The 72,089-nt window shown below is 43.7% G+C and overlaps 1 protein-coding gene across 1 annotated transcript; it reads right to left on the bottom strand.

The window, feature by feature from the left end:
• Window positions 1–3,737: 3,737 nt before the first annotated feature.
• Window positions 3,738–26,532, bottom strand: Kng1 (kininogen 1). The gene is made up of 11 exons (NM_001009628.1): window positions 26,247–26,532; window positions 24,477–24,587; window positions 22,320–22,401; window positions 16,907–17,079; window positions 14,985–15,092; window positions 11,967–12,051; window positions 10,743–10,915; window positions 8,648–8,755; window positions 8,460–8,546; window positions 6,318–6,389; window positions 3,738–3,947 (listed from the first exon to the last, which is right to left on the bottom strand). The coding sequence occupies exons 1-11, from the start codon at window positions 26,439–26,441 to the stop codon at window positions 3,849–3,851; spliced, it is 1,293 nt and encodes a 430-aa protein (NP_001009628.1). The 5' UTR covers window positions 26,442–26,532; the 3' UTR covers window positions 3,738–3,848.
• Between the last annotated feature and the right edge of the window lie 45,557 nt (window positions 26,533–72,089).

Consider the following 72,089-nt stretch of genomic DNA (forward strand, 5'->3'; position numbering starts at 1 on the left):
ACACGCATCTTAACATGCATACACCCACGCACGCGCATGCACACACGCACAGCCTTTACTCTCGGAGCCATGTTCTTTCTCCCGCTGCTCCCTCTGTCCTGGACATCCTCATTTCTTATAATTCTATCCCTAGGGACTTAACTCTCCTTTCACCCTGTCAATAAAGGCTATTTCCCTTCTCCTGTGGTCAGAGGATCAGGTCTACATCACCTCTATCCTTGGTGACTATGTGGTTATTAAAATCTCATCCTTTGCGGCACCATCTCTAAAAAATTTTTTAAGATTTATTTATTTGTAAGTACATTGTAGCTGTCTTCAGACCAGAAGAGGGCATCAGATCTCACTACAGATGGTTGTGAGCCACCATGTGGTTGCTGGGAATTGAACTCAGGACCTCTGGAAGAGCAGTCAGTGCTCTTAGCCACTGAGCCATCTCTCCAGCCCAGCTCCTGCATTTATGATGGGAATGTTTAAGGACAGATTTCACCTCTAGAGACTGGCTTCCCTGGATGCAGGGTAGTGAAAATTTCTCCAGATAGAAGCAACCTCTTGTGGAAGCCGACAGGATCTTCAAAGCGTAGTAAGAAAATTCTCACCTAAAAGTTCATACTTTTGCCTTAGTAGTCGCATTTCTGGGAATCTAAAACAAAAGAATTTATATGCAACCATAGTCTTTGCCCTTTTAATTACAAGAATGAAAGACATGGTAAACTGTCCAATTGATCCACAGGGCCAGTGATGACTCAGATGATAAAGGCCTTTATCCCATCCCTGGAACTCACAGGAAGACAGGAGAGAACCGGTCCCACAAAGTTGTCCTCTGACTTCCACACACATGCATGGCATGCACCCTTCTCCCACGCACACACGTGGGCATGCACACACACACACACACCACACACACACACACACACATACACACACACACTAATAACAAGATCAACAACATGGGAAGATTAAATGAAGCCAAGCAGACCCCTATGGTGGAGTGTTAGGCAGAAGCTTGAAGGCATTTTTGTAAGTAGTGTTTGCTGTGGGGGCGTCTCTCCTGCTTCAGTAGTCAATAAAAAGCAGAGCATGAAAATGAATACACTTATACGTGAGTACAGACCTTTTGGGCCTTGGTTACCTCACTTAGACGTGTCCTGCCTACAGGATGTGCAGGGACAAAGACAGAGCAAAGACCGAGGGAATGGCCTACCAAGTGCTGCCCCCAATTGACAGCTATCCCAAGGGCAAGAACCAATCCCTGACACTGTTAATGATACTCTGTTGTGCTTGCAGACAGGAGCCTAGCATAACTCTCCTCTGAGGGGCTCCACCCAGTAGCGAATGGAAAGAGATCCAGAGACCCACAGCCAAACATTGGATGGAGCTCAAGAAGTCATGTGGATGAGTTGGGGGAAGAATTGAGGGATCAGAAAACAAGGACTCCACAGGAAGACCTACAGAGTCAACTAACCTGAACCCTTGGGGGCTCCCAGAGACTGAACCACCAACCAGGAAGGGAGCATAGGCTGGACCTGGCTCCCACGTATGTGGCAGACATACAGCTTGGTCTTCATGTGGCTGTCCCAATAACTGGAGCAGGGGCTGTGTTTGAACCTGTTACCTGACTGTGGGTCCCATTCCCCTGACTGGGCTGCCTATTCTGGCCTCAGTGGGAGAGGATGTGCCTAGTTCTGCAGTGACTTGATGTGTATGTGGGGTGTATCATTGTGTGTGGGAGGAATCCCCTTTCTCAGAGGGGAAGGGATGGAGAAATGGGGGAAGGATATGTGTGAAGGGGACTAGGAGCTGGATTGGGATGTAAAGTGAATAAATAAATTAATGGGAAAAAATTGCATGTGGTAATTTTTGTCTGGGAAAGTATAAACACTGAGAGTGAAAATAAAGTGATCATGTACCCTTTCTGTTTCATCCAGTGTGCATACTTCTGTGTGTGCCTGGCTCGTGCTCTCTCTCTCTCTCTCTCTCTCTCTCTCTCTCTCTCTCCTTCTTTCCCTTCTTTTTTTCTTCCTTCCTTCCTTTCTTTTCCTTTTCCTGTGGCTCACAAAGAGTAACAAACTTGCCTGGCCAGCTCAGGTCCCAGTCACAGAATAAAGAGCCTAAATAACTAAGTTTCTTCTCTTAATCCCAGGCTGAGATCAGCAGGTGTTAATAGCCAGAAGTCATCCCCTTCCCCCACCCCATCCCCACTCCCCACTGACCATGCACCTCACTGCTTTCCTCACTAGCTCTCAGCAATAACCCTTGTCTTACTGCCCTACATGAGTACTAATGAAGAGAATCGTCAGCCTTGTCTGGCTCATGATTTTAAAGATATTGCTTTAAGTTTTTCCTCCATTTAGAATGATCCTGCTCCTATATTGGGTTGAGATGTGCTTGTTCCAAATCAGTCTTTTTTCTTTTTTCTTTTCTTTTCTCTTCTTTCTTTCTTTCTTTCTTTCTCTCTTTCTTTTCTTTTCTTTTCTTTTTTTTTTTTTTTGGAGACAGTCTTTCCCATCCACCCTGGGTTGGCCTGGAACTTGCTTTGTAGACCAGCAGGGTGGCATCATACTCATAGCAACCCCTCCCTCCCCCGAGTGCTGAATTAAAAGCATGTGTTACCATGTCTGGCTCTCTGGCTCTCTTGACTTTTTATTAAGGGATATTGGCTTTTGCTCTGTGTTGGGTTAGGGTTAGTGAACCAGAGGGAGTTGGACTGAGGGCTCTATCTGTGAGGGGAGCACGTGTTACAGGTGGGTCCCAGAATGTGGGCTCTGAGTGTTTGAGGAAAGTGGGGGAATCTCTTTTTGTGGAGAGAGTGGTTCTCAGATGTTAGGCACGTGTACGAAGAGATGTGTGTGTGTGTGTGTGTGTGTGTGTATGCAGGTGTGTGTGTGTAGGCAGGTGTGTGTGTATGTGTGTGTATGCAGGTGTGTGTATGTATGAAGGTGTGTGTGTGCATACGTGAACTTGCTCACGAGACTACTCTTGTGCATGTGTTTTTTTTTTTTCTTTTTCCTTTTTTCTTTTTTCTTTTTTTCGGAGCTGGGGACCGAACCCAGGGCCTTGTGCTTGCTAGGCAAGCGCTCTACTACTGAGCTAAATCCCCAATCCTTTGTGCATGTGTTTTAAGGACAGGTTTCTCTGCTGTAGCTCTGGCTGTCCTAGGACTTTCTCTTTAGCCTCAAACTTAAAGACCCAATTGCCTCTATTTGACAAGGGCTGGGATTGAGGGTCAACATCACCATTCCTGGATATATATCCTTTCTTTACGTATCTCAGGCTGTGCTTGGACTCTTGAACCCAAAATACAACCCAGATTAACCTCAAACTCTCAGCAAACCTCTTCTCTCAGTCTCCCCAGTGCTAGGATAACAAGTATATGCCACCCTGGTCACTGGGTATTTTGTGATAATAAGATGTTGGTAGACACCGTGTTGACATAGATTATTTTTCCAGTTGGGTAATTACACAGATTTAGGAACACTGATAAGCAAGTCTAACTATCCTCGCCTTGGCTCAGTGAACATGAGAGGGGAACAGAGAGTGAGCTCTTAGATCCTGCAGAAGTGAGAATCTCCTGTGGCACCTGTGTGATCTATGAGGTAAGGATGTTGCATCCAAAGATTCCTGTCTACCTTAGAGAGAATGTTCGAGAGAGCTACTACAGCCTCTGTGGCCAAACTCAAGCTTTGGAGACAGCTTCAATTCACTACAAGATAGGAATGGCTGAAGGAGACACTGTGAACTCGTCGAGTCTGAACTTTATTTCACCCAGGATCAGGTGATGAAGAAACATGCTTCCATACTGCACACATCCCAGGAGTCTTCTGGTCCTTCCACTCCGGGTCTTTGCCAGGCTATGGTGTCACGGTTGAAGCTTCTGCCTGATGGTCAGGCGCTGGGCCTGCCCCTGCCTTTGAGAGTCTGCCCTTGTACTCACATGAGTTTAGGAGCCTCTGTAATATAGTAAAATGCTGTTAATCTCGTGCTTCTGCTCAACTTAGGCAAAGCAGCGCAGCCAGTTACAGGGTGAGAATGTTTCCCAGTGACATTGGGTCTCCATTTTAAAGGTAAACAATGATTAAAATGAAAGAACACTCAGCTCAAATGCAGTTTCCCACAGCAGCCATACACACACACACAGGCTGTGTAGCTGTGTGAAGCAGCATCCTTATTTCCTATTCCCACACATCTCTCCAGTGCATTGTGCAGGCACCTTGCTTTCTGTAATCGGAGTTTGTGGGGACTCTGCAGTGAGTCCCACAATCACACACATTCTGACTGTTCTGATCCCCCACTCTGTGTTCTCCTTCCATACATGTCAGGGGTCCCTCCTCCCTACAGGGTCACTTTTGGGGTTCAGGTCTTTGTTTAGTGGCCAGGGAATTTACCTAGAGTCTCTCAGAGATCATGGGTACGGAACTGTCTGCTGGAGCCTGGAGGACTTATCTCTGCCTTCAGAAAGTCCTATCTTCTTTTTCCAGGCAAAAGCACAGCATGGGTTGTAAAGCACACACCTTCCTCACATTCTAAGGCCATGAGTGATAACCTCTTTCTCTTTCTCCAAAGTCAATCGTCTTCAGTGTCATAGCAAAAAGATAGAGCAATTTAAGGTAAGGCTAAGGAACTGGCTTCTAAAAGGTAGGAATGAAGTTTCCATCAACTCCCACGACATGCCTTGTCACAAGAACTAAAAGATTGCTGTGGCAAACCTACTTCAATATTCTTCCTTCTACTTTCTGTCCTTGGTGTTAGATGCAGAACTTCTGAGAACTAAGGATTGCTTGATCTGACCTCAGCAATACTACCAAAAAGCTCTTGCTTGAAAGCTATGACAAAGACTAGCCAGGGGGTAGACTAGTGAGTAACATCATCACCCACAAAAGGAAATTCAAGGCTAACCTGCTCAAGTGAGAGTCTCATTTGATATACTTAACCTGCTTGAGAATCATAAAGTCAAGTCATTACTGCCCACTTTCTCCCTTTGATCAGCCTGTTTCTGTTTTCTTATCTTTCTCTGACATCTGGAAGTTTTGCTGTTATTTTCCCCCATCCATAAACCTTCAGTCTCTTGATTTTCTGTTTTCTAAACACAGAGACCATAGTTCTGTATGGAAATGGTAATGTGTATCTTGAGATACCCACTCATTATCTGAGCAGTGGATTCTGGTAGGCTTCTTCCTGTATTGGTTCAGAGAGTGTGTGAGGCAGGCTCAGAAGGAATTCAGAAGGATGGCAGTTTGATTATCAGTCCACAGGGATTTATAAAGTCCTACTGACAGGCTGTTCTGAGCCTCATGGCTTGATGACTTATATCATAATATTTGTGTTTGGGCAGTAGAAAAAGAGGCTGGGAAAGCATTTGTAAAAGTACCTGGGCTGTATAAGTTAAGAAAGACCATCAGTATGAGTTCAATTCCCAGCAACCACATGGTGGCTCACAGTCATCTGTAATGGGATCTGATGCCCTCTTTTGGTGTGTCTGAAGACAGCTACAGTGTACTTATATATATTAAATAAATAAATCTTTTTTTTTTTAAAGAAAGAGCACCAAGGAGATCAAAATCAGAAAATTCTGCTGTTTCTGTGGTTGGATCCTTCCTACCAACTGGCTTCCATGGGTGCCCAGGACAGTTGTGGGAAGTCTGGAAAATCAGATATCAGCTTAAATGAAAGGCTATCTGGTTGTACATGGATATCAGGGATCAAATCATCATGGTTCTCCGTGTCATATGGTGATGTGGTAGCTATCACACCTTCAGTGAAACCTGAGTCCTGAAAACCACGAGAGATAACATCTGGCTGAGCTAGGGGAGGGTTCAAGGTGAAGCCCTCTGTCCTCCCCTGTATCTGTGTAGATGTAGTACTGTCTTCAGAAGAGCTTGTCAAAGGCTCTGCTCTCTGGTCAGTGTGCTTGACATTGTTTTTGTCTTTATTTGTGTGTTTGCCCTCACCGTGACCCTGACCCTGGCCATAACCATGACCAAGACCATGACTGTGAACGTGACCGTGACCATAACCATGACCAAGACCATAACCATGACCATGTCCCATTGGATGTCTATAGTTATAGCCATCATCTCTTTGCTGTTTAAGGTCATCAAGTTTATGTTTATGTCCATGACCAAGGCCATGTGGTTTCTGGTGTCCATTGCTAAGACCATGCCGCTTTGGGGGCCAACAGCCATGGTCATGCCCATGCTTATGACCTTGGTGATTCTTATCCTTTATTTGCTTTGCATGAAACCAGCCATGGCCATGGATGGGTCCTTGTCATTTCCTGGATCCCTCTCTTCTTGCACCCTGGCAATGTAGGGTGGACTTACAGTTGTTCCTTCTTTAGTTTCTTGTACTTGCACCAGCCGGAAAGGTGAAAATCCTGGAGGCCTAGAAATCATCTACACAGAAATATTGAGAGGAATGCATCGTGTTAGCATCAGGCTGTCTGTGAAGGAAGAAGAGACTAGGAACATGGTGATGCTATTCTGTATTGCAACAGCGTGAGTCTTTCCCAGATTTCAAATGCTATATTACCTTCCTAGAAAATTGAATCAACAATACTTCTCCCTTGATTATTCTTGAAACGTGTAGGCTTTGTTTGTGGTCCAAGGGATTGAACTTTGTAAGTGTTGGGCAGGTACCCCTTCACTGAGTTACAGCCTCAGCCCTGTCCTGATTCTTATTAATAGTCCTCTAAGGCTAAGAGTTTTTCTTCATTTAGAAAACAGGGTGATTGAGCATGTAATCCCGGGGGTATGCAGTTTGATATCATTTCTGTTGCAACCATTGCTGTTACTATCCTTAAAGGTCTTTATGGCTAATCGTTCTCAGCTGTGTCACCATAGGGCCTTCTCACAAGCTTGACCGGAAGGCCTTTTACAATGTGGTAGAGATATTACACAAATGACAAGAAGTTCAGCTAGGAAAAGAGAGGTGACAATCTGCACAGACATGTGACTTTCTGGATATGCTCCACCTCCCTTTTACCAATGTGGGGAGGCCACAGTTGAAGCCAGTCATGAGAGAGGAGAGAACTAGGCTTTGGAGTCAAACATCTTCTAACAGTTAGGGTCATGATGGAACGGGTGGGCTCAGATAGGAGCTGCACTCAACACTCTACAGACTGAGTCTACTTTGCTGCCAAATGAAAACCACAACACCTGCTTCCCCGAGCCCCCGGGACCATTGAGAATATGCAAGGAGCTTGCTGTTCACAGCCTGGCTTGAGGGACTTAGTGACATGATTCACTCTGGAGCCTCAGAGCATTTCAAATCTTAGTGTCCCATCGTTGGCAAGGGATGAAGCCCTAGGCACATTAAGACTTAAAAAACCTGGTGCAGAGTGCAGCCTTTCAGATTTGAATTGTGTGTGTGTGTGGACCCCTTGAGGAGCCTTTTAAAATGCAGTTCACATTCATTAACTGTGGAAGGGGAGTGAAGCCACCTTCCTCACAAAGTCCTCCAATGTACGGAGGAGAGCACAGCACACAGTAGTACTCAGGTCTCGGGTAAGTCTCAGAAGCGTGTGCCTCGTGTTAGTATCCTGGCCCTCTCCTCAGTACCAGACACAGAACTACCTGGGAACACTGACAATGAGTTAAGTTACTGGGAGGTTACCTGTTTTCCTTTCCAGCCATCAACCTCAAGATCAGCATAGAAATGTACAACTTTTTATGGGTTTAAAATGTAGCCCTGAAGGGAGAGGCAAAGATTAAAACAGAGACTGAAGGAACACCCATTCAGAGCCTGCCCCACATGTGGCCCATACATATACAGCCACCCAATTAGACAAGATGGATGAAGCAAAGAAGTGCAGACCGACAGGAGCCGGATGTAGATCGCTCCTGAGAGACACAGCCAGAATACAGCAAATACAGAGGCGAATGCCAGCAGCAAACCACTGAACTGAGAATAGGTCCCCCGTTGAAGGAATCAGAGAAAGAACTGGAAGAACTTGAAGGGGCTCGAGACCCCAAAAGTACAACAATGTCAAGCAACCAGAGCTTCCAGGGACTAAGCCACTACCTAAAGACTATACATGGACTGACCCTGGACTCTGACCCCATAGGTAGCAATGAATATCCTAGTAAGAGCACCAGTGGAAGGGGAAGCCCTGGGTCCTGCTAAGACTGAACCCCCAGTGAACTAGACTATGGGGGGAGGGCGGCAATGGGGGGAGGGTTGGGAGGGGAACACCCATAAAGAAGGGGAGGGGAGAGGGGGATGTTTGCCCGGAAACCGGGAAAGGGAATAACACTTGAAATGTATATAAGAAATACTCAAGTTAATAAAAAAATTATATTTATACCACATTCTGTATTTCATATTTTGCTGGTGAGAGTCCAAAACTATGAAAAAAAATGTAGCCCTGGCCCCACTTTGTTTCAGTAATGATTCATTTTCCATACCCAGATATTGCTTTTTGGAATAGGCAGAGCTGACCCCAAGCTCCCGTACTTAAATCCTACCATGTCTAGCGCTTGGCATCTGACAGTCGGGACGACTTTGTTCTCCCAAGGTCTCATGTACACGTTAGCATTGCAGTTGAGGCTTTGCTAATCATGAAAGCAGAAGACAAGAGAAAATAAATTAGCATTAGTGATGAGGCACATGAGCAGTGACCCTTAGATCCTCACACAGGGACAGCGCTACTCACACCGAGGTGTTTGGTCTCACAGTCCGCTGTCAGTTCTGTGTTAGTTTGTTTGGAACAATTGGTTTCTCTGGCTATGAACTCAATCACATATTTTGTTCCAGCAACCACCTGTAAAGTTAATAGGACAAGACAAATATTTAATAAGAATTTCTATAATAAATTAAACTTTTTACTACAGTGGGTTTAAAGTTAGGATCTTGAAACTTTAATTATAAACTGACCATCTAAAGTGTCACATTTTACCTAAGCTACCCATATCTGGTACATATCTGTACACATAACTAAGACTTCTGGGTATTAGTCTGGCCAGCTTCCTTCACTATGTAAAAGATATGTGGGCTAAACTTTTACTTTAATATACACATACTAATTTTAATGTTCAAAGGCTTCAAACCACACCTGCAAAGTAACTCAAGGGCTTAGATTTTAGCACAATCTTAGGTTTCGGGAAACAAAGTATTTTCTTTAAAGGTTTTTGTTGTCTTTCTGCCAAATACTAAATCAGAAAGTTCTTATGTAGTTTAAATTATTAGATTAGGAAAATATTTATATTATCTATTGATTCTCTTATACTTTTAATATTATGAAACCTCTTAAACATTTAAACAAGCCAGTCCTTGGTGGACCACGCCTGTATCCCAGCACTGAGGAGATAGAGGAAGGTAGATCTCTGTGAGTTCATGGCCAGCCTGGTCTACAGAGTGAATTTGAGGTCAGTCTGGACTGTATTATGAGATCCTCTCTCAAAAATTTAAAAAAATGTATTAGGAATATGTCTAACCAAATGATTCAAAGACAATTACAATACAGTTCTCTATAATAAAAATCTCTAGATATTGGCAAAGAAATTACAGAGGATACTGGACAATGGAAATATTGTCCATGTCCCTTCACAGGCAAACTTGATAGTGTGAAAATGTCTATACTACCAAAATTAACATTCAGAATTAATGTAATACCTATAAAAATTCCCATGGCTTATGTCATAGGCTTAGGAAAAATACATGAATTTATATGAAACCACATAAGATTGAATGGCCAAACCAGTCTTAAGGAGTAAGAGAATACTGAAGGTATTGTAATACTAGACCTCAAAGTACACTATAGAGCCATAGTGACAGAGACAGCCTGTGAGTGGCACAAAAACAGACAGGAAGACCAACAGCACAGGCAGGAATCTGCCCCAGGTATCAACAGATGGGACTGCATGAAAATACAAAGTCTCTACAAAGGAAAGGAAACAACCAGCAGGGCCCATAGCCCATGATGGGAGAAAATATTTACAGCTACCCTTCAGACAACAGCTGATATCCAGAATTAACAAAAGATTTGAGCAACTAAACAGCAAGGGACAAAAACTCTCAACCAGCGCATAGGAAACAAACTAACAGGCAGTTAGGAAAGCAGGAGACTCTCCCCCATCAAACACTCTTTACAAAGCTGCCTTAACCTTTCTGCCTAACACTCAAGAGTAAGGCTGTACTTGGCTTCATTTATCCACAGCCATATTGTGGATCTTGTTGTTATTGGAGTGTGTGTGTGTGTGTGTGTGTGTGTGTGTGTGTGTGTGTGTGTACTTGCTATGTGTAGTCCAAACTTGTGGCAATCCTCCTGTCTCAGCTTCTGAGAGTTTGCATTACTGTTGTGCACCATAAACACAGCACAAGATGTGTCTATGAGAGATGAGATCAAGATGCCAGAGAATAAAACAGTGCACTCCATCGCTTGCATTTTGCTAATTGCACTGTGGTTTCTAGTATTTTACACTATTTTGGAGTTTGGAAGTGATGGCTTATACAATTTAAGCTTTGCTTCAGACATTGTCAGGTAAAAACCACACCTGAGCTTCCCACCCTCCTTGTTTGTTTGTTTGTTTGTGAGACAGAGTTTTGCTGTGTAACCCTGGCTATCCTCGAACTCACTTTGCGGATCAAGCTAGCCTCAAACTCAGGGATCCTACCTCTGCCTCCCAAATGAAGGACGCCCCACCAAATTCTGTTGCCAAGTACTGTGTCCCCAACCAGAGCCAACATAGGGAACATGGTGCCAATCAATCCATACATAGGCTCCAAACTCCCATTTTCTATTTACAGACCTGTGATGTTGCCTTTTTCACGGTGTCAATCTTGAAATAGAAAAGATGATTATGCTGTGCATTAAGCTGTGCAATTGAATGACCAAGTGCCTCCTTGAGCTCCGGGCTGTCTACAGGTATGTTCTTGGGGCAGCCAAAGCATTTCTTGGGAAGTAGTGAAAACAAATCGTCTCCTGAAGAAAATAACATTGGAAGTCAGTAAGTTCCCCCAAAGAGTAGTCCTGGCCTGCTCTTGTCACACACAACTTCTGCATTCTCGTGTACACAGGGTGTGAGGGAAACAGAACAGAATTAAGGGAATATTGGCCCTCAGACCATCACTTCTCCTTGTTCTCCAGGAATTCATATGCATAGGAGAGCATATTTGCACCTGTTGACCCATTGGCTATAATTTCTTTTTATTTTTACCCTGATACAGGGTCCTAAGCCAGCATTGAATTCTGTAAGTCACAGAAGTTGACCTAAAACTTCTGATTCCCCCTGATTCAGTTTCCTGACTGACATGGTTACAGATGTGCACTGCCACGCCCAGTTTAAAATTTCCCTTTTTTGATGTAAACTATAGAGAAATGTTTAACTTTGAGGGAACTGATTGTGAACATAAAGCAATGACTCTCCAATGGACAGCTGGGAGTCCATGGCTCCATTAAACAGGCAGTGCCAGTGGTGCTCCTCATGACAGGTGCACAAGGTGCTCCTCATGACATGTGTGCAGTGGTGCTCCTCATGACAGGTGTGCAGTGGTGCTCTTCATGACACATACAGACTGGTGCTCCTCATGACAAGTACACAGAGTGCTTCTCATGACAGGTGCACAGTGGTGCTCCTCATGACAGGTGCACAGTGCTGTTTCTCAACATGACACATTCACAACTGTTTGTCAGTGTGAGTGAACTCGGCTGTTTGATTAGAAATGCTGATCTAACTACAAGCTTTCCAGAAAGCTCCCCAGATAAAACACCCTGGAAAACCTACCTTTACCTGAAAGGATTTCATGGTGACTGGTTAAAAACAAGATACAGTTCTCTCTAACTCAAAACACCAGATTTAAGGACAATTCATATAAAAAGAAAGGCAGGTGCCACTGTCCCTGAAGGCTACCTTGTCTGGAGAACCCACACTGTTCCTTCATCCTTCATGCTGTCTTGGTCACTTACAGACACAGTGCAGCTAAGTAAGAAGGAGACCCCACCACTTCCTGTGTCTCCATGTGTGATTTCTCACCTGGATAAAGGTCACAGCTCTGTGAGAAGCCAGCAATTGTGTTATGAATATCCACGTAGGTATGACCCCTACACTCACCATGATCCTGGTGGTTCAAAATCACAAACAGAAGTCATTGTGAGAACAAACATCTATCAAAAATGAAAGACAGTGTGTCTATGTTACAGTTGATTGCATCAGGAAAATGAAGAAAAAGGAATTAGAGCTGAAAGCAAAGGAGAAATGAGAAGCACAGGTAGCCCTGACATCCATGGCGAAGAGAAACCACAGAGAGGGAAGAAATATGATTGCACACTGCACAGCAATGCCCAAGCAAGACAGGGTCTCTCACTGAACGCTGAGTTTGTTGACTGCTGTAGCTGCTGTCAGGTGAGACCAGAAGTTCTGTCCCTGTCTCCCTGATGATTGGCTTATCGATGTTTGCAAGGGACAGAGAGAGCCAGAGACAAGCCTTCGACTGAAATAGTTATTCCCTGGTTTCAATTTTACCTTTGTTTTGTTTTAGAGACTGTGGAGCACATGCCTTTCACATGTATGTACACAGGTGTGCACTCCCATATATACATGTACATACATGCATATATCATACACACAAAGAAAGGAATGGGCAAAAAATGTAATTAGTTATCCATATATCAATCCATACACTTCTAACATCCTTATGAAAATATTTCAGCAAAACAAACACATTACCTCAACTATTGATTGAGAAAATAAAATATACTTGGCCATAAAATTCTGAATGTTAATGCAACAGAATTTCACTTATTTATTTAAGCAAACAACTAATGAATAAAATGAAGTTTAAAAGATTTTAATAACTATGTTTATCACCTATAAAACTGAGACCCTACTCTGAAGGAAATGATACCAAATACAAAAACACTTTCATTTTCAAAAATGTTTGCTAAGTTAGTAATTATATAAAAAAGTAGAAATAACCTAGGTATCGAAAGGTAGGAGTGCTGTGGTAAAAAAGAATCTATGGTGTCCTTTCTGGAATATTAATACAGAGTCATTTTTAAAGTTTACCAAGATTTCTAATGATGAGGAAAAATTCTTAGGTGAAAAAAAGTAGAGCATGTAAAATAATCGCAGGACTGGAGAAATGGCTCGGAGGTCCAAGCACTAACTACTCTTATGGAGGACCAGGGTTCAATTCCCAGCATCCTCACCGCAACACACAACCACCTACAAATTCAGTCCCAAGGGATCTGATGCCCTTTCCAGCCTATGTGGATATTGTAAGTACATAGTCTACAGATTATACATGTAGGCAAAAAGCCCATATATTTGAAATAAATGAATCTAAAAAATTTAAATAAAAGAACCACAACTTTTAAGAGAGAAAAGTCATTGAAATATTCCCACAAGTCTCCTTCATCTCCACCCAGGAAAAAGACAAAGAAAATGTGCAGGAATCGCTCTGGGGGTTAGGACCATTCTGCTTGCATTTGCATTTCCTGATGGCTAGTGGTCCTGTGGGTGTCCTCATGGGCTTGTGGGTCACCTGTCAATCCTGAAGCATCCGTTCAGTCCTTTGCCCATTTTAGAAGTGGTCTGTCTTTTGGTGTTGAGTTCTGGAATTTTGAACATGATCTCCATGTTAAGCCCTTAAAGGGCAGAAGATTCACAAATGTTTTCTTTCATTTTGTGTCTTTCTTGATAGTCATTTATGATTCTTTCAGTGGCTATAAATCAATACATAATTAACCAGAACATTCGAGAAGTATTGGATAAATCCCCCAAAGTATGTAAAATCAGAAAAGAGCACCCACAACTCTTCCTGAAGGTAACAGCTTTCTGAATTATAACACATTTATTTTCTATTACTTTTTTTTTTTTTTGGTTCTTTTTTTCGGAGCTGGGGACCGAACCCAGGGCCTTGCGCTTCCTAGGTAAGCGCTCTACCACTGAGCTAAATCCCCAGCCCCTACTTTTATATGTATATTACTTTACTTTGTATATTTGACTGACTCTGCATACATAGTTGCCCTTTCTTCCTTTCCTTTGATTTTAATTTAACTTGAAAACAAACTTTGATACAGCATCATCGCTCTCTATAGCCCCGATGGCTTAGAACTCTGTAGAGCAGCCTGGTCTTGAACTCATGGACATCAGCTGTTTCTGGAGTGCTGGCAAAGGTGTGTGCAACCACACCCACCTCCCGCTTCCTCCTTGTCTTCATTTATTTGCTTATGTCTTTTTTGTTTTCTTTCTGAAACAGCAGCTTTTCAAACCACTGATGGCCTCAAACCCACTATGCAGCTAAGGACGCTCTTGAACTCCTAATCCTCCTTTCTCCAGGGCTTCTGGTTTTTTACTTGTCCTTAACATATTACAATGATTTTCCAGTGACACAGAAGGCTCAGGAAGCAGGATTAATCTATGGTGCACTACATATGTATGACCTAAGAAGGCATAATAGCATATGTCCCAAGTGCTCTACCATTAAAATTAGCAAAGTGTGGTCTACATTTCCCATCTTTTCCTCACAACACAGAACTCTCAAAGCAGAGACACTAGATTAAAGAAATATCTACAATAATATTCCAGAAAGGTTCGGTCGTTGGTCACCTTGGCATCCACAAGCCACAGGTCAGCCACTGACATCATTACAATGACAAGATGTCATGCACAGAGGGAGAGAATTCCCAGAATGCATTCATTGGAATGACAGGAGAAGAGGGAGGGTGAGCAAACACCACAGGAGAGTTTATAGGAAGAAGCTGGGACACAGAGCATCCTGTGTGAATATGGAACACACAGGAAGGTGGAGGAGGCCAGGAGAGTGTGACAACCCATCAGCATGGCAAATCCCATTCTAATCCCTGACAGGACAGAAATACTTAGCGTGACACACATGGATTGCCTGACCAGCAACTTATGTCCTAAGACCCCGGGTGAACATGAATGTGAACCACTAAATGACATCTCGGTGTCAAGTCCCAGAGCTTGACATTCTGGAAATGCTGTCAGCAAAATGTGAAAGACTATTGCTAAATGTCTACTACTTACGCCATAGGGAAGGGGTACACAGTCTTCACGGAGGAAAGGAAAATCCTCCTTTGAACAATTTGTTTGCACAATGGAGTAGATAATTTTATAATTCATGCCAGCCACCACCTGAAATGATTTATGTGGAATGAGTACTTGAACCTCAGGTTGAATAATATTCACACTGAGCAAAAGTTATAAATGTCTTGAAACATTGAACTGGATACAGTAACTTTTCCAGAAATACAAACCATTATTTTTAGTAGACCATAGGATCACTAAGCAAATATTGGGTATTGTGACAAACACATGTACAGACACCCACACATACACATACAACACATTCCCATGGCATTTCTAAGTAACTGCAAACGTAAAAGAATATGCATATATATCATATGTGTATACATTATATATCATATACATGATATATCTGTATCTTCAAAGACACCCACAATCTTTCTTTCCCAGGTTGCCAAGAATGCATGTATGTTAGTGGAGGAGTATCAGGTTAGTGAAGCAGTATGATTGTCTAGCTTGGAGCAATGGGGAATGGGAGTGGCCTCTCCTGGTGAGCCCTCTGGGTGCAGGTCACCAGGTAGTGAGGTTCTCCTGCTTTGCTCTTCGCAGCCCCTTCCCACCATCTGTGTCCATGTTCACCATGTCCCTGTGCTGAGCGCTGTTCAGGACCTCAGGTGGGCAAGGTCCACATCTCACACAGGAGCAGGTTGAACTAAAAGTAGAGAGTGTTACTCTCTAACCTGAGGGATTCTTAAGAGACCTCAGAAAAGCCTTGATAAAGGAGCCAATACAAAGCTAGGCCTGGTGGTCAAAGCCTTTAATCCCAGCATCAGAGGCAGAAGTAGGAAGATCTCTGAGTTTGAGAACAGCCTGGTTTGCAGAGTGAGGTTCAAGGCAGACAGGACTTGTGGAGACTCTGCCTCAAGCGAACAAGAGAAGCAAAAAAATAAATGGTCAGATTAGTAGATATTCCACCCCACGCCACCAGGAAGAAGTGGGCAGTATAATTTAGCTGTGTCCACCTTTTTACAAACAATTTAATGTATTGATGCTATTTTAAATTAATGATAAGATAAAAATATAGATTTGGTAAAACCTTGAAGCCACAATGCCATCCATTTTTCCATTTCTGGGAAGAAAGCACGTAATGCCGGGGGAACTGGAGTGTGAGAGTTTCCTTTCCTTTACATGGGTCTCACAACTCCCCTGGATCCTGACAAAGCCCCTTGTCATACGAGTTAATCTCATGAAAACACAGGACACTCCAGCTCATGCCAGCATGTGGCCAGGCAGGTTCTCCTGCCAGTGGTTCTTTTTAAGCGACAAAATGCCAATCTAACAGATTTTCAACCATATTGAGATGCTACATCTTTAAGTTCAGACCCCATTTTAGACCTGACCTAAGTTTGATCTCAGGTAAACTAACAGGCTGGTCCCTTACTCCAATCTCTAGGCTAATCCCCAACCCGACCAAAGTTTCCAGGATACACCCTCAACAAGAGGAGTGTCTCCAGGTTACTCCCCAGGAAACCTGCACCCCAGGTTACAAGCCCAACCCCTGTCTAACAACAACCAATGCAGAGGGGATCAGAACTTAAGTTTATGATGTGACTCCCAGCACCAGACAGTTATGTTAAAGGCCACAGTAGCTTTCCAATTAGATGCTTACCCACTTACCCCTGCTTGCTGCTTAGTATAAAACCTTGCCCCATAGACATTTGGGTCCCTCCCTCCTCCAATATCAAAACCATCCTGCTTGAAGGTGGCACACTGGGGTGCAGGAGGGGAGGTGATCTAACTTGAATAGAACAAAGATCCTGCTGGGAGGTGTGTCAGATCAGCTCCTCTCTGTTTTCTTGGGGAACCACTAACATTTCCTTGTCACTACAATATCTCATGTCATGAACAACTGAACAACAAACCTGTGAGTGGGCACTCTTTACTTCTGTGAGAGCAAAGAGGTGGGTGTGCTTCGTGTTGTTGTTGAAATGCTCCACAGCGTGTTTCAGAACAGGCTTCAGGTCTGAGCTATCCATCGGTATGGGTTGGAAACACCCGACACAGAGGTCCTCCTCTGTCTTCTTAGGACCCTTACCTTGACAAAGAGCAGACAAAGACACAGCATTAATAACTGAAAACACATCTCATAGTCATGGTCCTAAAGCTCAAGGCCATTTAGAAAGATCCTGAACACCTGACTTTGCTGTATCTCCTTCCGGTGTGAGTTAGAGCTAATGAGAGTTTAGGACTCCAGTGCCGTCAGAAGCAAAGGTGCAGAGCATTAAGAATGGCTATGCTATTGATTTCCATTTTCACAGGGTCTCCTATAGTCAAGGTTGGTCTGGAACTGTCCATGCAGCCAAGGCTGGCCTCCAGTGCTCATCCTCCTTCCTCTGCTCTTCTCCAGAGGCCTCTATGCCTGCTGTGTGGACAGAGGGGGTGGAACCCAGGTGTGCAGGCATTCAGCTTCTCACAGCAGCGTTGAGGAAGGAAGTTGTATGAGGAGAATTCTGAGTGCTTTCGAGAACACTCCAGGAATACAGGACAGGAGACTTGTGACTTCAGTTTCTTCAAAGCAGAGAATTGTTCTTGGAATGAGGGTTCAGGCTCCTCCCAGATGTGTTGGGTAGGAATGAGTTTACTTCAGAATATTCATTATTGTTTGCTGTTGTTCTTCAATTCAATCTTTAAACTCTCTTGTATATGATTGTATTGATTCGGGTTTTCTAGAGTCATAGAACTTATGGAATGTCTCTATGTATTAAGGGAACTTATTGTAATGACTTACAGCCTGTAGTCCAACTAACCCAACAGTGGGCAGCTGTGAACGGGAAGTCCAAAAGTCTAAAGTTTCTCAGTCCACGAGGCTAGTTGTCTCACCTAGTCTTCTGTATAAGCTGCAATCCTGAAGAAGTAGGTTCTAACAGATGTGCTGGCAAGTAAATGCAAACACATGAAGCAGAGTCAGTCTTCCTTCTTCCAATGTCCTTATGTAGGCCCTCAGCAGGAGGTATGGCCCAGAATAAAGGAGTGTTTTACCATGCTTGGATCTGGAACTTGCTTTGTTCCAGGCTGACCTTGAACTCTTAGATCTCCTTGCCTCAGTCTCCTGGAGGTAAAGGTGTGTGCTACCTTGCTTCGGCCTAAGCTATTTAAGGCCACTAGTCCTCAAGATCTCCATGTCAAGATCCAGGTCAGAAGCCTGTGTCTCCTTACAGTCTCAAGATCTGGATCACAGGCTTGCCCTCCATTTCCGGATTTTAGTTTATTCCAGATATAGTCAAGTTGACAAACAGAAATAGCCATCACAATGACTTTATGGAAAAACATTGTTTTGTCACGTGTAGCTTATCCCTGTGAATTGTATGTAGCTTGAGCTCATGACAACCTTACTGAGCTGACCTTTCTCAACCCTCAGAGCATACATTATCTGAAGCTCTGAATAAAGTTGGTTATTTCATGAGACTGTAGCCTGCCTCGTTTACCAGTTATATTCTCCCAGGTCCTATTGCCTTAAGAGTCGTGAATTTAGCTGAACTACATCATTAGGTCTTTATTTTAATGACCACAACAATACACTAACCTTTTTATAAAAGGGAAGACATTACAGATATATCATTGTTTTTCAAAGTTACTGAGAGCTCCCTGACACCTAACTCCATCTGATAATGTCAGTGTAATGCTTTGGCCCTGGAGAAGAGCCCCCCACACCCAACCAGGACGGTCTTTCTGTTTTATGTCACATGCTATTGTTAAACTTGTTAACACATTCACTGTTTCACCATCTAAAGCAAGTCAATGTGAGGTAGTGAGCTGGCCAGAAAGTGTTCCTCTCTGTTTTCATCTGACTAGAACACAAGACAAGGGGCTTTCTTATCGGTCAGCCCAAGAGAAGCCTCTCCTTTAAGTCTATGTGCCCTTGCTATCCCCTGGCAGGCAATGAGCCAGGTTATAGGGAGATTTCAAGTGTCCCATCTGTGAAGGAATGACTGTCAGGTAGAAAGGAAAGAGTGTAGACAGACCATTTCATGGGATGGGCAAGAGCTAGGAAAATACATGAGGCCAAAGGGGCTGAGGAATGACAGGCTGGAAAAGGTGAGAATGCTGAGAGAAAAGGAAGAAGATGGCAAGAGGAATCGACAAGACATGTGGGGGTGACTCGCAGTGGGGGGGCAGGGAGAAGGGGGTGATGGTGCTGAGAAATCAGGATGGGAAAGGAACAGTAGTATGTGACGTGGCATCTATTTAGTTTGCCAGAGTGCCCAATGTGACACAGAGAGGGCTAGTTTGATTTAGGGACAGTCAGAGAGAGAAGGCTGTGCTCCAGGCAGGAGATACTGACCCTGTTTAGATTCACTGTCTACACTCAAAGCACACAAGCTCTTAGGCATTCTGATGAGAGCTGTAGCCTCTCCCTAGAAAAATGCAAACAATCACAATATTTACAGAGGATTTTAGGATTCCCATAGACTCTCTGAAGTGAAGACTATGCTGTGTGGAAGGAGGAAACACTGAATGGTTTGCAATAAAATGATGTCAAACACTTTTATAGGTATTGCTTTTAAATACCAAGGGGAGAGCCTTGACTGAGGGAGGAGTGCTGCAGAGTGAGTGACAACAGCAGAGATGCCTCCTCAGGATCAAGGCTTCCTTACCCTTGGGAACATACTTACTGGGTGCCTGCTGTCCCTGGGTCTCTCCTCCCACCTTTCTCTTTCTCTCTCTCTCTCTCTCTCTCTCTCTCTCTCTCTCTCTCTCTCTCTCTCTCTCTCCCTCTCCCTCTCCCTCTCCCTCTCCCTCTCCCCTCTTTCCTTTTAAGACAAGGCCTCATATACTCCAGGATATCCTCCAACTTGCTCTGTTGTTGAGAATAAATGTAATGTCCTAATCCTCCTCCTGCCTCAACCTCCCCAGGGTGGGATTTACAGGTGTGCACTATGATACTCAGATGTAGCTAGATCTTAACTGTGCTGCAAAGTCCAAGTCAGGTAATTTGTTGCATTGTCCAAAAGCTCACTTAACACAGTAGGTGTGATCTAGTCGGTAGACTAAGCCTTGGGCTCTGCTGATGATATTCAACCCTCACATTGCTAGGTGCTCAACACAGCTCTCCTCAGGACTGTGTGGTGTATGGCATCTCTACGGCAGTCGGGAAAACTTTATAAATGATTTCCCCTTCTCTTCTTTCAGAAGAGGTTGAATCAGGGCACTGTAGAATTTGATGGGAAGGATGGGAGACTTACTGATCAAAAGAGGTGAAAGCCACATAAGCTGTGGAGATGATGAGGGCAGTTTGTCCCCCATGAGCCAGCGCTCATTCAAGGCAGAATGGAGTAGAAGAGAGCAGTTTCAAGGGAGGGAAGAGTATGAAGGGTGACATTTCTTTCCTGGATAACTCAGTGCCTTTTAAGCTGCATATTTCTATACAGATGGGTTTGAAATAGGAATAGAACTTTTCAGTGCTGATGGGGACTGATGAGCTCTTCTCTGCCTTGGTCTGATATCTTTATATGCAACTTCTTGCAAGAGCTGATGTATGGTGCCTTTGCAGGTTCTATACGGAAAACTTAGGCCAGTGCAGGGAAAACATGCCAGTATGGTGTTGAACCATATCGAAGCCAAAAATGCTGCTCCATATTCTCTCTCCCCTCCCCGTCCCACTCCTCCTCCCTTCCCCCTTTTTCTCCCCCCGTCCCTCTCTTCCACCCTCTGCACCTTGCAGAGGCCAGCTCCAGGAAGGTTTTCATGACTGCCATTGGCCATGAACACATCACTCTATAAAATCTTGGCACCTTTCTAGCATTAGAGAAAATGACAATAATGGCTGTATCTGCACATAACTTGTCTTTTCTTTTTATTCTTAAAGGAGGGTTGGTTTTTTTTTTTTTTTGCTTTTTTAACTAAGAACCTACTCTACCCAGTCTCTACAGACTATCTGTATAATTTTAGGTAAATTACTTCACTGTTCCAGCCTCAGTTTCCTCATCTGACAAATGAGGGTGTATACCACACTGACTGACCTGTAATGTTGGGAGGAGTCGATGTATGTAATGTCCCCAGATCTTAACTGCTCAGTGAGTATCAGCCATCAATGTCCTGAGTCTACGGTAAGATGCCCAGACATTGCAACTTTAGATTTATCGTCTCCTTTCCCAGCACGCCACCCTGTCAAGGGTGCAGTTCTCTTATGTCCCTTCTGAGACATGGAAAAGGAAGAGGATAAAAATTTGGAATGAAGCTGGACGTGGTAGTTCACAACTTTAGTCCCAGGACTGAGGAAGTAGAAGTAGGTGGATGTCTGTGAGTTCGAGGCCATCCCAGTCTAGAAAGCCAACTCTAGGATAGCAGAATTGCTACACGGAGAAACTGTGCATTGAAAAAGAAAACACAACCAAAACCAAAGCAAACTAACAGAAAACAAAACAAAGAAACAAAAAAAAGAAGTGCTGAGGTTTCTTCAATCGCTATCTGTTGTGATGCTAAGTGTGGGCCTTCAAGACCTGGCTGTCCCAGACCACATTTACCTTGGTCCGAGTTATTTTTGATTGGTAAATAAAGATGCCAACAGCTAATAGCTTCACAGAAGAAGAATAGGTGGGGTTTAGGTTTCCCAGACTGGGGGTCAGACAGCAACCACTAAGGGAAAAAAAGGTGCAGAAGGAGAAGGAGAAGCTACCATGGGGTGGGTGAACCATAGAAACATATCCCTGTGGGTTGGCCAGTTGCAGTTAACAGCAGCCAGGTGAAATATAGTAAGCAATTATTCAGCCTTATTTATAGGAAAGTAGATTCTAACAGCATAGGGGATAGGCAGCTGCCCAGAATTTGTACTGTTTAAGGTTTGTTGTAAATACGAAGGCTGAGTGTATCTTTTATCCAAGAACTAAATGACCTAAGGCAAAGTAGAAACCCTGGAATGAGATTAAATAATTTCGAGAACAAAGAAGGAATGATTCCAGACCAGGGCATGCCTCAAAGCCCACACTCGGCTCCATGGAGGATGCTGTGAAGGATTGGAGGCAGGTTCATGGTGCCTCATTCAGTGAACCCCAAATACCCACCTCCACCTACCCCTGCTGACACAGCACAGGGAGTTCGGATAGGTCTCAGGGGATGATTGACACAAGCCTGACCCAATCCAAGAACTTCCTGCAGTGCTACTATACCCAACATGTACCACAATTCCAACACTGCAGATGGCATTGCCACCTTCTGGGAGGGTGAAGCAGTCTGGTCTGGGCTGTGTTCTTGGTACACAGGAATAATTAACATCACCAACCCCCGGGCTCTGACACACTGCCACCAACAGTCCAGGTCCCCAGATGGATCACCCACCTGGAGTAATATTGCAGATCTGGGTGGCTACGGAGAATTTATTTTCTTTCTTCCCCAAAGTTGTTGTGCATTCGCCAGTAGCCTAAAAGAAAAAAAGGAAGAAAAGAGGGCATTTGATTTCCTCTTTCTTCCTCCTGGAGACACCTAGCTAGTGCTGGTAATAAAGGTGGATTTTTAAACAGAGAAAGGACTAAGGTTTCTCTCTAATAGAGATTTTGTTTCGTTTCCTTTTGATTTACTTGTTCTTATGCACATGAGTGTCTATGCACCTCATGTGTGCCTGGTGCCTGCAGGACCCAGAGGACAGCAGCAGAAGCAATGGGACTAGAGTTACAGATGGTTCCAAGTGTCCGTCTGGGTGCTAGAAACCCAACCCAGGAATTCTCAAGTGCAGCAAGCGCTCTTAACCACTCAGCAACCTTTCCAGTCCATTAACAGACTTGTGAGATTTGAGAATGAATATTTATGTGACCTTGTGATTGTTTCCACTGACCACTGATCTTCACAGGACTGGGGAGAGGCAGAGCAAGGCCTCTAAACTCGAGGCACGATGTGGAGATCTGTGGCTGCTTCTTTGCCACTATGATGGACCAAGAGGACCAACAGGATGAGCTTCCTTTTGATTCCCCCCTCAGTTTCAGTGTTTGCCTGCTCTTTACATAAATCAGTTTAACCTCTTAGAACATCCCACTTCCACACCGCTGGCTGCTACTTCTTCCTGCTGCCCTGGTGCCCCCCACTGCCTCAGTTTACCCACCTTGTGGAAACAGCACCACATGTACTTAAGAGGTTGCTGTGGAGAATCAGTGTGCCCACACACAGAAAGCGCCTAACAGAGCAGCGCACAGTCGGTGCTTACACAGGTCTGCCCACTCTTAGTGATGAATAACGTTTGTAGAATAGCTTTGACTTGGCCTTCACTTTAGCCCCCAGTCCTGAGTATCAGGAGCTATTGCGTGAAGCTAGAGCTCACTGTGATGTCTCCTGGTAGCTCTGAGAGACTGACTGCAGGGCATAGCAGCTGCCACACAACCTCACAGAGCCAGAGCCAGAGGTGCAATCCTGGTCTCCTAATCTGGAACCCAGTGCATGTTATAATTGTGAATGAGCACAGTGCTTAAACAAACACGTGGACGATGCTGACATCTTGGTTAAGAGGGGAATGCTAGCCTGTGAGAGGACAGGCTTGCTTCTCAGACAGATAATCCCCTCTCACAGTGCAAGGCAAGCACCAGGTGGACACAGTGTTTCTTTAAGATGCTTTTGTTAACAGATCCTTTGTATAATGTATCTAGTGTCACCCTCCTACAGCCAGTGAGATCAAGAATGTCTCATTTTAATAGGATAAAGTACCTACCGAGGGAGGATGAGTAGCAGAGTCAAGACTAGTACTGGGGCTCAATAGAGCTGATACTGCCATACTCTTCCTAAACTAGACCTCGAACTCAGCCCAAATGTCTTCCTGTTGTCTCCCTGGGGTCCAGTGCACAAGCTTTGGTTGTTTGCATGGACCACCTTCTACTGAGTGGACACACACATGTTTAACAATCAGCATATTGCCGGCTTTCCTTTCTTCTCAAGAACACAGATATAACATGTACATCCTGTATGAATAGGCTCTATAATATATGCCATCTCCTTGTAATGAATAATAATCCATATCTAATGGTGGGCAAGCAGTTAGGTGTATATATAGAACAGAATAATAATTATATCTTGCCAATTGCAACATGGGAGGAACTGGACACCAGCCGGTTAGTGAGAGCATCTAGAGACAGGACCTCAAAGGATGACAGGGGGCGATGTCCCTTAAGTTAGGAGCAGAACAGGAGTCACCAGCAGTTGGAGGCTGGCACAGGACAGGGATGGCCAAGGATTACTGAGTGACAGACTGGAGTGGACACAGATGACAATGTTGTATTTTTAACTGAGAAAGGCTAAAAGGACTTTAAATTTTCTCACCTTGAACAGCTGATGACTGAGGTGACAGGTGACCCTGCTTTAAACAAGTACCTGGGAACCAAGTTATCCGGTGTACCCCACGCTAGACACAAGTTTCATACTTGGTCTATCAGTTTTCCTGTCTCATTTATATTTTATAGCACCGTGAGGGTTGTGTGGGTCAGGTTGGGGCTTTTGTATAAAGAGCACACTCACAGCTTCCTCAGCGTCCTTGAAGTCACAGTCCTGCCAGGTGAGGCCACTCTGAACAGAGCAGTTGCCCTCCTTGATTTGATACTTGAAGGAATACAATGTTTCAGCGCCATCCTGGGGAAAGCAAAGGTGACACTTGGAGTCACTCAGGGCACCCAGCAGCAAGTTTGTGGACCCTGATATCACAAACACCAGTCCTGATCAGACTCAAGGAGAGCCAGGTTCATTAAAATATAAGTGCTTACAGTTGTGTAAATGCCCCTTGGAAGGATGTGCTTACTATGCCTGCATTCTTAGTGATCTCATAGCAGTATCCACGGTTTTGTCCCTGCCCTCTTTTATGTAAACCCTGGTTCTCATGGACATTTATGAGTCCATCCTGTCTGGTTGAAACTGGGCATAGGACGAAGCCTGTAAGCCCAGTAGTGCACTTGGATTGAGACAGGGGGACTGTGAGTTCAAGGCCAGGGCAGATATATGAACATGGGGCAACCAAACTCCTATGGGCCCCCATCTGTCAGTCAATGAAGATACTAGGAGTCTGTGGCCCTGAGTGGAGTGAGCAGACTGCAGGCTGTGTTGCAGTGACAAGCAAAAGGCTTCATTTCCCCTTCTGAATCTCACAAGTCTGTGTCCCATAATGCTTTCTTTTCATCCTCATGGTGTCAAAGTATCCTTTTTTTTCCCCTGCTGAAATAACTTGACTAATCCAAAGAATCATTCTTTTAAGGTAAAATTTATTTTATTATTTATTTATATTTTCGAAAGGTTTAAATTTAAACTCTATAGGCATGTTTGTTTGCCTCAATGTACTTATGTATGTCGTATGTCTGTCTGTCTGTCTGCCTTCCTGTCTGTCTGTCTGTAAGAATATATGTACAGTGCAAATGTGCCTGGTGCCCAAGGTGGCCAGAGACTCCGCATAGTCCCTAGAATTGAAGTTATAGATGGTTGTGTGCTACCATAGGTGCTGGGAACTGATCCTAGGTCCTCCTGAAGAATAACCAGTGTGCTGAACCACTGAGCTGTCTCTCCAGCCTGTGAAGTTTATATTTAAAAAAAAACTCTAAATGATTTTCATTTTTATGATTTGTACATCCTGCTTTCACTTGTTTCATACCTGAGTGTACTCACAGAAAAAAGTATAGTAAAAACTAGCCAGAGTGTACATGGGATGTGGCATAGGTGGTAAAGTCCTTGCTTAGCATGTACGGAGTCCTGAGCTTGCTTCCCTAGTACCACATAAACCGGGCATGGCAGCCCATGCCTGTATTCATAGCTCTAGGGAGTTGAAGGCAGAAAGATCAAAAGTTTAAGGTCATCGTTAGCTGTACAGCAAGTGCGTGCGTTGGTCTAAAGCTACTAGATACCCTGGCTCAACCTCTCTGCCCCCCAAAACTAAAGAACTAGTGGAAACATCTATTAACCTCAAAGAATCAGCTGTACACACTCTGTGCTAGATATTTGGTCCAAGCAATAATGCCAACTCCCTTCTTGTCCCCTGTATCCATCCCCGTGTGGAACTCTCACTTAAGGCTGGGAGATGGCTGAGTTCACACATGCAGTGGATTCTCCTGCTGCAAGCTGACTGAGATGCTGGAGTCCCACCATGCCTGTCTCTTTCAAACAGCTCCATCTGCTGTGGTTTCTTTCTTCCTGGGATACTGCTTTCATGATCACCCAGGAAGCCTAAGGACCAGCCATCTCCAGCCCTCTAGCCCTGTGCCTGAGAGCACCAATTACAAGTGGTTTCACAGGAAAACCGTCACTCACCTTCTTAGTGCCCTCAGTCACTCGGTACAACAGAAACTGGTTGCCACTTTCTAACTCAGCATTATATTTCTTCAGAGCAGTATCCACAGCCTGAAATACAGTCTCATCATTGCAGTCCATTTCCTGGGCACCTTCTTCCTGCGCTAAACTTGGCAGGAGCCTGGAGCAGAGGAGCAGGATAGTAATTAGCTTCATGATTAAAGGTTCCCTCTGGAATTGAGGAATTGTTTTGCCAAAAAGGGAAACCAACTCAGAAGCTGCTTTTAGCAGCCTCCAGTCTCTGACTTCTCCTGCCTATGCTCTCTCTGTCTCGCCACTCTGGTCCCTTTTAGATTCCTGCAGTCACCCCTTGTTTGCCCTCTTCCCAGAGAATAAACAGGACTCTGCTCCATGTCCAAGCAGGTACCCAGCTGGGGCATTGCAACAAGGGGTTGTTGACCTGATGTTTCCCTTTGGAAAGAATGTGGGAGTACACAGCCCATTCCCAAAACATTGCCCAACTCTCCCCAGGGAATTGCAGCAGAAACCAGTAAATGCTAAACCAACAACCATTTCCAGTATCATCTTACTACTCCTGGCCCAGTTACAAAGGTGTCTGCATACGTGAACAATGAGGACAATGCACAAGCACCTCTTCCCACACATCACTGCTCATGGCACGTCAGGGTGTACAGATACAGACACAGACACAGGGTTTTGTCAGCTCTGGTGCGTTCCTGAAATGCACAAGTGCAGGAACATCAGCCAAGGGCTGGGAGCTCCACCCAGGACACTGGGACATCTGACAAACCGTGGGCATCCTGTCTGGCCTCTGGCCATGCCAGCCTCTCTGCTCAGTTCTATTAGCCCATGAGAAGAAGGGGCGGGGCCAGCAGGTTCTCACCTGAATGAAGCGCTTGCCTCACCAGCCTCAGGCTGACAACCCGGGTTTGAACCCAGGAGTTCACAGGGAACTTCTGGATGGTGATACACATTTGTGACCCTGGCATTCATATTTTTAACTGGGAGGGGAAGGCCATAGAACCACCAGGAAGATGAGGTGCCCTGTAGTACGAAAGTGCAAAAACCAAGGAGACCTGTCTCACCCAGGTGTCTGCCGAGGCACCCACTCCTGGGAGCTCTCTGACATCCACATGTGGGCTGTGGCTTTTGTGCGTGTGCACACAGACATTCTCGTGCTTTCTCTGTCTTTCACAAACACACACAGTAAAATAACAATGAAGAATAAAAGAAAGGAAAAGAAAGATAGAGAGAGGGAAGGAAGGAAAGAAGGAAAAAAAAAGAAAGGAGAAATAAAAGAACCAAATCTTGGAAGTTGAATTCTGTGTGGTTGATGTCTAGTTGGAGGTGGAGTCTGCCTGAGAGGCCTGGAGGCCTGAAGCAGGGTGCTGTCAATGTGGGCTGAATGGTGACTTTACAGAAGTGCAGCAGGAACAGGTGCTGGGCTACAGGTCCTAAGTAATGGGAATCTGGTTCTACCCATGACCGTCTATGTGACTGTGTCTGTGCAGGTGTGTGCATGTATGCCAGTGTGCATGTGTTTCATGCTTGTCTGAGTGTGTACCTAGGCCTCCATGTATGTGTGTCTAGGTGGGAGTGAGTCGTATGCATGAGTCGGAGTCACATAACCTTCCCATCATGGTTTCTTGCCCTGAACAGTGGGGAAATCACAGTGTCTTTATAATATTGCTTTAGGGTTTTCACAGAAATCCTTTTCTTTTTTTTTTTCTTTTTTTTTTCATTAACTTGAGTATTTCTTATATACATTTCGAGTGTTATTCCCTATCCCGGTTTCCGGGCAAACATCCCCCTCCCCCCTCCCCTTCTTTATGGGTGTTCCCCTCCCCATCCTCCCCCTATTGAGGCCCTTCCCCCAACAATCTAGTTCACTGGGGGTTCAGTCTTAGCAGGACCCAGTGCTTCCCCTTCCACTGGTGCTCTTACTAGGATATTCATTGCTACCTATGAGGTCAGAGTCCAGGGTCAGGTCTTTAGGTATTGGCTTAGTCCCTGGAAGCTCTGGTTGCTTGGCATTGTTGTACATATGGGGTCTCGAGCTCCTTCAAGCTCTTCCAGTTCTTTCTCTGATTCCTTCAACGGGGGTCCTATTCTCAGTTCAGTGGTTTGCTGCTGGTATTCGCCTCTGTGTTTGCTGTATTCTGGCTGTGTCTCTCAGGAGCGATCTACATCCGGCTCCTGTCGGCCTGCACTTCTTTGCTTCATCCATCTTGTCTAATTGGATGGCTGTAGATGTATGCGCCACATGTGGGACAGGCTCTGAATGGGTGTTCCTTCTGTCTCTGTTTTAATCTTTGCCTCTCTATTCCCTGCCAAGGGTATTCTTGTTCCCCTTTTAAAGAAGGAGTGAAGCATTCACCTTTTGATCATCTGTCTTGAGTTTCATTTGTTCTAGGCATCTAGGGTAATTCAAGCATTTGGGCTAATAGCCACTTATCAATGAGTGCATACCATGTGTGTTTTTCTGTGATTGGGTTAGCTCACTCAGGATGATATTTTCCAGTTCCAACCATTTGCCTACGAATTTCATAAAGTCATTGTTTTTGATAGCTGAGTAATATTCCATTGTGTAAATGTACCACATTTTCTGTATCCATTCCACTGTTGAAGGGCATCTGGGTTCTTTCCAGCTTCTGGCTATTATAAATAAGGCTGCAATGAACATAGTGGAGCACGTGTCTTTTTTATATGTTTGGGCATCTTTTGGGTATATGCCCAAGAGAGGTATAGCTGGATCCTCAGGCAGTTCAATGTCCAATTTTCTGAGGAACCTCCAGACTGATTTCCAGAATGGTTGTACCAGTCTGCAACCCCACCAACAATGGAGGAGTGTTCCTCTTTCTCCGCATCCTCGCCAGCATCTGCTGTCACCTGAGTTTTTGATCTTAGCCATTCTCACTGGCGTGAGGTGAAATCTCAGGGTTGTTTTGATTTGCATTTCCCTTATGACTAAAGATGTTGAACATTTCTTTAGGTGTTTCTCAGCCATTCAGCATTCCTCAGCTGTGAATTGTTTGTTTAGCTCTGAACCCCATTTTTTAAATAGGGTTTCTCCCTGCGGTCTAATTTCTTGAGTTCTTTGTATATTTTGGATATAAGGCCTCTATCTGTTGTAGGATTGATAAAGATCTTTTCCCAATCTGTTGGTTGCCGATTTGTCCTAACCACAGTGTGCTTTGCCTTACAGAAGCTTTGCAGTTTTATGAGATCCCATTTGTCGATTCTTGATCTTAGAGCATAAGCCATTGGTGTTTTGTTCAGGAAATTTTTTCCAGTGCCCATGTGTTCGAGATGCTGCCCTAATTTTTCTTCTATTAGTTTGAGTGTATCTGGTTTGATGTGGAGGTCCTTGATCCACTTGGACTTAAGCTTTGTACAGGGTGATAAGCATGGATCGATCTGCATTCTTCTACATGTTGCCCTCCAGTTGAATCAGCACCATTTGTTAAAAATGCTATCTTTTTTTCCGTCTGATGGTTTTGGCTCCTTTGTCAAAAATCAAGTGACCATAGGTGTGTCGGTTCATTTCTGGGTCTTCAATTTTATTCCATTAGTCTATCTGTCTGTCTCTGTACCGATACCATGCAGTTTTTATCACTATTGCTCTGTAATACTGCTTGAGTTCAGGGATAGTGATTCCCCCTGAAGTCCTCTTATTGTTGAGGATAGTTTTAGCTATCCTGGGTTTTTTGTCATTCCAGATGAATTTGCAAATTGTTCTGTCTAACTCTTTGAAGAATTGGATTGGTATTTTGATGGGGATTGCATTGAATCTGTAGATTGCTTTTGGTAAAATGGCCATTTTTACTATATTAATCCTGCCAATCCATGAGCATGGGAGATCTTTCCATCTTCTGAGGTCTTCTTCAATTTCTTTCCTCAGAGTCTTGAAGTTCTTATTGTACAAATCTTTTACTTGCTTGGTTAAAGTCACACCGAGGTACTTTATATTATTTGGGTGTATTATGAAGGTTGTCGTTTCCCTAATTTCTTTCTCGGCTTGTTCTTCTTTTGTGTAGAGGAAGGCTACTGATTTATTTGAGTTAATTTTATACCCAGCCACTTTGCTGAAGTTGTTTATCAGCTTTAGTAGTTCTCTGGTGGAACTTTTGGGATCACTTAAATATACTATCATATCATCTGCAAATAGTGATATTTTGACTTCTTCTTTTCCGATCTGTATCCCCTTGACCTCCTTTTGTTGTCTGATTGCTCTGGCTAGAACTTCAAGAACTATATTGAATAAGTAGGGAGAGAGTGGGCAGCCTTGTCTAGTCCTTGATTTTAGTGGGATTGCTTCAAGTTTCTCTACATTTAGTTTAATGTTAGCAACTGGTTTGCTGTATATGGCTTTTACTATGTTTAGGTATGGGCCTTGAATTCCTATTCTTTCAAGGACTTTTATCATGAAGGGGTGTTGAATTTTGTCAAATGCTTTCTCAGCATCTAATGAAATGATCATGTGGTTTTGTTCTTTCAGTTTGTTTATATAATGGGTCACGTTGATGGTTTTCCGTATATTAAACCATCCCTGCATGCCTGGGATGAAGCCTACTTGATCATGGTGGATGATTGTTTTGATGTGCTCTTGGATTCGGTTTGCCAGAATTTTATTGAGTATTTTTGCGTCGATATTCATAAGGGAAATTGGTCTAAAGTTCTCTTTCTTTGTTGGGTCTTTGTGTAGTTTAGGTATAAGAGTAATTGTGGCTTCATAGAAGGAATTCGGTAGTGCTCCATCTGTTTCAATTTTGTGGAATAGTTTGGATAATATTGGTATGAGGTCTTCTCATTGGTATGATAGAATTCTGCACTAAACCTGTCTGGACCTGTGCTCTTTTTGGTTGGGAGACCTTTAATGATTGCTTCTATTTAGGAGTTATGGGGTTGTTTAACTGGTTTATCTGTTCCTGATTTAACTTCGGTACCTGGTATCTGTCTAGGAAATTGTCCATTTCCTGCAGATTTTCAAGTTTTGTTGAATATAGGCTTTTATAGAAAGATCTGATGATTTTTTGAATTTCCTCTGATTCTGTAGTCATGTCTCCCTTTTCATTTCTGATTTTGTTAATTTGCACACACTCTCTGTGTCCTCTCGTTAGTCTGGCTAAGGGTTTATCTATCTTGTTGATTTTCTCAAAGAACCAACTTTTGGTTCTGTTGATTCTTTCTATGGTCCTTTTTGTTTCTACTTGGTTGATTTCAGCTCAGAGTTTGATTATTTCCTGTCTTCTACTCCTCCTGGGTGTATTTGCTTCTTTTTGTTCTAGAGCTTTTAGGTGTGCTGTCAAGCTGCTGACATATGCTCTTTCCTGTTTCTTTCTGCAGGCACTCAGCGCTATGAGTTTTCCTCTTAGCACAGCTTTCATTGTGTCCCCTAAGTTTGGGTGTGTTGTACCTTCATTTTCATTAATTTCTAAAAATTCTTTAATTTCTTTCTTCATTTCTTCCTTGACCAGGTTATCATTGAGTAGAGCATTGTTCAATTTCCACGTATTTGTGGGCATTCTTCCCTTATTGTTATTGAACACCAGTTTTAGGCCGTGGTGGTCCAATAGCACACATGGGATTATTTCTATCTTTCTGTACCTGTTGAGGCCCGTTTTTTGACCAATTATATGGTCAATTTTGGAGAAAGTACCATGAGGAGCTGAGAAGAAGATATATCCTTTTGCTTTAGGATAGAATGTTCTATAAATATCTGTTAAGTCCATTTGGCTCATGACTTCTCCTAGTCTGTCTACGTCTCTGTTTAATTTCTGTTTCCATGATCTGTCCATTGATGAGAGTGGGGTGTTGAAATCTCCTACTGTTATTGTGTGAGGTGCAATGTGTGTTTTGAGCTTTAGTAAGGTTTCTTTTACGTATGTAGGTGCCCTTGTATTTGGGGCATAGATATTTAGGATTGAGAGTTCATCTTGGTGGATTTTTCCTTTGATGAATATGAAGTGTCCTTCCTTATCTTTTTTGATGACTTTTTAGTTGAAAATTGATTTTATTCGATATTAGAATGGCTACTCCAGCTTCCGACCATTTGCTTGGAAAGTTGTTTCCCAGCCTTTCACTCTGAGGTAGTGTCTGTCTTTGTCTCTGAGGTGTGTTTCCTGTAGGCAGCAGAATGCAGGGTCCTCGTTGAGTATCCAGTTTGTTAATCTATGTCTTTTTATTGGGGAGTTGAGGACATTGCTGTTGAGAGATATTAAGGAATAGTGATTATTGCTTCCTGTTATATTCATATTTGGATATGAGGTTATGTTTGTGTGCTTTTCTTTTCTTTGTTTTGTTGCCAAGACGATTAGTTTCTTGCTTCTAGAAATCCTTTTCTTTTAAGCATGGAAAAAGTTCTGAGAAAGAGTTCTTTATAGAACAGAAGGTATGCCCAAGTGACTTTTCATATTCATATAAGCCACCAAATGTCACAAATATTAAATAACAAAAAGAAAAGTTGGCCAGGCAGTGGTGGCACAGGCCTTTACTTCCAGCACTTGAAGGCAGATGTTGGTGGATGTTTTCTGAGTTCAAGGCCAGGCTGGTCTACAGAGTGACTTCCAGGAAAGCCACGGACACACAGAGAAACCCTGATTCAATAAACAAAACAAACCGAAACCAAGGAAAGCTTAGTTTGGCCGCAAGTTGAGGAATGAGTCCAGAGTGCTTTAACACACTCGAGCTTGTAAACTGTTCCCCAAAAGCAGAAATGGTGGGCAGATCAGGTAGGAAGTCATGTGCTCCTGGTTGACTCATTATCTACTTTCTAATATGCAAATTAACAAGCCATTTGGAAAAGGTTGCACAAAGCTACCGCATTTATAAAAAGCACTGAAGTGAGCACAGTAGTTAGTGCAAGTGCGCGGCCACTCACACCTTCAAGGACTGCAGATCCAAGGAAGAGCAGGTGCTTCTAGGAGACCTGGCAAGGGCTGTAGCCACACAAGTCACTCCAGGACAGGCAAACAGGTCAGATGCTCTGGCTAAGACTGGAAAGCAGGCTTACAGCTGTCAAGTCCAGGCACATTTTCAAACCTTTTGCATCCATCCACTGTGTCTGAATTATGTGACTTGTATTCCAACTTGTAGCCAAAACCTTGTGGTTTTAAAACCCCAAAGGAAAGCACAGAGGTAATCAGTACAATGGAGGGCCTATTAAATAAGAACAGCCTACAAAGCTGTAATTAGAAGGAGACAAGGAAAGCCAGAGCAGTAAAGCCAGAAAACTTGCTTGCTACTTGGTTAGAGCCAGTCCCATATCAGCTGAGCTAATGTATACTTATCGGGACATTAATTTCTTAGGTTGCCGTTCATCCACCTCTGTATAACTGCATGTTAAACTAACTGAAACCTGCCCATGAGTGCATCCCCTTACAACGACAGCACACACCTACCACTTCAATTATGTACAGTTTTTCTTTCTTATAGTTTCTAACAAGTCAGTCCAGGACACCTGTTATCTTCTAATTGTATCAGAGACAGAGCTCCTTTAACTAAATTCTACTTTGTTTAATTCAATATTTCCCAAGAGTACTGATCAGTAAATTCTTTTTCTTATCTTTATTAACGAGTATTTCTTATTTACATTTCGATTGATATTCCCCTTCCCGGTTTCCTGGCCAACATCTCCCTAACCCCTCCCCCTCCCCTTCTTTATGGGATTCCCCTCCCCATCCTTCCCCCATTACCACCCTCACCCCAACAATCAAGTAAATTCTTTATAGTATCAAACCTACTTCAGGTTTCTCCTATATTAAAGTGACCCATATAACAAACACTCAGTATCTGTGTTATATCCAACAGTTATGTTTGATACTCATTTGTAAGGCCACTTTATATCTATTTGCTGGTTTCATCAAAACACACATGCATACACGTGTGCATTACTCTTGGCTCAGGAGCATGGAGAGTACATAACTTAAGACTACCCCTGTGCATCCAAACAGTCGTAGCACATGCCTTCAACTCCAGCACACTGGAAACAGAGGCAGGGGCGTCTCTGGGCTCAAGGGCAGCCTGGTCTACAGAGTGACTGCCAAGACAGCTAGGATTATACAGACAAACTCTGTCTCAAAGAGCAAAACAAAACAAAGATTACTTTTGCGAAGCTGACTACGTGGGAAATCCAACTTAAGCTTGGTTTTGGTATCCTTCTCAAGAAGGGAGGTCAAGCTAACATGCTGAGTACATAGTAGGACAGCAGTCTGTGGGTTTATGTGTATTATTACCAGTGTCTGTGAGGTCCAGCAATAGTTCCAGGCTACTAGATGTATAGATGTCTTTGTACTGTGTCAGAACCCTAGATAGGTTTCCAGGTGAGAGGAAGGGGAAAGAGAAGGAAATGGAGGAGCTGGTAACTGGGAAAGGAGGAAGTTAGGAAGCACAGTGTCGGGAAAGACTTGGATCACTGTGGCATTTCTAGTGTAGACTCACTCCCAGGACAGTCAGGAGGCAAACAATGCAGCATTGGAGGGGGAGGTTCCGAGTGATCATCTGAGCTGTCCGGGTTACTAAGGGTCAAAGCATGTGACTGAGTAAGCTTCCTTATGTCTGATTATGGCAGTCTGTGTATCACACCCAATCTCACTCCTCCCTGGATACATTTAGACTGTGTCTCAGTTTTGCATCAAGTGTGCCCAGCAGAACTTAAATTGGATACCAGCCTCTGCAATGAACGCCATCTGAAACAAAATAGAACAAGAAAGACACAGTGATATGGAAGGGAGAGGGAGGAAGGGAAGGCACACTTCCTGGTATGGCTCCTAAGACTTCTACTAGAGTGGAAGGAAAGTCCTTAGAGGACTGATGCTTTTGTTGTTTTGTTTTTTGAGACAAGGTCTCCCTATTTATAAAGTGCTGGCCACTCCGTTGACCAGGTTGACTTCAAACTCTCAGAGATTCACCTGCCCCTGTCTCCTGAATGTTCAGACTCTGCTGCCCCCATGCCTGGCCTGTTTCCAGTTTTAAGTGCTATTGTTTATCTGTAGCAACTGCAATAGGATATCAACTGAAAGGAATGGGAGCTTTTAAGATCTGCATTTTTCAGGGGTGGGGGATTTAGCTCGGTGGTAGAGCACTTGCCTAGCAAGCGCAAGGGCCTGGGTTTGGTCCTCAGCTCCGGGAAAAAAAAAAAGAGCTGCGTTTTTCGAAAAGTATTTTCGACACCCGCGGATCCCGGCCCGCAGCAGCTCTCTGCTCCCAAACCCCGTGGGAGAGAGACCTCACCGCCTGATCAGGTGGGCACTCCTGAGGCTGCAGAGCTGAGGAGACCACCAACACTGCCCACCCCTGCCCACATCCCTGGCCCAAGAGGCAACTGTATGAGGCCTCTGGGTTCCCGTGGGGGAGGGCCCGGGAGCGGCAGGACCCCTGCGCCTGAGACACCGCCGGAACCTGAAGGAAACAGACTGGATAAACAGTTCTCTGCACCCAAATCCCGTGGGAGGGAGAGCTGAACCTTCAGAGAGGCGGACACGCCTGGGAAACCAGAAGAGACTGCACTCTGTGCACATCCAGACGCCAGAGGAAAACACCAAACGTCATCTGGAACCCTGGTGCACGGAGGCTCCCGGAAAGAGCAGCGCAGATCTTCCCGGTTGCTGCCACCGCGGAGAGGACTTAGGCAGTACCCCACGAGCAAACTTGAGCCTTGGAACCACAGGTAGGACCAACTTTTCCCCTGCAAGAAACCTGCCTGGTGAACTCAGGACACAGGCCCACAGGAACAGCTGAAGACCTGTAGAGAGGAAAAACTACACGCCCGAAAGCAGAACACTCTGTCCCCATAACTGGCTGAAAGAAAACAGGAAAACAGGTCTACAGCACTCCTGACACACAGGCTTATAGGACAGTCTAGCCACGGTCAGAAATAGCAGAACAAAGTAACACTAGAGATAATCTGATGGCGAGAGGCAAGCGCAGGAACCCAAGCAACAGAAACCAAGACTACATGGCATCATCGGAGCCCAATTCTCCCACCAAAATAAACACGGAATATCCAAACACACCAGAAAAGCAAGATCTAGTTTCAAAATCATATTTGATCATGATGCTGGAGGACTTCAAGAAAGACGTGAAGAACTCCCTTAGAGAACAAGTAGAAGCCTGCAGAGAGGAATTGCAAAAATGCCTGAAAGAATTCCAGGCAAACATAAATAAACAAGTAGAAACCCATTGAGAGGAGACACAAAAATCCCTGAAAGAATTACAGGAAAACACAAACAGTTGAAGGAATTAAAAATGGAAATAGAAGCAATCAAGAAAGAACACATGGAAACAACCCTGGATATAGAAAATCAAAAGAAGAGACAAGGAGCTGTAGATACAAGCTTCACCAACAGAATACAAGAGATGGAAGAGAGAATCTCGGGAGCAGAAGATTCCATAGAAATCATTGACTCAACTGTCAAAGATAATGTAAAGCAGAAAAGGCTACTGGTCCAAAACATACAGGAAATCCAGGACTCAATGAGAAGATCAAACCTAAGGATAATAGGTATAGAAGAGAGTGAAGACTCCCAGCTCAAAGGACCAGTAAATAACTTCAACAAAATCATAGAAGAAAACTTCCCTAACCTAAAAAAAGAGATACCCATAGGCATACAAGAAGCCTACAGAACTCCAAATAGATTGGACCAGAAAAGAAACACCTCCCGTCACATAATTGTCAAAACACCAAACGCACAAAATAAAGAAAGAATATTAAAAGCAGTAAGGGAAAAAGGTCAAGTAACATATAAAGGCAGACCTATCAGAATCACACCAGACTTCTCGCCAGAAACTATGAAGGCCAGAAGATCCTGGACAGATGTCATACAGACCCTAAGAGAACACAAATGCCAGCCCAGGTTACTGTATCCTGCAAAACTCTCAATTAACATAGATGGAGAAACCAAGATATTCCATGACAAAACCAAATTTACACAATATCTTTCTACAAATCCAGCACTACAAAGGATAATAAATGGTAAAGCCCAACATAAGGAGGCAAGCTATACCCTAGAAGAAGCAAGAAACTAATCGTCTTGGCAACAAAACAAAGAGAAGAAAAGCACACAAACATAACCTCACATCCAAATATGAATATAACAGGAAGCAATAATCACTATTCCTTAATATCTCTCAACATCAATAGCCTCAACTCCCCAATAAAAAGACATAGATTAACAAACTGGATACGCAACAAGGACCCTGCATTCTGCTGCCTACAGGAAACACACCTCAGAGACAAAGACAGACACTACCCCTGAGTGAAAGGCTGGAAAACAACTTTCCAAGCAAATGGTCAGAAGAAGCAAGCTGGAGTAGCCATTCTAATATCAAATAAAATCAATTTTCAATTAAAAGTCATCAAAAAAGATAAGGAAGGACACTTCATATTCATCAAAGGAAAAGTCCACCAAGATGAACTCTCAATCCTCATCTTTGGTTGGTTTATATACAAGTGTGCAATTTCTAGGCTTGAAAGTAAAATGATGCTATCTGGTGCTGGATAGAGGAGCCTTATTTTTTATTATGGCAGCTTGCTATTTTTGTAACATGGTGATTTGGTTGAACACAATAAAGTACAGTAGTAACTGATCTCCCCTTCTTCCTGGATGAGTGAGGAGATGATTAAATGTTGACGTCAGCATCCTTGAGCATATTCAGATGAGCTTCTGCTTCTGTTGAAAAGGATGCTGTGTTTGATTGTGGTCCGAAGCTTTGAAGCACTACTTGGCATCTCCTTCCTTGGAGGTCTCACTGTTTAAACATAACAGATTTGATAGCTTGTTGGTAAGGTGAGGTCCAGCTTGTCTCCACTAGGTCATCTTCATGTGAATCCGGTGGTTATACGGTTTTGTTCTAGGGATATTTCATTTTTTTTTCAGTTACTACTGTACTTTATTGTGTTCAACCAAATCACCATGTTACAAAAATAGCAAGCTGCCATAATAAAAAATAAGGCTCCTCTATCCAGCACCAGATAGCATCATTTTACTTTCAAGCCTAGAAATTGCACACTTGTATATAAACCAACCAAAGATGAGGATTGAGAGTTCATCTTGGTGGATTTTTCCTTTGATGAATATGAAGTGTCCTTCCTTATCTTTTTTGATGACTTTTAATTGAAAATTGATTTTATTTGATATTAGAATGGCTACTCCAGCTTGCTTCTTCTGACCATTTGCTTGGAAAGTTGTTTTCCAGCCTTTCACTCAGGGGTAGTGTCTGTCTTTGTCTCTGAGGTGTGTTTCCTGTAGGCAGCAGAATGCAGGGTCCTTGTTGCGTATCCAGTTTGTTAATCTATGTCTTTTTATTGGGGAGTTGAGGCTATTGATGTTGAGAGATATTAAGGAATAGTGATTATTGCTTCCTGTTATATTCATATTTGGATGTGAGGTTATGTTTGTGTGCTTTTCTTCTCTTTGTTTTGTTGCCAAGACGATTAGTTTCTTGCTTCTTCTAGGGTATAGCTTGCCTCCTTATGTTGGGCTTTACCATTTATTATCCTTTGTAGTGCTGGATTTGTAGAAAGATATTGTGTAAATTTGGTTTTGTCATGGAATATCTTGGTTTCTCCATCTATGTTAATTGAGAGTTTTGCAGGATACAGTAACCTGGGCTGGCATTTGTGTTCTCTTAGGGTCTGTATGACATCTGTCCAGGATCTTCTGGCCTTCATAGTTTCTGGCGAGAAGTCTGGTGTGATTCTGATAGGTCTGCCTTTATATGTTACTTGACCTTTTTCCCTTACTGCTTTTAATATTCTTTCTTTATTTTGTGCGTTTGGTGTTTTGACAATTATGTGACGGGAGGTGTTTCTTTTCTGGTCCAATCTATTTGGAGTTCTGTAGGCTTCTTGTATGCCTATGGGTATCTCTTTTTTTAGGTTAGGGAAGTTTTCTTCTATGATTTTGTTGAAGTTATTTACTGGTCCTTTGAGCTGGGAGTCTTCACTCTCTTCTATACCTATTATCCTTAGGTTTGATCTTCTCATTGAGTCCTGGATTTCCTGTATGTTTTGGACCAGTAGCTTTTTCTGCTTTACATTATCTTTGACAGTTGAGTCAATGATTTCTATGGAATCTTCTGCTCCCGAGATTCTCTCTTCCATCTCTTGTATTCTGTTGGTGAAGCTTGTATCTACAGCTCCTTGTCTTTTCTTTTGATTTTCTATGTCCAGGGTTGTTTCCATGTGTTCTTTCTTGATTGCTTCTATTTCCATTTTTAATTCCTTCAACTGTTTGATTGTGTTTTCCTGGAATTCTTTCAGGGATTTTTGCGATTCCTCTCTGTAGGCTTCTACTTGTTCTCTAAGGGAGTTCTTTATGTCTTTCTTGAAGTCCTCCAGCATCATGATCAAATATGATTTTGAAACTAGATCTTGCTTTTCTGGTGTGTTTGGATATTCCGTGTTTATTTTGGTGGGAGAATTGGGCTCCGATGATGCCATGTAGTCTTGGTTTCTGTTGCTTGGGTTCCTGCGCTTGCCTCTCGCCATCAGATTATCTCTAGTGTTACTTTGTTCTGCTATTTCTGACCGTGGCTAGAATGTCCTATAAGCCTGTGTGTCAGGAGTGCTGTAGACCTGTTTTCCTGTTTTCTTTCAGCCAGTTATAGGGACAGAGTGTTCTGCTTTCGGGCGTGTAGTTTTTCCTCTCTACAGGTCTTCAGCTGTTCCTGTGGGCCTGTGTCTTGAGTTCACCAGGCAGGTTTCTTGCAGGGGAAAAGTTGGTCCTACCTGTGGTTCCAAGGCTCAAGTTTGCTCATGGGGTACTGCCTAAGTCCTCTCCGCGGTGGCAGCAACCGGGAAGATCTGCGCCGCTCTTTCCGGGAGCCTCCGTGCACCAGGGTTCCAGATGACGTTTGGTGTTTTCCTCTGGCGTCTGGATGTGCACAGAGTGCAGTCTCTTCTGGTTTCCCAGGCGTGTCCGCCTCTCTGAAGGTTCAGCTCTCCCTCCCACGGGATTTGGGTGCAGAGAACTGTTTATCCAGTCTGTTTCCTTCAGGTTCCGGCGGTGTCTCAGGCGCAGGGATCCTGCTGCTCCTGGGCCCTCCCCTACGGGAACCCAGAGGCCTTATACAGTTGCCTCTTGGGCCAGGGATGTGGGCAGGGGTGGGCAGTGTTGGTGGTCTCCTCAGCTCTGCAGCCTCAGGAGTGCCCACCTGATCAGGCGGTGAGGTCTCTCTCCCACGGGGTTTGGGAGCAGAGAGCTGCTGCGGGCCGGGATCCGCGGGTGTGGGACTTCCGGTAAACACAGGAAGTGCCCGGTCCTAGAGGAATTTTGCCTCTGCGTGTCCCGAGTTCTCCAGGCAGGCTTCTTGCAGGGGAAAAGTTGGTCCTACCTGCGGTTCCAAGGCTCAAGTTTGCTCGTGAGGTACTGCCTAAGTCCTCTCCGCGGCGTCAGCAACCGGGAAGATCTGCGCCGCTCTTTCCGGGAGCCTCCGTGCACCAGGGTTCCAGATGGCGCTTGGTGTTTTCCTCTGGCGTCTGGATGTGCACAGAGTGCAGTCTCTTCTGGTTTCCCAGGCGTGTCCGCCTCTCTGAAGGTTTAGCTCTCCCTCCCACGGGATTTGGGAGCAGAGAGCTGCTGCGGGCCAGGATCCGAGGGTGTGGGACTTCTGGTAAACCGATATTTCATTTTTTTAATAACGGTTTTAGTTGACATTCATGGAGAGAATGAATCCTTAGAACTGTGCCACTAGTGAAAGGAAATCCTGTCTAGAGTATGTTTCTTTACAAAGCTGTGTCACACCATCCTTTGGGCCCTCTGCTGGAAAAGTAGAATCAAGTCTCAAATAATGCCTTTTAAATTGTATCCTCTAGTATTATAGATGTAGGACAGTACTGTATCATACCTCTGTGGATGTAAAATAGCTTGTACCTGTTTATGATACGTAGTAGTGACCGTGCTTTATCAGAGCTGTTTTTAATGATGTTGCTCAGAATGTTTTCTTTCCATATGATGATTGAGAAGCTAATTTAAAAAAAAATGGTGCCATGTACCACAAGAGTAACAGAACTGTGCTGTTTTCTCAGGTTTTGTTTTTTTACTTTTTTTTTTTTTAATGGAGTGTGCTGGATGTCTCTACAGTTTTGTTCAGATGACTGCAGAACCTGGAAAAGCTGTTGCTGCTGTTGATGCATAACACACTGCTATTATTGGTCTTTTTATATAAATATAAATATATATATAAAAATTAATAAAAATCAGCTCAAACATTAAAAAAAAAAACAGAGACTGAAGGAACACCCATTCAGAGCCTGCCCCACATGTGGCCCATACATATACAGCCACCCAATTAGACAAGATGGATGAAGCAAAGAAGTGCAGACCGACAGGAGCCGGATGTAGATCGCTCCTGAGAGACACAGCCAGAATACAGCAAATACAGAGGCGAATGCCAGCAGCAAACCACTGAACTGAGAATAGGACCCCCGTTGAAGGAATCAGAGAAAGAACTGGAAGAGCTTGAAGGGGCTCGAGACCCCATAGGTACAACAATGTCAAGCAACCAGAGCTTCCAGGGACTAAGCCAATACCTAAAGACTATACATGGACTGACCCTGGACTCTGACCTCATAGGTAGCAATGAATATCCTAGTAAGAGCACCAGTGGAAGGGGAAGGCCTGGGTCCTGCTAAGACTGAACCCCCAGTGAACTAGACTGTTGGGGGGAGGGCGGCAATGGGGGGAGGGTTGCGAGGGGAACACCCATAAGGAAGGGGAGGGGGGAGGGGGATGTTTGCCCGGAAACCAAAGAATTATTATTAAGTATTAAATAAATTTAAAAAAAAAGAAGAGAAAAAAATAATTCATGTAGTCATTGTTTTTAATATCTGAGTAGTACTCCATTGTGTAGATGTACCACATTTTCTGTATCCATCCCTCTGTTGAAGGGCATCTGGGTTCTTTCCAGCTTCTGGTTGTTATAAATAAGGCTGCTATGAACATAGTGGAGCATGTGTCTTTGTTATATGTTATCTCATTCTTGACAATCAAAATATTCTATACTAAAAAAAAAAAAGAAAAGTATTTTCATATAGTGAAGGAATGTTCTTCAAAGTGCTTTGGAAATTACAACACAAATGTTTCTGTATGAGAAGACTATTTTGGGTTATTAACCTGAGTTTTTGTTTTTGTTTTTTTAATTTCTTCCTGGTTTTCTGATTACTCCTCCTCCTTTTTCGGCTCAAGCAGCTGACTCTGTTTTCATCCTTCTGTATCCAAAGTGACCAAAGTGATTCCTTAGGGTAACATGCAGCTTGCCCCCTGAAAACGGACACCCCAGTTAATTCTGGTCAGCAAATGTTCCACATGCTGGAACTGGCCAATGTGTGTGATGTGCTGGTTATTGAGTATTTAGACCATTGTGGATGCAAAGCAGAGAAAATCTGAAAGTGTATTAACCTGGCTCCAAATGCTGGAGTCCAGATTTCTAAAGAAGCAGGAAGAGGTTTAAAGTGCAAGACAAAAGTTGTTTAGCACCAAAAGTAAATATGGCAAACTCATCTGAGATCGGAGAGAAGCCATTTTGTGGAAAAGAGATGAGAAGGGCATTGGGATTGGGATTCCTGAGACACAGAGATCTGACCTCTCTTAAAAAAAAAAAAACACATCCTGGGCCAGATCCTCGGAGGGCAAAGCTCTGTGGTATATCTTGACACTTCTGTCTCCTGACCTTCTTTCTGAGAAGTTCTTCATCCTTAGTTGAACGTAGAAGTAGCAGTTAAAGTAGCCTCACAGAGAGATGTGTTCGGGTCAGTCGTCCTCTGCGTCCACCCAAACTTGGCACTATGTGAGATTCTAGAACAATGGTACAAATCTATGTGGGGAAGAGCAGGCTAAAGGAATTCCAGGAAGGACTAGGGTTAGTTTCTCCTTAGCCTAGCAGATTTTCTAAGTGAAATGGGAATTAATTGTACCTTTAGTGATATTTTTTGAACATCTTAACTCATTCCCATGTGTATACTAAAACTTTTTTTGTGTCTGGTAGCCAGTTTTGATTGTTTTTTGGTTTTCCATGTCACGGTTTTTCTGTAGGCTTAGATTTTTCAACTTACTTTAATCATAGTTCTTTAACACCAACCTCCCTTCTAGACTATCACCCTCTAGAGGTAGAGGAAAAGGAAGGTTAATAGGAAACGGGGGTTGTGGACCTGTTAAAAATAATTCTGTGAGGGTGATTCCAGTCTTCATTGTTAGCAGTCGAGTCCACCAGCAAACACCAAACACGTTAAGCAAGTATTTGGTCCAGAAGAAACCTCAAGGCTCTGTCAATTGGCCTGAGTCTGAGGATTGTCCACTGTCTGTGAGTTACACTTATGCTCTTCCAAACATTATATGTCCTCCCAAGCATCTGTTTTAGCAAAACATCACAGGCCCTTTCACCAGGCACCTCTCAGGATTACATCACACATCTGCTTCAGCAAAACATCCTCTCATAAGAGGATTTCCAGAACTCTGGGGAGGTGTGCATTGAAAAATGGTTATGGGTTGGAGTGTTGGTCCAGCAATGAAGAAGACTGACTGCCCTTCCAGAAAGCCTAGCTTTGATTGCTAGCACTGAATGGATCTGTGATTACACGGTCCCTACACTGTATCTCAGAACAGTGTGCAATTATGACGTCAGAGGATATGATACTGTAAGACCCCAACCCTTGGTATTTAACTTTGAGACACTCCCGAGTGACACAGAGACTCAGATCGATGCAAAATGAGAGGTTTATTTTCTGGCATGTTGGGGTCAACCTTCAATTAGTCCCTCCGGTAAATGACTAGAGGGTGACCCCAAATAGCTATTACAAAAGCAGTTTTTATAGTTTGGGGGCACAGGTTACATCAGCAAGTTTACAGTTCGAACTTATTGGCTAAGCATATTGACCTTTGAGTCTATTGGCTAACAAGCATCAGACAGTACATTCTGAGAATTTTCTACTCAAAAATGTTCCTGTAGGTGGAGGATGGAACTTGACCTAGCCTTGCCCTGAGGCAGGTGGGTGTAAAGCTCCTAGGGTCCTTCATTTCCCCTTTTTCTTGTACAAGCTCCAATCTTGGAGCTATGCTTAGGGGTCTCTGGTGACTAAATCTTATTCTCCAGGTCCTGTCCACAGGGTCTCATATTGTGGGCTTAGGACCATCAGATGTACTGCACCTATTCTCTCTTTTATTAAGGCTATAAGCTTTCTCAATATGCAGGGTCCAAAGGTCAACAACAGCAGGAAAACAATTAGGGGTCCCAACAAGATGATGAGTTAAACCAAGACTTGAACCAGCATCTTTCTCTCTTCTGTTTGCCTAGCCCTTTTTGCACTTTGGCCATCATCTTCTCCCAATTTGTACAACCTGAGTTCCCAAGTTTTTCCCTTTAGCCATCCTGTTCTTTCTTTGACTTTCTAGTGAATCTGATTATTATTGGGTTACAGGTGGCGTTTGCACAGGGGGTGTCCCAATACCCTCGGTTCCCCGGGTAGGGTCCCCCAGTCATGTAATTTCTTTTTACTGTTATCAAGTCCCAAGAGGAGGAGGGGTTCCAGTATGTGTCTCCTGTAGTTTCACATCCCTGGGTAGTGCAATAAAATTGGTCTGGACCCCTGCATTGGTGAACGTCTGCCCCTTCTCTTCCATCTCCAGGCAAACATAAATGGGGGTCTCCTGCAGCTGATACCTCCATGCCGTGAATGCACATCTTATTGTCCTCCCCTCAAACCCCCAGCCCATATGGGCAGTTTGCTTCTGCCTGTGTTCCCATCATGGGTAGAGATGTCCCACGAGTCTTGACCTGCAGCCAGCTGGCACAGGTTGAAGTGAGAGCGGGCCACGTGTTGAGGGGTTTGGAGGCCATCAGGGAGGTGACCCCATCTCCATGTCCAGTGGAAACCACAGTCCAGGTTTGACAAACAGGCACATAGGCCTGCATAGGATGGAGGAAAGAATCAAAATCCAGAGGTACCACCAGGTAGACATGATGAGGGCTGAGCAATCTTGAGCTTGGGTGGATTGTCCCTCTTCTGTACCAACCAGTGTGTGCATGGGGTCCACGGGGAGTGGAACGTCTACAGGTTTAATATGGTACATGTGTACCCAGGCCATAATACCATCCACCTTGAGGGCTGTGGGAATGGTTAACAGCACCAGAAAGGGTCCCTTCCACTCGGGTTCCAGCGACTGTGCCCAATGCCTTAGGACACAGACCCAGTCACTAGTCTAGAAATTGTGAGGGCGTCTCTGGCATTCCTGGAGCATATAAGGTTTGGGCCAAATCTCATGTTGTATTGACTGAAGGGTTAGGAGCCTCAAGAAGAGATTCCTATCAGCAAGTTGGAATACCTCCAGGGAGGGTCCAGTGGACACCAAGGGAGTTGGAGTACCAAACAAGATCTCAAAAAGGGTCAGGTTAAAATGGTAGGTAGTGTTCCAGGCTTGGAAAAGGACCAGGGGAAAGAGCACCACCCAGTCAGCACCAGTCTCCAAGGACAATTTAATTAAGGTCACTTTTAGGGTTCTGTTCATTCTCTCTACCTTCCCTGAGCTCTGGGGACAGTACGCACAATGGAGCTTCCAAGTAGTCCCCAATATCTTTCCCAATCCCTGACTTGCCTTAGAAACAAAAGAAAGACTAGTGTCTCATCCAATTACCTTGGGCACTAAGAACATGGGGAAGATTTCTTCTAATATCTTCTTGGCTACCAAATTAGCTGTTTCCTGCTTTGTGGGGAAAGCCTCAACCCATCCAGAGAAAGTATGTACAAACACTAGGAGGAATTTGCAACCATATTTTCCTGGCTTAACTTCTGTGAAATCAACCTCCCAATATACCCCAGGTTGTTCTCCCCTGGGTGGATGTCAGCCACTTGACGGTTTACCTCTTATAAGTCCTGGACTGGGTGATAATCATTAGTGCCTGGCTTCAACTGGCAGGAGCGGTGAGGTCCAGGGTGAACGGCACTTACACAACATCCCAAGCTGGAGGAACTTGGGTAAAGAGACGCTGGACAGGAAGATCCTTGAGGAGGGGCCGAGGGAACCAGGGCCATGGTAGGGGGTAAATGGGTGGAGGATCCATAAGCAGCAGACCCACTGTGGAAGGGTCTTGGAGGATGTTCTTCTTTACAGACTCATTGGTCTCTACAGGGTTCTTCTCCTTTATGGCCAGGACCTGCGAGAGTCTCAGAGACAAAAATACTTTTATCCATGAGTGTGTGTGTGTGTGTGTGTGTGTGTGTGTGTGTGTGTGTGTTCCTCCACTAGATCCTTCCAAGTAACTGTATAGGGTACTTGGTCTGGGTGCCCGAGGGATCCTGGCCAAAAGACTCTTTCCTCTACTCCCTTGACCACCTGCAAAGCAAAGGTCCCTATGGGTGGCCACTCTATTCCAAAGGTGGGCCATTTTGGAGGAGCAGAGAGTAACTAACCTGCCTTTCTTTACTACTACTGACAAGATTTTTCCTCTTTCCTAACTTCCTTCCTTCCAGTAGTTAACTAGGATGTTTAACAGGGTAGATTCAGTCTGTCCCATGTCCAAAAATAACGTCAGTCCAAGTCCAGGAACACAGAGAAAGACAATCAACACACGACAGTTTGCCCCTGCAACGGGCGCACAAACCAGGAAATCAGGTGACTTGGCTAACTCCCACCAGTATCGAGTCTAGCAGGTTCCAAAAGGAGAAGAGTCCTCCCAACTCCCCACGGTCACAGCGTTAAGGCACGTCTGCCCACCGCAGTTGACCATACCAGACTAGAGGCTTTCCAGTGACACCCTGCTTGCAAGACGAGAGTGGAAACAAAAGGCACAGAGAAATAAACACTTACAAGTAGATGCCTGTTGCTGAGCTCAGTCTTTTTCCCTCCCATCAGTCTAGTCGGTGGTTGCTGGGGGAGGGGGCTCTCCTCGATCCCAGACAAGCCTCCAAATGTAAGACACACCCTCCACCAATCCTCCATCGGTGGTACTTATTTAGAGACACCCAGATGCAGATCGATGCAAAACAAGGTGTTTATTTTCGGACTGAACCATCTCACAATATTTTCCTGAATTTCACTGGCACGCACACACACACACACACACACACACACACACACACACACACACACACACACACACAGAGTTTATTCCTAACTCACGTCTGCCTCTGCCTCCCGAGTACTGGGATTAAAGGTATGTATGACCTCTGCCTGCTGTATTCATATATTCTTAATAACCAACTTAAAGAGTAAAGGTCAGATCTGGGGATATAGCTGTGTTGGTAAGTGCATGAACTTAACCCTGTGTTTGGTCCCTGGGTGGTGCATGCACTAGTCTACATCCACCCTCATCACTGGATCAGAACTTCAAAGGCATCCTTGCTCTCAGCCAGTTTAAGGGCAGCCGGTGCTACATGGGACCCTGTCTCAAAGTCAGACAAAAAAAAACCTCAAGGAAAACAATAAAGAAAAAGAAACATTCCAGGACCTGGCTGTAGTAAGCATCCAGACAGAGCCACTGAACAGAGAACACGGTTAATATTCCTTCCTAGCTGCCTCTAGCACCCATACCTTTCTTCTTTCCTCTGTCACTTGTGAGGCAGGTCAAGCAATACTCAGAATCTACTACAGACTTGGAAGAGTGACAGGACAACCCTCCTTCCAATTCCTACAAGCCCCACCTCCAGTGGGAGGGGCCTGAATGCTTGCTCAACTGGCATCTTCACAAGGTTCAGAGCACAAGCCAAGCACGCTCTTTGCTTAGTCTGTTGTGCTAGGTTTCACTTTTGGTTTTCTTTTGTTTTATTTTTCGAGACGATGTTTCTTTCTGCAGCTCTGCCTGTCCTGGCAATAGTTCCAATTCACAGAAATGGGCTTTCCTCTTCCTCCTGCAATGCCAGGAATGCTTTTTCGGTTTTTTTTGTTTATTGTTTATTTGTTTTTGTTTTGTTTTGTGTTTTTCAATTCCAATCAAGTAGGAGCACTTGCAAAGAGGGAACCTTGAGAAAAGTTTCCATTACACTGGCCTGTAGGCAAATCTGTGGGAGCACTTCCTTGATTAATGATTCACCTTCCTGTGGGAGGGCCTGGGGGGATACCTGTGCAGGTGGTCCTAGGCTGTAAGAGAAGCCAGACTGAGAAAACTATGAGGAGCAAGCTACTTAGAAGCATCCCTCCATGGCCTCTGCTTCAATTCCAGACTCCTGGTTCCTGCCTTGAGTTCCTGTCCAGAATTCCCTCACTGATGACCTAAGAGTTGTAAGCTGAAATAAACTCTTTTATCCTAAGTTGCTTTTGTTCTATGTTTTATCTAAAGCAGTGGTTCTCACCCTTCCAAATGCTGCAGCCCTTTAATTCAGTTTCTTATGTTGTAGTGACCAACCCCCCAACCGTAATACCATTTTGTTATTATTCATCACTGAATTTTTGCTATGAATCCTAAAGTAAATATCTGTGTTTTCTAATACTCTTAGGTGACCCCGGTGAAAGGGTCATTCCACTCCCCCCAAAGGTGTGGCAGCCCACACACAGTGGAGAACAGAGAAGAAACTAGAGCGGCCATGTAGCACTGACACGTGACACCTCTTAGCATGCTCAAGATGTGCAGCTTCCAGCTTGCTTCTCATGTCGATGGCACTTGTTCAAACGAGTTTCTTCATTGCAGCTAAACAGGGCAAACATGCCTCTGTCCTTGCAGTTGTTCCCTCTGTATAGCAAGACCTGCTGGGAACAAGCAAAAGACACTTACTCTCAGTACTACCATTTGTTTTCAGACTCCATAAATTCAAGGTCCTGAAAGATCCCCATTTGATATTAGTGCGGCCATTTCTTAAGAATGAGAATCTTTTAAGCTGGCCCTTGCTTAGCCCCTAGATGTAGGACAATAGACCAGAAAGTACAGAAAGCACATTCCCACCCTCTCTCTAGGAAGCTGCCCGACCATAAGAACAGATGGTATAGAACATATTTATGCAGGGCAATTACAGGACAGGAAACATCTCCAGGAAGCTACTGACCACTATAGATTGTGACCCAGAACAAGAAAACCTATATCAAGTCAGACGTCCTTGGTACTGACATAGCTGTGCTGACATAGCTATAGCCTTGTCCTGGGAACTCCAGAAGAGAAACATCTGCCAAGTCAGATATCCTTGGTCCTTGTCCTGGGAACCCCAGGATGAGAAAACATATATCAAGTCAGACATCCTTAGTACTGAAATAGCTGCATTAATATGGTTACGGCCTTGTCCCAGGAATTCCAGGATGAGAAACATCTGCCTAGTTATCCTTGGCACCGAAATAGCTGAGCTAATGAAACTGTGTGATCTTAAATGACTATTTAAGCTGTACATTTCTGTTGTTTGAGGCTCTTAACATCCCTCCTGCGTGAGGACCGTGTCAAGCCCCAGTGCATTGGTATCCCAAAATAAACCTCTTGTTCTTACATCAAGACTGAGTCCCGTGTGTTCGTGGGGTGTTGGGTGTCCTCAGGACTGGAGCGAGAGTCTCCCCTGTCTGAGGGTCTTTCAGTCCTAGGCCCTAGGGGAGCTTGAAGCTTCACAACAGCTGACCGGCTTCTTAATAAGGAATCAGTTGTCTGAGTCCAGACATCTCAAGGACAACTTCTCCATCTTGCTGGCAGGGTCAAACTAAGTTCATATTCCCAGGCCCAGGAAACTACTTCTAACCTGATTGGTGAAAACTACCTCATTCAACTCTGTATGTCAAAAAACAAAACAAAAAAAAAATTGGACAGTGCTACAGCCCACCCTGCTCTCCCTAGGTTTGTGGTCTCATCCTTTAAAGAGGCTGTGCAATGTCCCTTCAAGGTTGTGGTTCAGCTCAATATTCTATAATACACGGTTATTAAAGTTCAGCTCCCGAGTCCGTTATGTGACTCTGATGGATCAGTAGCAGCTGGATTATAACCAATTTTTTTTTGTTGTTTGCATTGACCTGGTGTTTGAGTCACGTTGGATTTATGTTGGATTTAAGCAGACCTCACAACAGAGCCTTCTGTCCCTTCTCCCAGGACAGAAAGAGAAAAATAACATTGATGGTGGAGGAAAAAACTGAATGCTTGCTGGGCAGTAGCAAACATATTTGCATTATTTAAGAAAGGCCCCATATAGAAATCCAAGACTTTCCATTGGTACATGAAGTGAGAGCCTGTGTCAGCCCTGAGGGGGGGGTCTTCCTATTAAACCTGACAGTTTGGAGAATGAGAATAGTGCCTCCTCCAGACTCTGGTCATTTGCTTGAATGCCTCCCCAAAGCGTCATAGTCATCCGACTAAGCCCCTGAGCATGTCAAGAGGTGGACCAGGGACTCCAAGGCTTGCTTACTTCAACTTCCAACTTGGCTTCATTCCGCCATCCACACTGGTTCTTCTGCCTCTTCAATGTCCTCTTATTTCATTGGTTAGGTTTGGTCATTGAACTGCCAATGACCATGGTGGTTTAAGTCCCTGTTACATATGCTTTAAAACAAATTCATTTTCGATTTGTCTGTTTTGTGTAGAGATGTATGCTTGCCAGAATTAAGGGGACAACATGAAGGAGTATGGAGACAGGACAACTCCATCTGCCATGACGTTTCTAGGGCTTGAGCTTAGATGGTGTGTTTGCACAGAGAGCTATTCTGCTAGCCACTCACAGGCTTTGGTCTCGATTTCTTATAATTTCCTTATATCTTCTTTTTCTTTTTTCCATTTTTTGTTGGATATTTTTTTATTTACAATTCGAATATTACTCCCTTTACCGGTTTCCTGTCCATAAGCCCCCTATCCCCTTCCCCTACCACATAAAGGTGTTCCTCCCCGTCCACTTCCCATTATCACCCCCCCTGATATTCCCTTGCACTGGGGGTCCAACCTTCGCAGGACCAAGTTGGCGCCTGTGCAGCCAGTGTGTGAATATCGGGCGTAGGTCTGTGGGATTGAAAGAAAACACGTACATAGGTCACCCATTTTCAGAGAGTGCCCCCAAGGCTTTACTGAGATCTCCTTACATACCCAAGGCAAAAGCCATGGAAAAACAAGGCAGGTGAAAATCCCCAACCAGGAAAACAGGAAAAGTCTGTGTGGTTGAATGTTTATGCCCCCAATCAGGGGCATAAACAACTTCTTAAGAACAACAAGCTGGAAGGCTGGTGGGGGGGAAGGGTGCCATGGACAGTCCCAGCCCCAAATCAGCGGCCAAGAGCAGCTGCCAAGGATGTGAACAACTTCTTGCTATAGCAGGCTAAAAGGCTCAGCAAGGGGGAAGGGAAACATCCCAAGGTAGGGTCCAACAATTCCCCCTCTTTTATTTTTTTAAGTAGCACCTCTCTTAGGATCAATCTGGGGTTCAAAACTCTGTCCTGTCTCTGAAAACCCTGCCAGCCTCAGGGTTTCTGTCTTAGGCGAGTATGGCCCCAGAAGGTTGCCCGTCTTTGACTAACTACTTGTCGTACAAACTGAGCCTCTAATTTGAGTCGACGGATTATTCCCGGTCAATGAAAACCAAACCTATTTGGTTTCAGCCTGAGACTGGATCTGTTGGTACTTTAAAACAGCCCAGGGGCAGCTGCTAAGAGTGAGCAATCGAGATAAGCATTCAAATCCCCAACAGCCTTGCTGCTATCAAGGACCTTAACAGGGGTTATACATAGAATGATAAAAGGTAGAACAAGATATAACATGGGTTTCCCAGAGGAAGTCCAATAGAGAGCAGTTTGTTGGTTGAGATTAAGAATGACCAACTGAATCTGAATTTTAACCCTATTCTGTACAGTCAGTATCATGGCGACTTCTCCAGAATGTATTCATAGTCCCAACCACAGCTGCCGATTGAGATATGGCCAAACTGGCCACTGCAGCAGCAGGGGTGGCTGAAATGGTGATGGCAGCAATGAACATCACAGTAATGCCAAAGTCTCTTTTGTGCCTGTAGAGTAACACTGGGAATCAGCCTTTCATCCAGAGGTTATGGGGATCACACCAGGAACTCAGTCAATGCAAAATCTTCCTGTTCCTCGCAACTGATCAATAGACAGGACCTGGAAGAACAATTCAGAATCTCTTCCCTTGACACTGCCTTAGTCCCAATTCCGAAATAAAAGGGAAAAATGGTGCCAACATGCATGGCACAGACTTCAGAAAAAATTTTTTTCTCTTCTTAATTGACCAATGTCTCAAATATTGAAAAGAAATATCGAATCTTTTTCTGGAGCAGCAGCTGCTCCCCAATATTATAGCACGTTGTAAAAGTAAAGGCTTGTACTAAAATTAAAATGTCTATATAATAAATAATATACACTGAAAGATTCAAAGTCTTAGCTTCTTGTATTGAAAAAGTGACAAAAAAAATTTCCCCAAGGCAAAACTTTCCAATGGTATCACTTCATGGATTGTCCAAAATTATAAGCAAACTCACTAAATGAAAATCTTTCACAATCGCCAGCATGTAAAGAAACAGCATAAAAACAATCTTTTAAATCTATAGTAATGCTACATGTATTTCTTGAAATAGCAGTTTGAGTAAGCAAACAGGCTATAATGCTCTTATAAGTTCCATAGGCTCATCAACCCTTCCTAAATCCTGTAACGATCTCCACCTGTTTGATTTTTTTTATTACAAATATGTGTGAGTTAGAATCTTGAGCCTGTCTGTGATCAAACTGTAAACTGTAGCCAATGTAACCTGGCAATCTTTAACTGTAGGGAGTGGCGCGGTAAAACAAACTGTGGTAAACAACAGTACTGCACATGCATGGGTTTCCCCTGTTGTCAATCTGGCGGGGGCGGTACCATGCTAGTGGAGAGATTCGTGCTACCCCAATCCCTGGAGGAGAAGAAGCATAGGGTGATTTGTGCTCCGCCAATCCCTGAAGGACAAGTAGCACGACCACAGCCTGTTGTGTATATAAGGCAAGCGCCTGAGGTCCCCGTATCAGCAATGAGGTGGTCCTGCAATAAAGGCTGTTGAGAAGAATCCGACCGTGTTGCATTCCTTGCTGGCGGAGGTGGGCGAGACAAACTGGTGGCCCGTACAGGGACCCGAGGACATCCTCGTGGATTCAGAACTCTTCAGTTCCATGACGGGGACGTCGGGAAGTTCCCGGGTAAGGGGGGGGATAAAGTTCTCTGGAGGTAAGCAGAGACGATGAAAGCCTTGGTTTAGAGGCTATAAAGTCTGTCGTCTACAGCAATGTTGTTTCCAATTGATCCTTTGTGGGTAGGACTTGTAATTTTGTTTCTTTTCTCCTTTGTGTGGTGGATTTGTTTTCTTTTGTATTGCCACTGGCCCGGAGGTGAGTGCATTTGCTGGGAATAGCCAGCTAGTCCCAGGTTACGAAGTCATGTGTAAACAAACACGCCAGCTCACCCTGCTCGTAAAACTGCTCATGCATTGAGTATGGGAAAATCACATTCCAGCCCACTCCTGACAGCTCTCCAGGAACTCCTCAATCAGCGTAAACTCAAAATCGAAAGGAAAATCCTGTCGAGCTTTCTTGATGAATGCGACCGTTGTGCTCCATGGTTTATAGTATCGGGATCTCTTACCTTGGGAGCATGGGACAAATTGGGAAAAGATTCGGATAAGGAAGCCACAGAGGGCAAGCTTAAGCCCAGATCAAAACCTCTTTGGCGAATGGTCCATGCCTGCTTAGAGGATAGACGATGTGAGGAAGCCATTAGGACAGGTCAGAAAATCCTTGCAGAGCAACAAGAAAGTATGTCAGAGGGAGAAAAGTTCCCGAAGGAAGAAAAGAAAAGAAAAGGAGACAAAAGGAACAAGAAAAGGTAGAGATAAAAAAAAAGGGATAATCAGGACCAGGAACAAATAAGATATATTCCTTTTTAAAAGGCTTGACCTTAGGAATGTCAGATGATTCAGAGCCTAGTGAGGATGATGAGGCTGAGCTTGAGAAAGAGGCTGCTCAGTATAAGAGAGAGAGAGATGATCCAGACTGGCCACATGCTAACGCCACGTGGCAACAAGGCAGACAATTAGGCAAGAAAGTGATTATACCAACAGCACCTCTATATAACCCTCAACATAAAAGCATGGTGAAGCCTGCCAAAGGTACTTCCTTTTGCCCAGCGGTGTGGAAAGAGATGGGATTAAGTTTTCCAGTATTTCTGGATGCTAACAGGCATCGATATCATGAACCTGTTGATTTTAAGACTATAAAGCAATTGGCAGAATCTGTCAGAACCTATGGGGTCAGTGCAGCTTTTGTTTTGGCTCAAGTTGAGGCTATTGCTAGATATTGCCTCACCCCTGGGGATTGGGGGAGTCTGGCTAAAGCCTGCCTCTCCTCAGGTCAATACTTGGATTGGAAATCTTACCTTTATGAATATGCTAATACTCAGGCCACCATTAATCTGGCCTCAGGAGTATATCCTCAGAGACATTGGGACACTGACATGCTATTGGGTCTAGGGAGATTCGCTCTGGACCAGACTTGTTATCCAGAACAAGTTAATAGCCTAATTAATGAAATAGCCATCAAGGCATGGAAAGCACTGCCTAATAGGGGCGCAGTCTCCGGGAACCTTACCAAGGTTCTGCAAGGTCCCACAGAGCCTTTTTCAGACTTTGTAGCCCGCATGGTAGAGACCGCTACCAAGATCTTCGGAGACCCTGATACAGCCATGCCTCTCATTAAACAGCTAGTGTATGAGCAATGTACAAAAGAATGTAGGACTGCTATAACCCCATACAAACATAAAGGTTTAGAAATTTGGATGAAAGTCTGCAGGGAACTGCACGGACCATTGACTAATGCTGGCCTAGTGGCAGCTGTGGTACAGTTAGGGAAAACCGCCACCACGGATACCTGTTTCAAATGTGGCCGTAAAGGGCATTATCGAAGACAGTGTCCTGAAAGGAGTAAGGGGAAAATTAGCGATAGACCCAAGCAGCCTGGACTATGTCCACGGTGTAAGAAGGGAAACCACTGGGCAAATGAGTGTCGATCTGTGAAGGACATGGATGGCCGACCCCTATTGACAGGATATGGTGGTGCACGACCAAAAACCAGACAATAGGGCCCACGTCCCCAGGGCCCTCAAATATATGGGACTCTGCAGGGCGACAGACAGGGAGAGGACAAACAGAGGCCTTGGCCTTTCCTTTGCCACCCGAAGGACTGAGGAGAGCCACTAAAGGCTCCGCAGGACTGGACCTTCACTCTGCCACGAGACTCGTACTGACCCCCCAAATGGGAGTGCAGCCAGTAGACACAGATTTTAGAGGACCCCTCCCTAAAGACACAGTTGGGCTATTGTTGGGGCACTCCTCCTCTGCTCTGAAAGGTTTACAGATTGTGCTTGGAGTAATTGACCCTGATTATTTAAGCACAGTAAAAGTCCTGTTAGCCTCCACCCCAGGGAATCACTGCCATTTCCCCTGGAGACAGAATCGATCAAATGCTGCTTCTGCCTAGCTTGCATAAGCGCTTTCCTGCTGAAAATAGAATCAGGGGACAGAGGCTTAGGATCTACAGGCTCCCAATTTGCTTTTATCTCATTGGAACTGGGTGAAAAATGTTAACATTGACTGTGGAGGGACGATCATTCCTTGGTCTGTTGGACACTGGAGCAGATCGTAGTATTATCTCTGCTCATGACTGGCCACCTAGGTGGCCTACGCAAGCATCATCTCAGGCCCTATGTGGTCTAGGGTACAAAATGGCTCCTTTAATAAGCTCCAAGGAATTGACATGGAAGGATACAGAAGGGAGATCAGGAAAGATTACTCCCTATGTTATAGACATTCCTGTGACACTGTGGGGCAGAGATGTTCTGATAAATCTAGACATGAGACTGACTAATGATTACTCCCACAAGTCAAAGATATGATGGCAGAAATGGGCTATGTGCCTAGAAAGGGTCTGGGAAAAAACTTACAAGGACGACTTAACCCCGTACTGTCAAAACAAAAACAAGACAGGACGGGTCTGGGTTTTTCCTAGGGACCATTGAGGGGGGAATACCCATTACGTGGAAAACAGAGGAGCCTTTATGGGTTCCTCAATGGCCTCTATCCTCTGAAAAATTAATTGTTGCTGCCGAATTAGTATTCGAACAATTACAATTAGGACATATTAAACCATCCAGATCACCTTGGAATGCACCCATATTTGTTATTAAGAAAAAATCAGGAAAATGGCGATTATTGCATGATTTAAGAGCTATCAATTCTCAGATGCAAATAATGGGTCCCATACAAAGAGGTTTACCATTGCTTTCTAGTATTCCTGCTGGTTGGCCTATTATTATTTTTGATTTTAAGATTGCTTTTTTTCCATCCCTCTTGCCCTGCAAGATAGCGTGCGATTTGCATTTACTTTACCTTCTATGAATAATGAAGAGCCTGATAAGCACTATCAGTGGGTGGTCTTGCCTCAAGGTATGGCTAATAGCCCTACTATGTGTCAGCTTTATGTAGGACAAGCCCTTCAGCCTGTACATGACCAATTCCCGAAATTAAGAATAATACATTTGATGGATGATATTTTGCTTTCCGCTAAAGATTGTGGCACCTTAAAAGTGGCCTATGCGAAAGTGGTTAAGGTGCTTGAAAACAATCAATTGTTCATATCACCTGAAAAGGTTCAAATGGGCAAAATAGGGGAGTATTTAGGAACAAAAATCACTCCTCATAGTATTTCCCCTCAGAAAATAGAATTACGAAAAGATCATTTAAAAACATTAAATGACTTTCAAAAATTACTAGGAAACATAAATTGGATTCGACCCTATATTAAAATGCCCAATGTAGATTTGCAACCACTCTATGAGATCCTGAAAGGGGATCCTCAGCTTACTTCACCCCGTGCTTTAACCAAGGAAGCACGATTATCCTTGAAGAAAAGTAGAAGAAAGACTGGAAAAGGCAAGGCTAAGAAGGTACAAGGAAAAGGAGGATCTCCTTTTGTGTATACTGAGAACCTTTCATCAGCCTACAGGAGTGCTATGGCAACAAGGACCGCTTCTTTGGATTTATCCCCATATTTCTCCTAATAAGACCCTTGAATATTACCCTTCTGTGGTTGTACAGCTTGCTGTGTTAGGCGTTAAATCTTGTATTCGGCATTTTGGTATTTTACCCAAGAAAATTATTATACCATATACTACAGCTCAGATGGAAACATTGTGTGCCTTGATAGATGATTGGGTCATATTACGCTGTAGTTTTGATGGAGAGTTTGACAATCATTATCCTAAGAATCCTTTGCTATAATTTTTTATTGAACATCCAGTGATTTTTCCTAAGATCACTGCCTCAGAGCCTTTGTCTGGAGCGTTAGATATCTATACAGATGGCTCCAAAACAGGTGTAGGTGCCTATATGGTTGATTCTCAAGAACCAGTCTTAATTCAATACAGTCCAGGCACCCCCAAAATTACAGAATGTAAAATTGTATTGGAAGTTTTTAAAAGATTTCATGATTCTTTTCATTTAATTTCTGACTCTGCTTATGTAGTTAATGCTGTGCGCTCACTTGAAATTGCAGGGCCAATTCGGTCGACTAGTACCGTATGTCAAATTCTTTTAGAATTACAAAAATTGGACCCGCGGATCCCGGCCCGCAGCAGCTCTCTGCTCCCAAACCCCGTGGGAGAGAGACCTCACCGCCTGGTCAGGTGGGCGCTCCTGAGGCTGCAGAGCGGAGGAGACCACCAACACTGCCCACCCCTGCCCACATCCCTGGCCCAAGAGGCAACTGTATAAGGCCTCTGGGTTCCCGTAGGGGAGGGCCCAGGAGCCGCAGGACCCCTGCGCCTGAGACACCGCCGGAACCTGAAGGAAACAGAACGGATAAACAGTTCTCTGCACCCAAATCCCATGGGAGGGAGAGCTAAACCTACAGAGAGGCGGACACGCCTGGGAAACCAGAAGAGACTGCACTCTGCACACACATCTCGGACGCCAGAGGAAAACACCAAACGCCATCTGGAACCCTAGTGCACGGAAGCTCCCGGAAAGGGCGGCGCATATCTTCCTGGTTGCTGCCGCCGCAAAGAGCTCGTGGGCAGCACCCCGTGAGCAAACTTGAGCCTCGGGACCACAGGTAAGACCAACTTGTCTGCTGCAAGTGATCTGCCTGGTGAACTCAAGACACAGGCCCACAGGAACAGCTGAAGACCTGTAGAGAGGAAAAACTACACGCCCGAAAGCAGAACACTCTGTCCCCATAACTGGCTGAAAGAAAGAAAACAGGAAAACAGGTCTACAGCACTCCTGACACACAGGCTTATAGGACAGTCTAGCCACTGTCAGAAATAGCAGAACAAAGTAACACTAGAGATAATCTGATGGCGAGAGGCAAGCGCAGGAACCCAAGCAACAGAAACCAAGACTATATGGCATCATCGGAGCCCAATTCTCCCACCAAAATAAACATGGAATATTCAAACACACCAGAAAAGCAAGATCTAGTTTCAAAATCATATTTGATCATGATGCTGGAGGACTTCAAGAAAGACGTGAAGAACTCCCTTAGAGAACAAGTAGAAGCCTGCAGAGAGGAATCGTAAAAATGCCTGAAAGAATTCCAGGAAAACATAAATAAATAAGTAGAAACCCATTGAGAGGAGACACAAAAATCCCTGAAAGAATTCCAGGAAAACACAATCAAACAGTTGAAGGAATTAAAAATGGAAATAGAAGCAATCAAGAAAGAACACATGGAAACAACCCTGGATATAGAAAATCAAAAGAAGAGACAAGGAGCTGTAGATACAAGCTTCACCAACAGAATTCAAGAGATGGAAGAGAGAATCTCGGGAGCAGAAGATCCCATAGAAATCATTGACTCAACTGTCAAAGATAATGTAAAGCGGAAAAAGCTACTGGTCCAAAACATACAGGAAATCCAGGACTCAATGAGAAGATCAAACCTAAGGATAATAGGTATAGAAGAGAGTGAAGACTCCCAGCTCAAAGGACCAGTAAATAACTTCAACAAAATCATAGAAGAAAACTTCCCTAACCTAAAAAATGAGATACCCATAGGCATACAAGAAGCCTACAGAACTCCAAATAGATTGGACCAGAAAAGAAACACCTCCCGTCACATAATAGTCAAAACACCAAACGCACAAAATAAAGAAAGAATATTAAAAGCAGTAAGGGAAAAAGGTCAAGTAACATATAAAGGCAGACCTATCAGAATCACACCAGACTTTTCGCCAGAAACTATGAAGGCCAGAAGATCCTGGACAGATGTCATACAGACCCTAAGAGAACACAAATGCCAGCCCAGGTTACTGTATCCTGCAAAACTCTCAATTAACATAGATGGAGAAACCAAGATATTCCATGACAAAACCAAATTTACACAACATCTTTCTACAAATCCAGCACTACAAAGGATAATAAATGGTAAAGCCCAACATAAGGAGGCAAGCTATACCCTAGAAGAAGCAAGAAACTAATCGTCTTGGCAACAAAACAAAGAGAAGAAAAGCACACAAACATAACCTCACATCCAAATATGAATATAACAGGAAGCAACAATCACTATTCCTTAATATCTCTCAACATCAATAGCCTCAACTCCCCAATAAAAAGACATAGATTAACAAACTGGATACGCAACAAGGACCCTGCATTCTGCTGCCTACAGGAAACACACCTCAGAGACAAAGACAGACACTACCCCTGAGTGAAAGGCTGGAAAACAACTTTCCAAGCAAATGGTCAGAAGAAGCAAGCTGGAATAGCCATTCTAATATCAAATAAAATCAATTTTCAATTAAAAGTCATCAAAAAAGATAAGGAAGGACACTTCATATTCATCAAAGGAAAAATCCACCAAGATGAACTCTCAATCCTAAATATCTATGCCCCAAATACAAGGGCACCTACATACGTAAAAGAAACCTTAATAAAGCTCAAAACACACATTGCACCTCACACAATAATAGTGGGAGATTTCAACACCCCACTCTCATCAATGGACAGGAGCCGGATGTAGATCGCTCCTGAGAGACACAGCCAGAATACAGCAATACAGAGGCGAATGCCAGCAGCAAACCACTGAACTGAGAATAGGGCCCCCGTTGAAGGAATCAGAGAAAGAACTGGAAGAGCTTGAAGGGGCTCGAGACCCCATATGTACAACAATGCCAAGCAACCAGAGCTTCCAGGGACTAAGCCAATACCTAAAGACTATACATGGACTGACCCTGGACTCTGACCTCATAGGTAGCAATGAATATCCTAGTAAGAGCCCCGGAAGGGGAAGCCCAGGGTCCTGCTAAGACTGAACCCCCAGTGAACTAGACTGTTGGGTGCAGGGCGGCAATGGGGGGAGGGTGGGGAGGGGAACACCCATAAGGAAGGGGAGGGGGGAGGGGGATGTTTGTCCAGAAACCAAGAATTAGTATTAAGTATTAAATAAATTTAAAAAAAATTGATTTGGGCCAGAAAAAATAAATTTGTCATACAACATATTCGAGCCCATACTAATTTGCCTGGTCCCATGACCAGTAATAACGCCCTGGTGGATGCTATTACTCGTAGAGAGTTTATTTTTCATGCTACTCCAGTTGATCTCGCTAGAGAATTTCATCAAAAGTTTCATGTTCCTGCCTTTACTCTTCAACAAAAAATTAAAATCTCTAGGGCTGCAGCCCGTGATGTGGTGTTACATTGCCAGAATTGTGTTCAATTTCACCACCCTCCTCATGTGGGGATTAACCCTTGTGATCGGATCCCGCTAAAACTTTGGCAGATGGATGTCACACATATCTCTATTTGGAAATTTAAAATATGCTCATGTTTCTGTTGATACCTGTTCCGGTATTATACATGCTATTCTGACGACTGGTGAAAAGGCTCATAATGCCATTAGTCATTGCTTAGAGGCATGGGTGGCCTGGGGAAAGCCTGATAGACTCAAGACAGACAACGGGCCTGCCTACACTGCAAAGTCCTTTCAGGCATTTTGCCAGGCAATGCAGGTCGGTCATACTACAGGATTACCATACAATCCCCAGGGTCAAGGAACCGTGGAAAGAGCACATCGTACCTTAAAAGAGCTTATACAAAAACAAAAAGAGGGAATTGCCAGTGGCTGAACACCAAAAGAACAACTTTCTTTAGCTCTTTTTACTCTAAATTTTTTAATTTTGGATGCACATGGCCGCTCTGCCGCAGATCGCCATGCTGCTACTACACTTTTGACTAATGCAGAAGTAAAGTGGAAGGATGTCTTAACTGATGAATGGCGTGGCTGAGATCCCGTGATTTCGAGATCTAGGGGAGCTGTTTGTGTTTTTCCGCAGAATCAAGAAAATCCAATTTGGGTACCTGAGCACTTGACTCGAAAATTGCTTTCTGCTCTTCCTGAAGATGAGACTACGAGCCCTATTACTACTGGGAATGGTAATACAGGCTGAGTCACTTATCTTGTAGGCTATTGCCAGATCCTGGCCAGTACCCATGCCATTTCATAGCAATTCTACTGTTTTGCCAACCTTTTTCTCCACCTCCTGTTTGCATGATGTTCCCTGTATAGTGCCAAATGGAGAAATGCCCCAACGGTATGCCACCACTAACTTTTCTCTGTCGCATACCTTATGTTTTACTGTTAAGAACTCTTCCCTGTCCTGTGTTTGGTTGCGTAGAGCCACATTAGCTAATTGGTTGGATCCTATGAGTGGCAGTGCAATGGACACGGGGATCATCCTGGCTGCTTTGAGTCAAATTACCCAGGGGGTCTCTTCAGCCAGTGGGAACACGTCAGTCAATAGTTCTGCTGAATTGAACATTACAACACTGATTATGATGCATAATTGTAGCGTTCCATCACGCCCAGGGCAAGGTAACTATACACAGAATAACTCTATCCATTGTAGAGTCTTACCCGCTTGCCCCCCATATCAAGAGTTCCCACCTGATTTTATCCCATGTCAGAGTCCATTTCATAGAGCAAAACAATTCTTGCCAGGATTTGAGTTTTCCCCACCTCTTGGCAAAACACAATTTAATTGGAAACAGAATAAGTCTGGCATGGAAAATCTCTGACCTTGGTTTCAGTGGGTGCTGTCCAATGAGCAAGGGGCATATACATCCCTGACCCCCTTTGCTAGGTTGATGGGTGAGAACTTTACACTGTATAATGTTTCAGCTACCAGAAAAAAAATGATACCAGGTTGATCAATATTCAATATAATAACCTATTGGCAAATAATACTGCCACTAGTACTTCAGTATGTGTTAGATCACCTTTTTTTTTCCTGATAAGCACTGATGTAAGCAATGATGTTTTAAATTGTAATAGCTCCGATGTAGTCTGCTATTTAGCTGAATGCTGTGACGGCACACCGCAGTGATGGTTAAGATTCCCTCCTTTGTGCCAATCCCAGTGGAGGCAAACCCAGATAGCTTTCCTATTCTTAATTTGCTGAGAGCCAGAAGAGATTTTGGAATTACGGCAGCTATAATTTCAGCTATTGTGCTGTCTGCTGCTGCAGCTACTACAGCCGCAATAACCAGGACTAAACAAGTACAGACGGCTGAGACTGTCAATCAGATTGTAGAAAGAACTGCAGTGGTGCTAGAGATATAAGAAGAATTTAATACCCATTTGGCATCTGGCCTTCTAGCTAATCAAAGGATAGATTTAATTCAAGAACAAATTGAAGCACTGTATCATATGACACAGCTGTCCTGCATTTCCTCCCTTAGAGGTTTATGCATTACCCCTTTGCAAGCTACCTTTTCTCAGCGTTCTCATCAGAGCAAAGAAATCTCGAATTATCTGAAAGGAAACTGGTCCATGAAAGCAGAGCAACTATCAAGACAATTGCTGATGCAAATTGCTGTCCTTAACAGCACTAGGTTGGACCCCATCACAGTTGAAGATTTTACCTTATGGATCACCAACGCTTTCTCCTTTTTTAAGGAGTGGGCTGGCATGTTTGCCTGGGGAGCTATTGTCCTTCTGGGATGCGGAGTACGTCTTTGGCTTATTGGTCATTTAAAAAGAGAACATGCCAGACACAAAGCGGTTGTTTACCAGGCTATGATCACCATTGAAAATGGTGCTTCTCCCAACATCCTCTTTGAAAGATTAAGAGTTCGTCATAGATCATTTTTGTCACTGTCATGTGGAGTCATTGTATCCAGAGACGGGCAACTTTCCTCGAGTTCGGACCAACCTAAGACACGGGGCCTGGTTGCCATAGGGTAACCCAATGACGAGGAAGGCCGAGTCATCGTCAGGAACAATCTAAGACAGGAGCAATGACATATTGGCGTGACACCCTGATCTAGACCAGTCATTTAATTAAACGAAAAAGGGGGAGATGTAGGGAGCGTTGTGGTAAGACAAAGATGGCACCGACATCTGGCACCTTCCTGGGGTAAACAACAGTACTGTGCATGCGTGGGTTTGCCCCTAGCATCAATCTGGCCGGGGCAGTACCATGCAGTGGGGTGATTCGTGCTCCGCCAATCCCTGAAGGACAAGTAGCATGACCACAGCCTGTTGTGTATACAAGGCAAGCACCTTTGCCGCTCAAGGTCCCTGTATCAGCAATGAGGTGGTCCTGCAATAAAGGCTGTTGAGAAGAATCCGACCATGTTGCGTCTTCCTTGCTGGCCGAGGTGGGCGCGACATTTAACCACATCTTTAAGTTTCCCTTGTAACACCAGAGCACAACCATAACTTTGGAAAGCAAAACTCAACCTCCAACAAACCATCTATTCTCCAAAATCCAGTCTCTCCAAAACACCAAGTCCATTCCCCATGCTCCAAAGTTTGACTGCCAATTCTTGCCTGTGAACGAATGATGATGGTGCAGGTTCTAATTCCTCAACAAAGAGACATTGCTCTAAATTCTTTTCTAAGTCTGGTTTCTAGAATAAGAATTATATTAAAATATTATTCCAATTTAGACCTGTTTCCCGGGGTTGGTTCATGCCACTGGTTGTCTAGAATGACTCCAGTTTTAAGCCAACTTTCTGTTACCAATGTTACAAATTATTAACCATACCCAATAACTTAAAAGTCAGTAAACTATAACCAAGACATCTAGAGTGTATTATACATCTAAAACTAATCAGAACAAAAAATGAAGTGACTATACATATCTTTAATATTTAGATCAAACACCATTTTTACCTTTTCTAACTGTAATTTTAAGAGAAGCACCTTGTCACCTGTTGAGTCCAATAAACACAGTCAAAGATTTTCTAAGAGAAACAGCCATCAGTTCCATTACCACAGAAGCTGTGAAGCTCCTGGTGCCTTTAGGATCTGGCTAGTGTAAACATTCAGCCAGCCCCCTAGGGAGCTTCCCCAGTGGACCTAGGCTCCTAGCTACAGATGCAGGGTTCCAAAAGTCAGTTGAAACTGCTTTTTATTTATTTGTTCCTTTCTTGAAAGGAGTTAAAACTACATCAAGGGGTGAATCAACCAGCATTTAAAGTTTTAACCATTTTTTTAAAAACATGAAACATAAAACTTTCAAGCAATGTGAAGCAAATCCCAGACATAAATTGACATTCATGGATAGCCTGGTGCACCAAGGACAGACAATAGACATACAGGGAGAAAACTAGATAGCATCCCACCAAAGGGACCCAGATATCCTACCTGAAGGACCCAGAACCAGAAATAAGCACTTCTCCAATAACAGCAAGGAGGCAGGACCGTCTCCTGCCTTTCTTCTGTCCCTTGGAGAGCTCTTAAAAAGCTTAAGCTCATTTTCCTTCTCTCTCCAAAGCATCTGTGGAGAGTTCGGGGAAGACTGTTTTTCTCAACCCCATTCTCTCTCTTGTCTAGGTTGTAAACTGTCTCTAGTCAGGGTCCAAAGACTAAAAGCATCTATGAGAACTGACTTTGCTTCTCTAGATTTTAGCATAACTTTAAAAGAACACACACACAAAAACATTTTATCATTATTACCTTGTCCCTTTTTACAAGGTTTACTCACCACTACCCCAAATCTTTATTGTTCTTTGCACGTGCTTTCAATTCCTGCGGCCCTTCTGAATTCTGCTTACTGGGGCCTTTCCTGGCCCATTTTCTCCCAATTTCTCAGTCTCCCTTTCCACTGTTATCTCCTCATCTCCATCAGACTCATAGGAAGTTGAATCAGAGTCACCGCTGTCCCTACAATTGACTCTTTAATATGTTCATTCTGTGCAGTTCCAAATGCCCTTTCAATCTCCATCTGCTCCATCATCTGCTCTTTGACCCTCACATTTTCACTAAGTAAAGTGTCCTTCACTAACCTCCATAAGGAATAGGTAGCAATTGGAATGCTCTCTGATCCTCCATCTTGGAGAGCCTTCTGTGAATCCCATTTAATCTATTTCCAATCGGGAATATTCAAGCTGCCACTAGCTATAAACCAAGGACTGACTTGTTTTATAGTTTTAACAAAATCTTGGGCTGTCTTTACCTTAATACCAGTACCTTGTTGTTTGAGTAAACTTACAAGCTGATCTACGACCAATAACGAGGAACTTGTTGTTCTCATGGCTAAGACAAAACCTTTGTAGGCTACTTACTTGCAGCTTTGCCCCGTGGTCGCCACTTCCTTGCGGGCCAGCCTTTTGGAACGATCCTGTCAGGTTGTCCTCTCTTTCCTGATCTCAGTGGGACCTCCAGATAATGGCGCCTTCACCGCCAGTGTGTGACTATCGGGCTTAGGTCTGTGGGATTGAAAGAGAAAACATACACCCATCACCTGTTTTCAGAGAGTGTCACCAAGGCTTTACTGATATCTCCTAATATACCGGAGGCAAAAGCCATGGAAAAACAAGGCAGGTGAAAATCCCCAACCAGGAAAACAGGAAAAGTCTGTGTGGTGAAAATTTCTGGGCCCAATCAGGGGCATAAACAACTTCTCTTTTTTTTTTTTTTTTTATTAACTTGAGTATTTCTTATATACATTTCGAGTGTTATTCCCTTTCCCAGTTTCCGGGCAAACATCCCCCTCCCCCCTCCCCTTTCTTATCGCTGTTCGCCTCCCTACCCTCCCCCCATTGTCCCCCTCCCCCCAACAGTCTAGTTCACTGGGGGTTCAGTCTTAGCAGGACCCAGGGCTTCCCCTTCCACTGGTGCTCTTACTAGGATACTCATTGCTACCTATGAGGTCAGAGTCCAGGGTCAGTCCATGTATAGTCTTTAGGTAGTGGCTTAGTCCCTGGAAGCTCTGGTTGCTTGGCATTGTTGTACATATGGGGTCTCGAGCCCCTTCAAGCTCTTCCAGTTCTTTCTCTGATTCCTTCAACGGGGGTCCTATTCTCAGTTCAGTGGTTTGCTGCTGGTATTCGCCTCTGTATTTGCTGTATTCTGGCTGTGTCTCTCAGGAGCGATCTACATCCGGCTCCTGTCGGTCTGCACTTCTTTGCTTCATCCATCTTGTCTAATTGGATGGCTGTATATGCATGGGCCACATGTGGGGCAGGCTCTGAATGGGTGTTCCTTCAGTCTCTGTTTTAATCTTTGCCTCTCTCTTCCCTGCCAAGGGTATTCTTGTTCCCCTTTTAAAGAAGGAGTGAACCATTCACATTTTGATCATATGTCTTGAGTTTCATTTGTTCTAGGCATTTAGGGTAATTCAAGCATTTGGGCTAATAGCCACTTATCAGTGAGTGCATACCATGTATGTCTTTCTGTGTTTGGGTTAGCTCACTCAGGATGATATTTTCCAGTTCCAGCCATTTGCCTACGAATTTCATAAAGTCGTTGTTTTTGATAGCTGAATAATATTCCATTGTGTAGATGTACCACATTTTCTGTATCCATTCCTCTGTTGAAGGGCATCTGGGTTCTTTCCAGCTTCTGGCTATTATAAATAAGGCTGCAATGAACATAGTGGAGCACGTGTCTTTTTTATATGTTGGGGCATCTTTTGGGTATATGCCCAAGAGAGGTATAGCTGGATCCTCAGGCAGTTCAATGTCCAATTTTCTGAGGATCCTCCAGACTGATTTCCAGAATGGTTGTACCAGTTTGCAATCCCACCAACAATGGAGGAGTGTTCCTCTTTCTCCACATCCTCGCTAGCATCTGTTGTCCCCTGAGTTTTTGATCTTAGCCATTCTCACTGGTGTGAGGTGAAATCTCAGGGTTGTTTTGATTTGCATTTCCCTTATGACTAAAGATGTTGAACATTTCTTTAGGTGTTTCTCAGCCATTCGGCATTCCTCAGCTGTGAATTCTTTGTTTAGCTCTGAGCCCCATTTTTTAATAGGGTTATTTGTTTCCCTGTGGTCTAACTTCTTGAGTTCTTTGTATATTTTGGATATAAGGCCTCTATCTGTTGTAGGATTGGTAAAGATCTTTTCCCAATCTGTTGGTTGCCGTTTTGTCCTAACCACAGTGTCCTTTGCAGTTTTATGAGATCCCATTTGTCAATTCTTGATCTTAGAGCGTAAGCCATTGGTGTTTTGTTCAGGAAATTTTTTCCAGTGCCCATGTGTTCCAGATGCTTCCCTAGTTTTTCTTCTATTAGTTTGAGTGTGTCTGGTTTGATGTGGAGGTCCTTGATCCACTTGGACTTAAGCTTTGTACAGGGTGATAAGCATGGATCGATCTGCATTCTTCTACATGTTGCCCTCCAGTTGAACCAGCACCATTTGCTGAAAATGCTATCTTTTTTCCATTGGATGGTTTTGGCTCCTTTGTCAAAAATCAAGTGACCATAGGTGTGTGGGTTCATTTCTGGGTCTTCAATTCTATTCCATTGGTCTATCTGTCTATCTCTGTACCAATACCATGCAGTTTTTATCACTATTGCTCTGTAATACTGCTTGAGTTCAGGGATAGTGATTCCCCCTGAAGTCCTTTCATTGTTGAGGATAGCTTTAGCTATCCTGGGTTTTTTGTTATTCCAGATGAATTTGCAAATTGTTCTGTCTAACTCTTTGAAGAATTGGATTGGTATTTTGATGGGGATTGCATTGAATCTGTAGATTGCTTTTGGTAAAATGGCCATTTTTACTATATTAATCCTGCCAATCCATGAGCATGGGAGGTCTTTCCATCTTCTGAGGTCTTCTTCAATTTCCTTCTTCAGTGTCTTGAAGTTCTTATTGTACAGATCTTTTACTTGCTTTGTTAAAGTCACTCCGAGGTACTTTATATTATTTGGGTCTATTATGAAGGGTGTCATTTCCCTAATTTCTTTCTCGGCTTGTTTCTCTTTTGTATAGAGGAAAGCAACTGATTTATTTGAGTTAATTTTATACCCAGCCACTTTGCTGAAGTTGTTTATCAGCTTTAGTAGTTCTCTGGTGGAACTTTTGGGATCACTTAAATATACTATCATATCATCTGCAAATAGTGATTTTTTTTTTTTTTGGTTCTTTTTTTCGGAGCTGGGGACCGAACCCAGGGCCTTGCGCTTCCTAGGTAAGCGCTCTAACCGCTGAGCTAAATCCCCAGCCCCCAAATAGTGATATTTTGACTTCTTCTTTTCCGATCTGTATCCCCTTGACCTCCTTTTGTTGTCTGATTGCTCTGGCTAGAACTTCAAGAACTATATTGAATAAGTAGGGAGAGAGTGGGCAGCCTTGTCTAGTCCCTGATTTTAGTGGGATTGCTTCAAGTTTCTCTCCATTTAGTTTAATGTTAGCAACTGGTTTGCTGTATATGGCTTTTACCATGTTCAGGTATGGGCCTTGAATTCCTATTTTTTCCAGGACTTTTATCATGAAGGGGTGTTGAATTTTGTCAAATGCTTTCTCAGCATTCAATGAAATGATCATGTGGTTTTGTTCTTTCAGTTTGTTTATATAATGGATCACGTTGATAGTTTTCCGTATATTAAACCATCCCTGCATGCCTGGGATGAAGCCTACTTGATCATGGTGGATGATTGTTTTGATGTGCTCTTGGATTCGGTTTGCCAGAATTTTGTTGAGTATTTTTGCGTCGATATTCATAAGGGAAATTGGTCTGAAGTTCTCTTTCTTTGTTGGGTCTTTGTGTGGTTTAGGTATAAGAGTAATTGTGGCTTCGTAGAAGGTATTCGGTAGTGATCCATCTGTTTCAATTTTGTGGAATAGTTTGGATAATATTGGTATGAGGTCTTCTATGAAGGTTTGATAGAATTCTGCACTAAACCCGTCTGGACCTGGGCTCCTTTTGGTTGGGAGACCTTTAATGACTGCTTCTATTTCCTTAGGAGTTATGGGGTTGTTTAACTGGTTTATCTGTTCCTGATTTAACTTCGGTACCTGGTATCTGTCTAGGAAATTGTCCATTTCCTGCAGATTTTCAAGTTTTGTTGAATATAGGTTTTTGTAGTAAGATCTGATGATTTTTTGAATTTCCTCTGAATCTGTTGTTATGTCTCCCTTTTCATTTCTGATTCTGTTAATTTGGACGCACTCTCTGTGTCCTCTCATTAGTCTGGCTAAGGGTTTATCTATCTTGTTGATTTTCTCAAAGAACCAACTTTTGGTTCTGTTGATTCTTTCTATGGTCCTTTTTGTTTCTACTTGGTTGATTTCAGCTCTGAGTTTGATTATTTCGTGCCTTCTACTCCTCCTGGGTGTATTTGCTTCTTTTTGTTCTAGAGCTTTTAGGTGTGCTGTCAAGCTGCTGACATATGCTCTTTCCTGTTTCTTTCTGCAGGCACTCAGCGCTATGAGTTTTCCTCTTAGCACAGCTTTCATTGTGTCCCATAAGTTTGGGTAGGTTGTACCTTCATTTTCATTAAATTCTAAAAAGTTTTTAATTTCTTTCTTTATTTCTTCCTTGACCAGGTTATTATTGAGTAGGGCATTGTTCAATTTCCAAGTATATGTGGACATTCTTCCTTGATTGTTATTGAAGACCAGTTTTAGGCCGTGGTGGTCCGATAGCACGCATGGGATTATTTCTATCTTTCTGTACCTGTTGAGGCCCGTTTTTTGACCAATTATATGGTCAATTTTGGAGAAAGTACCATGAGGAGCTGAGAAGAAGGTATATCCTTTTGCTTTAGGAGAGAATGTTCTATAAATATCCGTTAGGTCCATTTGGCTCATGACTTCTCTTAGTCTGTCTACATCTCTGTTTAATTTCTGTTTCCATGATCTGTCCATTGATGAGAGTGGGGTGTTGAAATCTCCCACTATTATTGTGTGAGGTGCAATGTGTGTTTTGAGCTTTAGTAAGGTTTCTTTTACATATGTAGGTGCCCTTGTATTTGGGGCATAGATATTTAGGATTGAGAGTTCATCTTGGTGGATTTTTCCTTTGATGAATATGTAGTGTCCTTCCTTATCTTTTTTGATGACTTTTAGTTGAAAATTGATTTTATTTGATATTAGAATGGCTATTCCAGCTTGCTTCTTCTGACCATTTGCTTGGAAAGTTGTTTTCCAGCCTTTCACTCTGAGGTAGTGTCTGTCTTTGTCTCTGAGGTGTGTTTCCTGTAGGCAGCAGAATGCAGGGTCCTCATTGCGTATCCAGTTTGTTAATCTATTTCTTTTTATTGGGGAGTTGAGGCCATTGATGTTGAGAGATATTAAGGAATAGTGGTTATTGCTTCCCGTTATATTCATATTTGGATGTGAGGTTATGTTTGTGTGCTTTCATTCTCTTTGTTTTGTTGCCAAGACGATTAGTTTCTTGCTTCTTCTAGGGTATAGCTTGCCTCCTTATGTTGGGCTTTACCATTTATTATCCTTTGTAGTGCTGGATTTGTAGAAAGATATTGTGTAAATTTGGTTTTGTCATGGAATATCTTGGTTTCTCCATCTATGTTAATTGAGAGTTTTGCAGGATACAGTAACCTGGGCTGGCATTTGTGTTCTCTTAGGGTCTGTATGACATCTGTCCAGGATCTTCTGGCCTTCATAGTTTCTGGCGAGAAGTTTGGTGTGATTCTGATAGGTCTGCCTTTATATGTTACTTGACCTTTTTCCCTTACTGCTTTTAATATTCTTTCTTTATTTTGTGCATTTGGTGTTTTGACTATTATGTGACGGGAGGTGTTTCTTTTCTGGTCCAATCTATTTGGAGTTCTGTAGGCTTCTTGTATGCCTATGGGTATCTCTTTTTTTAGGTTAGGGAAGTTTTCTTCTATGATTTTGTTGAAGTTATTTACTGGTCCTTTGAGCTGGGAGTCTTCACTCTCTTCTATACCTATTATCCTTAGGTTTGATCTTCTCATTGAGTCCTGGATTTCCTGTATGTTTTGGACCAGTAGCTTTTTCCGCTTTACATTATCTTTGACAGTTGAGTCAATGATTTCTATGGAATCTTCTGCTCCTGAGATTCTCTCTTCCATCTCTTGAATTCTGTTGGTGAGGCTTGTATCTACAGCTCCTTGTCTCTTCTTTTGGTTTTCTATATCCAGGGTTGTTTCCATGTGTTCTTTCTTGATTGCTTCTATTTCCATTTTTAATTCCTTCAACTGTTTGATTGTGTTGTCCTCGAATTCTTTCAGGGATTTTTGCGATTCCTCTCTGTAGGCTTCTACTTGTTTATTAATATTTTCCTAAGTGTGTTCATGTCTTTCTTGAAGTCCTCCAGCATCATGATCAAATATGGTTTTGAAACTAGATCTTGCTTTTCTGGTGTGTTTGGATATTCCATGTTTGTTTTGGTGGGAGAATTGGGCTCCGATGATGGCATGTAGTCTTGGTTTCTGTTGCTTGGGTTCCTGCGCTTGCGTCTCGCCATCAGATTATCTCTAGTGTTACTTTGTTCTGCTATTTCTGACAGTGGCTAGACTGTCCTATAAGCCTGTGTGTCAGGAGTGCTGTAGACCTGTTTTCCTCTCTTTCAGTCAGTTATGGGGACAGAGTGTTCTGCTTTCGGGCGTGTAGTTTTTCCTCTCTACAGGTCTTCAGCTGTTCCTGTGGGCCTGTGTCTTGAGTTCACCAGGCAGCTTTCTTGCAGCAGACAAGTTGGTCTTACCTGTGGTCCCGAGGCT

The sequence above is a fragment of the Rattus norvegicus genome, chromosome 11, assembly GCF_036323735.1.
Source record: "Rattus norvegicus strain BN/NHsdMcwi chromosome 11, GRCr8, whole genome shotgun sequence".
NCBI classification, from domain to species: Eukaryota; Metazoa; Chordata; class Mammalia; order Rodentia; family Muridae; genus Rattus; species Rattus norvegicus.

Excerpts from the sequence above, each read along its gene's own strand:
- Kng1 (NM_001009628.1), bottom strand. The coding sequence starts at position 26,441 with ATGAAGCTAATTACTATCCTGCTCCTCTGCTCCAGGCTCCTGCCAAGT. Across the intron at positions 22,402-24,476 it reads TCAAGGACGCTGAGGAAGCT|GCTACTGGCGAATGCACAAC; the intron begins GTGAGTGTGCTC and ends TTTTTCTTTTAG. Across the intron at positions 17,080-22,319 it reads GATCTGCAATATTACTCCAG|GTAAGGGTCCTAAGAAGACA; the intron begins GTGGGTGATCCA and ends CTCTTTGTCAAG.